Raw genomic sequence first — 57,484 nt, forward strand, 5'->3', positions numbered from 1 at the left:
ATCCTTGATAACGTGTTATATAGGTCAAGTGCTGGATCAGATACACGTTTAAACATTATTTATATTCGTTATAGTCTAACACGAAGACCACTTCCTGCTATTAGACTAGCAGCTATATATTTTTCTTTTTCTGACAGGGGCACACCCGCCAACTCTACTAGTTTTTGATTTGCAGCTAGATTTATTATTTTACTGACATTTGCAGGCATAACTTCAGTGCTGGGTAATTTTACTGGTGGAGGTCTGTGTATTAATCGTGCTAGTCTATTTTTGATTGCTCAGAATGCTTTACTAGCAACGTCACCAACACCTTTATCATGAACGTCAATAGCCTTCATTCCGAGTTGCTTTGCAATTGGTACTGCTTTTGGGACTATCCTTCTCAATAGAATATGAACATCAGCGAGTCCATCTCCGTAGATTGCTTTATACGTAGGTAATCGCGAATTTATCACCCTGACCATTACAGGTCCACGTTAAGCGTTATGTATGATCATCTTATTTTCTTGTCACTTATCTGATTGCATACCCACAATCACTGCGGTAATCATCAACGATTTCATCAATGAACTATTTCTGGGGAATTATTGCTGGAAAGTCTTCCACTGATTAAAATTTCTAGTCTGCTCACATCAGCAAAGACAGTGTTAGGGGACGAAGTTTATCGGGCAACGGAAGGATATTTTTGTTTGTTTTTACACTGCCAGTGGCAAGACCTTTTCTGGATTTTTTTGCCTGGTTGCTGTAATACTGGCTGTGGTTGTTGTAATTGTCGTTATTGTAATTGTCTAATATAGTTATCTATTTCATCCCTAAATGCAATATATCTTGTATCATTGCTTCGTAATATATGCGAAATATCCATTTGTACCATTTTTCAAGATCTACAGCCTGATTAGCATACTCTGGTTTTGAAAAAAAATTCTGTTATCAAAACTTACCACGGAAAGCGCAGATAATTCATTCACATTTTCGATTTTTTTATGAAGTTAATACCACCTTCAGTAAATTTATCATTCACTTCAGTTCTCTCTTGCTTGTTATGGTTTTGGTTCTGATTCTGGTATAAGATCCTTTATAACGGCTGCTCCAGAACGAAGCTGGTCAATATTATCAAGTATTTCTTGTGTTTGTGTTTGTGACTGAGCAGCAGCTATTTCTCCTGGAAATTCTTAGAATCTTTTTGTATGTTTAGTTCTTTCTGCTATTTTTCCAGTTGCTTTAGCTTTTTTCTCAGTTGCTTTAGTGGTTTGCTCCACCATGGGAACAAGACCCAAAATAGCCTTCGTAACCGGTTTAAGTAATTGTTCTGCACCTTCTGTAAATTCTACTTGAGACTCCTGATGCTCTTGTAACTTTTGTTTGACAGAATCATAGACTGGAAGATATTTTTTAATTGCCTCTAGTCGCTGTCGAGCTAGTTTAGTTTAAATTGTACGAGATTTCATGGTTAGCATTATTATTTGATATTATTAATGATTTAATTACACCACCTAACCGTTACCTTTTTTTACACACATGGCAGCAGAAAGGGTGATGACCCAGGTAAATATATTAGACACACAAATCAAAATAACCCGGTTAGAGGTATTGGTGACGTTTGTATTTTTCACCCTCTGTAGGAAGCTTTATTTCGGTCTGAAATTCTGGTCTGTTCACCCTCCTTGCTGCTAATGATTATTATTTGAGCAAACAAGTAGAATGTCAAGATTATATTAAAGATTTTTTAGATAACGCTCATTGCCACCTATTTAAAATAGTATAGAAACAGCCAGGGAATACTTTATACCTTATAAACTCACTTTAGCTGTTATCAACAAGCAATATGTCTCAAACGGTCAATTTAGTTAAAACAGTTTACTTTCATCAATTTTTTCAATCTTTCAATGTATACATGATTTCAGATTTATCTCAGATTTGACCATTGCCATCAGTGAATCTTAAACATCCAATTTATATACTGAATCACAATATGCTTTTTAAAATAAAATTTTGTTTTCCATAAATTCTATCCGTGATGTTGTTCAAACATTACTTCACCCATTTGTAAAGGTTACAGTTGTACTGTAATTTTAGCCAAATACAGACTTGTGCATTCATCAAAATCAACACATACTTATTCCTTCCTCATACAGAACTGTTTTAACCACCTTGCTAGTATGGCTACTTCAATGTTATCTTCATGATTCTATAAACCATTATTTTTTCTAATGTATTGCAATATATCTTTTTTATTTTTACAGCAACAAATCGACATTTAAATTATTTTGTAAGATAAATGTTAACCCCTCTTTAATCCTGTATATTTTGATCACCTCTAAAAACTATTTACAACAATGTAATGTACATTTCTGCTGACATTTTACAATAAATAAAGTATATAAATTGTTTTTAAATATGTACATTTTTAAATGGGCTTATCCACAATGTATTTAATTTCCTGTGACCACAGAAGCTATGTCCACAATGGAAGTTCACCTAACTTCTTGCCTTCTTCAAATCCAGACTCCTTCAATGTGAAGGTTGCTAATCTACCTGATAACAAGGCACTCTCCGATTTATTTATATATATGCAATTTGTTTATAAACCAATACTGTGCTACAGATTATGTTACTGGTGTGGCAAATTTGCATATATTGTACTGATGCTATAAATAACCATAATAAGCTCAACTAACACTGCCAAATATCAGTTTACTAGCAAATGAAATCTGGTATTCACTGCGCTATACTCAAGCAAATTTTCTGGTGTAGAAATGTTGGTGTAAATTTTGGGCATATTTGTTGGCATTGCAATGAGTCATGAAATTCCATTTATTGAAGACCAAATATGTTAAAGCTCCTATTATGGTTGGAATTTATAATGTTAATTCCATAATCTACTAAGTGGTTTAGAACACCCAAAATGTATACTACTACTTTGCTCAGATTCTACTGAGCAGTGTTTGAGAAGTCACTTGAATATTACAAATTTAGTCATCTATTGATAATGTTTCACCCTGTCTTAATCATCATAACTGTACATAGTAAGAGATAGGAGAATAGAGTAAAGTATGATAGCTAAGTGTACACATAAGAGAATCGATAAGAAACTATAGCAAAATACAGTATTTTAGGTGATACGATGATAAACTGCATTAACTCATATTAGTGTCTGTCAATGAGCTGCTCTATTTTGATTTCTTGTTGTTATTTGGACATTTTAATTTGTGCATGGGGTTTTTAATGAGGCAGGAGGAATATGCAAAGGCCTTCATTCCATGATACTTTTAAAAATATATAGCTAAATTCCCCTTTGCAGATTTTGCAAAGTTGTTGAAATGTTTTATAGCTTTAGTAATGGCAGCCATACTGGATGATGGCAGATAGGCTTTATTCCTATAATCTGAAAGACCATTGTATCTGGATGCCTACTACCAAATTTGGTTGAAATTAGTTCCATTTTTCTTTATCTATGAGCTGAACACTGCACATGTTGACAGATGGACAACACAGGATATGATCCATGATGTACACCAGACACAGGAGGCATAATGCATGATATACAACAGACACAGGGCACAAGAGGCATGATCCATGCTTTGCAATAGACACAGGAGGTACGATGCACAAGGCACACCAGACACAGCAGGTATGATGCACAAGGTACACCAGACACAGGAGGCATGACTGATGATATACAACAGACACAAGGGGCATGATCCATGATATACACCAGACACAGGACACAAGAGGCACGATGTGCAATAGACACAGGAGGCATTATGCATGATGTATGCCAGATGCAGGGCACAAGAGGCATGATCCATGATGTGCAATAGACACAGTAGATATGATGCACAAGGTACACCAGACACAGGAGGCATGACTGATGATATACACCAGACACAGGACACAAGAGGCACGATGTGCAATAGACACAGAAGGCATTATGCATGATGTATGCCAGATGCAGGGCACAAGAGGCATGATCCATGATGTGCAATAGAAACAGGAGGTATGATGCACAAGGTACACCAGACACAGCAGGTATGATGCACGAGGTACACCAGACACAGGAGGCATGGCTGATGATATACACCAGACACAGGACACAAGAGGCACGATGTGCAATAGACACAGAAGGCATTATCCATGACGTATGCCAGATGCAGGGCACAAGAGGCATGATCCATGATGTGCAATAGACACAGGAGGCATGATACATGAGGTATACCAGACACAGAACCATACAAATAAAAAAGATGCATGCTCCACAGGCATATACCAAATAAACAGCAAAGTAAATGATCTATGACAAGTATGTTCCTATGACCTCTTTTGTGCAACACCCTCTATAATGACAACAATGTAAGTAAAACAATGTATGACTGTGAGTATCAATTTCTAGCAAGAATGCAACCAAATAGAATTTCCTACTAACTTCTGTAAAGATGTACTCTACAAAACATAATCAATTTGCAAGGGAATATTTAAAGTAGTTCAACAATGATATATAAATTCTGGAAATGAATATGACACATTTATCTGATGGTCAGAGAAGTTTTAATGTCCTTCTTTTAATGTTAAATGTACCTGGATCTAACTGACACCTGTATATGTACCTGGATCTAACTGACATCAATGATCTGTCAATTATCACCCTATTACATGTCTTTTTACTGTTTTATTCATTCCTGTGTAAGGTTCTTTAGCTAGTTAATAGACTCTTTTAAGCCTTTTTATCAAATGCATTATGTCTATTTTTGGGCAGAAACTATTTAACCCGATCTTATGGTAGGCTAATGGCACATTCAAAACATAATTCCATATACATCAACTGTAAAGTGTAGGACTCTTTCTGGCCACAATAATGACAAACTCTGATTTTTTTCATCAAGTGATCAATGTATAGAAAGCTTACATATTCAAATTGTAAATAAATGATCAATTTAGGCTAGAAAGAAGATAAATAGGTGATTATTAAGAGTGATTCTCCAGATGTTTCCATGAAACTAAGTCGTTAAACTGGCACATGCAAAGTAGATACATTTCTGGTGAATATGACATGAATTACATGTTCACAAGTTTGGTACACAACAATAAGGCACCTAATACATGTGCTTGAATAGTTGCTTAGCCCTTTCAACACTACAGGCAGGTAAAGCAGTCCAGGAACAATAACTGCCACTCAACACTGTCTGGGATTCCCCTATAGTAAATATTTATATCATACATTGATTCATTTGGATACATTCAGACTTTAAGGTAGGTTCTTTACAAGAAAGGGGGGTTTTCTGATCTATAAATGGAAATTTTCAAAGTCGCCTAAGTATATCCAAAATAGCGGACTTGTCTGATGATGAACCAGAATTATCTGGGACTAAATAATTGAATATATAGACAATTTTGATCTTGTAAAGATAAATCAGAGGGAACGTATACAACAAGAATGGTGTGATATATTTGGCATTAATGATGACAATGAGGAATTTGAAGGTTTAGAACTGGCCGAATTGAATGAGACACCTGAATTTTGTCAGTGGACAAAATCTCCATCCGAATGCAATATTCACACATTTTCTAAACATGTAGGTCCAACACGAGTATTTGATGGTTCAGGAACACCTCTTGAATATTTTCAGCTATTTTATAGCGACTATGTGTTTTCAGAAATGGCAAGATTTACAAATTCCAGCACACACCTGAAGCAAGAGACTGACCCAAATCAACACAAAGGTGTTTGGACTGATGTCATGTCAGAAATAAAGTCATTTTACGGCCTGTTCATGTTGATGGAAGTTATGAAATTCAACAGAGATGAACTGTATTGGTACTAAAGTGAGAAATTCTGGCTTCTTGGACCAAATTAATCTGTTTCACAGTCAAAACATGTTTTTTTTTTCTCCATATTTATTTTCAATGAAATCAACATAAAACCTTGTATACTTCAGTTTTTAAATACCTGTAGAAATATTGTTAACACACCTTTGGATTTGCTTGAATTTTGAGATAACATTGCATTTATTCAAGCCATGATTTGTAAGAAAACCCCAATGGATAAAAAAAAAGACCACATGTTACTCTTTAAACACTTTATTCAACATTTTATAGAGAATACAGTGAAACTTACCTTTAACTTACCTTTGGAAATACCTGTAATCATCTGTGTGAGACTAAACTTGCTTATGAGAACATTTTCAGAAACCTGAATTTGTCTTCTGTACAATGGTACCAAATATGTATTCCTATCACAAGAAATTAAATTTATGCAAGTCATTGAATATATGTTGCCTACATTTATTAAGATCTTGAAATTTACTTAGTGTTGAAGGGTAGTCTTTCCCTTATATTTACTTAGTTGTGAAAGGGTTAAACAAATAGAACCCGCTCAGGTATTCACACATAATACATCCATAGTCAATTTTGCAGTTTGCAAATCTCATTTCAAAACAATTCTAACAATCAAATGCAAAGGCTACAAATACATTTAAATAATTAACTCTATCTTTTATTTCTGCTTATGTGTGAAGAAGAAAGACATACAAGGTAGCAATCAGTATGACAAAATATGTAGCACATGATTATTCAATCAGTATGACAAAATATGTAGTACATGATTATTCATTCTAAGACAAAATATGTAGTACATGATTATTCATTCTAAGACAAAATATGTAGTACATGATTATTCAATGACAAATTGTTATATACAACAGTGACAAGTTGGACAAACTACACCTCTATCACACTCTGATGCACTCTTGCTTTCCTTTTCAACTTTTTCTTTTTACTTTTGCAGAGTTCATCAGCTGCTTTTTTTTTCTTCTTCTTACAAGAAAGAGGATTTGGCCCTTTGGGTCCCCTTCTTTTCCTCTTTTTTTTTGCTTGTTCTTCGCCAAAAGTCTCAGTTTTAAGTTTTTTAATTACAGTCTGATCATGGTCTGAGGGAGCAATCATTGTCTGGACTCGATTTTCAGCTTTTTCCCTTGAGGTCTCTGAGGGAGCTTCCATTGTAATGGCATTGAAAGAGATGAAGAGAAGGGGAATCCCACCCCGTGATCTCACTATGGTTGTAAGCTCTGAATCCTGTATATCAAAAAAAAATTCAATAGGTAGAAGCATGCCCAATTTGAAGATTACCCAAAATGCAATTATGGTCAACACATCTGAGAAGAATTTATTAGGACAAATCTGACTTAATCGAAATTTTTCCCAAGAGAGGCTAGTTTTTGAAAATGTACTATTGATAAGACAAAATCTTTCAGCATATTTTGCACATATTCTTTCTGAACTTTCTTACTATGCCAAAAAGGTGGAACTGCAGTGCTAGTCATGTTATCCATCTTGATTTTAATACAGTGGTCTTCCTCCACATTTGTTTTATTTGGCCAGAATCTCTTGGAACTTAGAAGCTTGTGTTCAAAAGTATCCCACTAACACATCCAGAATATTAACGCAAAAAACAGTAAAACGTATCCCCTTTCAAACGGTCACATCATGAGGTTAACAGAGAGAAATCTTAAAAATATTTGTCGATTTCTAAATTCAATACCCTAATTATTGTTCCAACATGATAGTAACACATCTTACTTAAATGCATACAAATGTGTAAATAACTTGAGTATCCTAACTGCTGTATGTTCTTTACATGTTAAGTTTTGTCATGACAGTTACTATTATTACCACCAACAATTACCAAGATGACCACTGCGAAGCACATTAAAGTTCAGTTCAAGTCAGTGTGACATCTGGATGCCATAAGTAAAAATGATATATTTGCCATCCTGATTACTGTTCCATCGATTACAAAATGGATTTGAAACGGTACCAGACTAAAATCAGTTGATGACATGAAAAGTTCACTTCTTATTTAAATACTCAGCAATTCATGTAATAGCTATGAATTCCCAACAAAGGAATAAGTTATTGTAAAAAGTGCAAAATGTCAGACATTTTCAGTTTAGATTAAAAAGTGAATGTAATTGGACCAAACAAGGAGAGTCCTTTGATCACTCCTGATAGAGTTTTTTTAAAAAACGACTCAAATATTGTCCATTATATAATCTGCATGAAAAGTATTGCACAATGATAATTACAACGCAATGTCCGTAGCCTGATTTTACTGACACTGTGGTTTTGCAACACTACTGATGATTATTCATATTTCAAAAACCAATAACCTGTCTTATCACACTGATTCCATAACATTTGATATTTAATGAAAATATGAAATACTTGAAAATTAGTTATACCTTTCATTATATATCTTTTATAACATACTTCTGTGAGATTATCTTCTAAAAAGGCAAATCTTCTTATAAGGCTACTTTCCCATAGCAGAATGGGTCATCTTGGAAGAATAAGACCAATGTAATACCTCAACCATTGTGCTCTGAATTGCCATATAATGAAAGTTTTTGTTTAAAGATAAATATCAGCTGTACTCAGACATGCTTTATACAAATATCAGCTGTACTCAGACATGCTTTATACAAATATCAGCTGTACTCAGGCATGCTTTATACAAATATCAGCTGTACTCAGGCATGCTTTATACAAATATCAGCTGTACTCATACATTCTTTATACAAATATCAGCTGTACTCATACATGCTTTATACAAATATCAGCTGTACTCAGACATGCTTTATACAAATAAAGGCTGTACTCAGGCGTGCTTTATACAAATATCAGCTGTACTCAGGCATGATTTATACAAATATCAGCTGTACTCAGGCATGCATTATACAAATATCAGCTGTACTCAGACATGCTTTATACAAAAAAGTTACTTTTTTATTCAAATAAAAAATTCAGTTAGAAACTTGTAATGCTTTTACGATATTTCTTAAACTCGTATACTCAGATAAGCTCAGTAGACAGTGTACATGCAAATCAACAATACATTAGGTACATCAAGTGATATTCCAATCAGATGTTTTGTTTCCGTTCTTTATTTTTAACTTCCCACAAATGACATTTTTGTCAAAATAAATCAGGTTCTTATTTATATAAAAAATCTTGATTTTCATATCTGAACAAAATTAAACATTTAACAATGCAATATGTACTATAGCTATATTGTCTGAAATACGTATGCAGCATCATCAAACACTTGCAGGTGATTCCTAACTATGTAAACAGGGTTATAAACATACCATAATTAGTTAGTTCATGCAACAAGTCAAACAGTCACCCGCAGCAAAGACAAATCCTTATTAAACACAACCTTCTTGAGTTCTGCACTTCAAGAAATCTGCAAATATACATACCCTGAATGTTGTACTTACTTAAAATTCTGTTATAAATTTGAAACTTACAAACAGTTGATACAGTTGTCCACTGAAATTAATATAATTATTTTTGTTTATGATAAGAAACATTTTAAGCATTTCAAAAGGACAGACTAGGCTCCTTTAAACACAAACCTGTGTTCCCAAGAAAAACTTCTCCCCAGATTTTTTGATGACTGTGTGGATACACTTTTTAGCTGAGACTGGGGGATCATGATAGCAATGATGAACATGAAACTGGCGCAAAACCTTTAGTGGTCCATATAAAAGGCTTCCTGAAAAATAATGAAACAATATTTTTTAAAAATCTACAGATATAAATAAATTGTTGTCTTTCAAAAAGTCTAACAATATTTTTAAAAAATCTACAGATATAAATAAATTGTTGTCTTTCAAAAAGTCATCATTAGCATTGTATCCAGACAAAAATCAAAGATTACAATAAAGTGCATCATGCTACTCATCCAATACTTCTGGTTGTTGTTGTTGTTGTTGTGGGGTTTAACGCCATTTTTCAGCACACGATAGGCTATACATGGCGGCCAGTATTAATGGTGGAGGAAGAACCCGGGAAAACCCCGGAAAGAACCACCGACCCACGAGAAGCTACTGGCAAGCTTTCTCACATACCCACATTGGCTGAATCTTAGACTCGAACCGCCGCAGACAGAGGTGAAATGGCAGTGATCCGCAACGAAGAGCGCTTTAGACCACTCGGCCACTCGGGGCCCCCAATACTTCTGGTGTTCCATGATATTATCCTAAATTTCTCTGATGCAAATGATTTAATCTTCCTAAAAATGGTAAATTTTAGTCAAGTTCTGTGTATTGGCCACCAAGTCCATGCAAATGTATCACATTGGAATACTGAGCTTATATTTCTGTGCTTCATGTCTATGAATCTCATTGAAAGCCACCACATCCAATCAAAATTAAGTTGTTCAAATTTTAACACTGTTCCTACATGATCAAGAGAAGGGGAGCACACAACTTGAATGGACTCATAAAAAAGCAATTTCCCACTGCTGGTCTTTGTACAAATACCTTTCACTCAAATAAACCTATAATTCCCTCTAGTACGTAGTTATACTTTCAATGTTAAACTTGCAAAGTATCCTTATTAAGTCAATTGCCTCCACCATTTCCAGATGATGTACAATGCACTGAAGTTACACGCAACTGGTTAGTTGATATTACACACTAAGGGAGGCAACTCATGAAATCCAATAGATGTCACATGGATAGAGTACTAAAATATGTTCAATCCACCAAGGTGTAGATAGGGTTATCATATCAGAACCTTTCCTAGTTTAGATGCAGGATAGGGAGCTGGTTGCCTGTCAGGGCAAGTTGTGTGGGCAGAGTGCTGGTTGCCTATTAGGGACACCAGTCTGAGCAGTTTCCTGGTTGGATGTCAGAGCCACTTGTTAGGGCAGTGTGCTGTCTGTGTCTGGGCCACGTGTCAGGGAAATATGCTGGTTGCCTGTCAGGGCCACTTTGTCCGAACTGGGTGCTGGTTTTTAGTCAGGGCAGTGTATTATTGCCTACTGGCATTACTAGTCAGTGCAGAGTGCTAATTGCTCAACAGGGCCACTTGTCAAAGCAGGCTGCTAATTGCCTGTCAGGTCTACTAGTACGGGAAGGATGCTTGTTGTCTGTCATAACCACTTGCCAGAGCAGGTAATCATTGCTCATCAGGGAATTTAAGCACAATAAAGTCTCTCAAAAGAGAAAATCTGATGGACTTGACTGGCACATTCATGGTAAATGAATCTGATGGACTTGACTGGCACATTCATGGTAAATGAATCTGATGGACTTGACTGGCACATTCATGGTAAATGAATCTGATGGAATTAACTGGCACATTCATGGTAAATGAATCCGATGGACTTGACTGGCACATTCATGGTAAATGAATCTGATGGACCTGACTGGCACATTCATGGTAAATGGATCGGATGGACTTGACTGGCACATTCATGGTAAATGAATCTGATGGACTTAACTGGCACTTTCATGGTAAATGGATCGGATGGACTTGACTGGCACATTCATGGAAAATGAATCCGACGGAATAAACTGGCACATTTATGGTAAATGGATCGGATGGACTTGACTGGCACATTCATGGTAAATGAATCTGATGGACTTGACTGGCACGTTCATGGTAAATGGTTCTGATGGACTTCACTGGCACATTCATGGTAATATTTGTGTTGTAAATGATGACAAATCTGATGCCCAAAATACACAGTATATTACCATATGCAAAATACACAGTATATTACCATATGCAAAATACATGGTATATTACCATATGCAAAATACACAGTATATTACCATATGCAAAATACACAGTATATTACCATATGCAATATATTAATCTGCTAGAAATTTAGGATGAGGCAGCCACCAAAAAGGCACGCTATACCCAAGACAGGATAGAACTTCACTTTAGGAGGACAGGATATAGTGCCCTCACAGTGATGGCTTTGGACCACACTAAAATATGATACATTTATTTTTAACTTCTAATACTTGAAATAAATGCTGGATTTTTCCCCTGCCATTTGCAGACAGGAAAATTTTCATACATATAAAAATGAAGAAGACGTACAAACCTTCTAGGCAGGGTTTTACATTACATAAAACATGTGGTAAATAGAATACTGCAAGTGAAAATTACCCATACTGTCAATCATGAGGTCTAATTATTAGTATATATTAAATCTGTAACAAAGGGGTAAGAGCTGCATTGAGAAAATTCCTATTTTTCCATAGTCAATAGTTAAAGGTCCTGATCTGTCTGGAGTGAGATAGGGGCACTTAACTTAATAATCACAATTAATGCCATCGGTGGTCACGAGTCAGTGATCTTGTAAAGGAAACTTAACAATCACAATTAATGCCATCAGTGGTCATCTGTCAGTGAACTTGTAAAGGAAACCTAATAATCACAATTAATGCCATCAGTGGTCACCAGTCAGTGATCTTGCAAGAGAAACTTAACAATCACAATTAATGCCATCAGTAGTCATCTGCCAGTGATCTTGCATAGGAAACTTAACAATCACAATTAATGCCATCAGTGGTCACCAGTCAGTGATCTTGCATGGGAAACTTAACAATTGCAATTAATGCCATCAGTGGTCACCATTCAGTGATCTTGTAAAGGAAACTTAATAATCACAATTAATGCCATCAGTGGTCACCAGTCAGTGATCTTGTAAAGGAAACGTAATAACCACAATTAATGCCATCAGTGGTCACCAGTCTGTGATCTTGTAACAGAAACTTAACAATCACAATTAATGCCATCAGTGGTCATCAGACAGTGACCTTGTAAAGGAAACTTAACAATCACAATTAATGCCATCAGTGGTCACCAGTCAGTGATCTTGCAAGGGAATCTTAACAATCACAATTAAAGCCATCAGTGGTCACCAGACAGTGATCTTGTAAAAGAAACTTAACAATCACAATTAATGCCATCAGTGGTCATCTGTCAGTGATCTTGCATGGGAAACTTAATAATCACAATTAATGCCATCAGTGGTCACCAGTCAGTGATCTTGTAACGGAAACTTAATAATCACAATTAATGCCATCAGTGGTCACCAGTCAGTAATCTTGTTGTTGTTGTTGTTGTTGTTATAAGGTTTAATGCCATTTTTCAGCATAAGATAGGCTATACATGGTGGCCAGTTTTAATGGTGGAGGAAGAACCCGGGAAAACACTGGAAAGAACCACTGACCCACGAGAAGCCACCAGCAAGCTTTCTCAGACATCCACACTGGCCGAGCCAGAGACTCGAACCCATGCAGACAGAGGTGAGATGGCAGTGATCCGTGACGGAGAGCGCTTTAGACCACTCGGCTCAGTGATCTTGTAAAGGAAACTTAACAATCACAATTAGTGCCATCAGTGGTCACCAGTCAGTGAACTTACAAAGGAAACTTAAAAATGTTTGTGGCTTTAACAATGTAAAAAAAAAATCTTAATAGTGAATTAAGATTTGACACCTTTTCCATTTTCATTAAATTGTCATATTTTTGAATCACAAAGAAGTACTAGCATTGTGTTAGTACTAGCATTTATGAGTGGTATAGCATTCATTACAACATGAAGTTAGTTGGTTGACATTATTATATATCTTTGGGTTGAAATACAAACATGATGCATGTGTATATAAATAATTAAAATGCCAATATAAATATGCATGTAGATAGACATAATGACAACAGTAAGTGTGTATAGTCCTGAATAAAGTCAAGAACAATAGAGAATACTTATAAATTTTATTTAGGAAAAACAAATCACATTTCTGGTTGGCCGACTAACCGTCATTTGTTGCTGACCCTAGCACTTTCTTCGAACAGGGTAAAACCAACATTTTTTATATAAAAAAATCAAGAAATTGATTTGTGCATCTAAGTGATCTGGTTTAGCCAGTACTTGAAGCGCTTAGTGCATTATATAAACTATATGTTTTGCATGCCCACCCACTTGTTTGTATTCCCTTAGAGATTTTAGAAACAAAAAGCATCAAGGACATAAAAAGTCATTTCATTCACTGATTTATAATTTCTAACCCGACTGTCGCCAAGGGGTCCCTAACACTGTCAAATTATTGGCATTTCAATGCAAACAGAAGCTCTCTATTTTAAGCAAACAGACTACTTGCTGTTGATTTCTTGTTTCTAGAATAGGATAGTCTATTTTAAAAAAAAACTGTGTCATCTGCATCTAACATCTACAACATCTAGTTAATATTTCTAAAACAAACTGAATAAATAAATAGGAGGAACTCCTGTGTTCAAAGAGAAGTAAATCCAAAATTTATGGAATCAGGGATCGTCCTGGGCTTCGCCAATGTCGCAAATTGCGATTTTTTTTTCCTTATTGGCGACAAAAATATCCCATCTGGCGATTTTTTTGGCGACATACTTTTTGGTTATTTAATTTGTACATACAATCATGGATTTGGACTGAATAAATTTAAAGCCAGAACGAAAGGAAGCCACAAACTTGACTAAGCAATGCATTGGAATCAATCTGTTACGCAAACGATCCTTTGTTCTTATTGACAACCCTATCTTTACAGTGCATTGTTACATCATAATCTGCTTACGCTGACATCTGGGCTGAGTACTGTATGCTGCGATACAGTCAATCATGCTACCGCACTATACCTACAACTGACCGACTTCTGAAGACGCGAATAGAACAGATACAATTAATTGTATGGCTAATCCTTCTGTTTTTTTTTAATACATATACCAATACAATAGTTTTGCTGAACCTTCATAGAAAACTGATAACCTTTGAAGTACCGACTACTGTGTATACATACAAAGCAAATGGAAAAAATCTCAATCACAATTACATCTGTCGCCAGTGCAGCATTTTACTCATTGATCTTTTCCTTTTGCCATCAGTCCCGTGTTACGGCTGCAGAGACTTAAACTCCGCAACAAGAAATAGCAAAAAAAAAAAAACAGTTTTGCATAATTAATAATAATTATTTATTTCTCAAAATACAGGAGTGAAAGAATCCCTAAACTGGGTGTGAATTTACGCTTATATATATGGTCCAATATTGCCAGGTGTTGACTCGTGTAAGTTTCATTCGTGGGAATGGAGATCCTTTTTTTCTTGTCGAGAAAATTTATACAGCATTCAGTGATCATTCTTGGGATTTAGGAAGCAATTCGCTACAAGCTTTGTGAAGCTAGCCATAAAAGGGGGGGGGGGGGCTGCTGAGAGGCTACTGGTGTCACATGTCAGCACTGAGGACTGTGAACGTGGATTCAGTAAGATGAACCTCATAAAAACTGACATCAGAAATAAGCTCTGCATCTCATCTCTCGAGAATTTAATGAGAATTAGCATGTACAGATGTGAAAAATTAGACTTTGAAACTGCATTCAACAAGTGGGCAGCCCTAAAATCGCGACGGATCTTCATGTAACACTTTGTAACATTTTGTTAATGCTTGTTGTAATTAAAGTATTAACTAATCCATCTTTTGTAATTTTCATTGCCTATTACATTAATAGACTAAATTAACACTTGGAAAAATGTACACTACTTTTTTGGCGACACTTTTTGAAAATTGGCGACAAAATATTGAGGTTGGCGATTTTTTTGGCGACAGCTTTTTAAAAGCCAGGACCATCCCTGTGGAATTATTTAAAATTTTAAAGACGGTGAACTACATCACATCTGTTGCTTGAAAACACAGACTGGCTCAAGCAAATATGGTGACTGTGTTGCTAAAGAAACTCCCTTTTGATCTAAAACTCCTACAAGCTGATTATGTTTGGGACTCCCTGACAATGACCAGGTAAAAATGTAAAGTGTAAAAAATACATTTCAAAGTAATTTAATTTCCTCTAAACTTAGATTGGGGCCCCTCCCATATACCGTATTTACCATATATATTGGGACACAATAAAATAATTATCTTTTTCCTGTCCAGGACTTATGGTGAAACTTTTTTCACCTAGGTCATAAGTACCAAGACTTAAGAAACTAAACAAATTTGTATTAAATTTGTGCTTTTCCCCCACCCCCAATGCACACTGCAATAAAATAGATGAACAAAATGATTATTTGACAATAAAAAGAAAGAAACTAACCTTGTATTGTTATCATTTATTCCTTTTCTTTCAACATGAGCATTAATTAATGATATCCACAAAATCCATATATGTAGCATAGGCTTCCATACTGTATCATTTATCGCTTATGTCCGATAATTCATGCCACATTCATTGACATGAACATTGAGAAAATAATTGTGTTTGTTTGTGCTCAAGGGTTTGAATATGTTATCTGACTGAAAACTAGATCCAACAAAATCACAAACATGAGGTAAACAATCAACCAATATATTTAAGATAACTGTCATTCACGCATGATACAGTGTTAGGTGCAAAATGATCAAGACTGAATTATATCCAGGTCTACTATATGACAGTATCTTGCCAAAAAAAATCATTATTTGAAAACACATTCACTTGAGTGTAAGTGAAAATCTTTTCGCCAGCACTGGTTACAAAAGTATAATTACTATTTACCCGCACACACCAATGATCCTTTGTATTAATTATTACCAAAGATGCCAAGCACATAGAAGCCCGGGTGGTAAAAAAACACAAATGGCAGCAAGCAATAAACTCCTTGTTTGAATTTACCGATAGGACATCAAAGCCAAGTTTGGTATAAAAAAATTTAAAGGGTATCAATACAAAAGTTAATTTATTGCAAAGCAAGCCAACATGGGAAGCCTACTATAAATTCTTTTAAGTGTGCCAATTTGTTTTTTGGGTTTTTTTGGAATTGACAAAGATGGCCAAGATATAGAAGCATACTTTGGTTCCTTTTCACCAGTATTCATGAGAATTTTGAAAATAAATTGAACCAATGGAACAAATTTTAAAGTGACACAATATAGTGCTTCATGCACAAACATCAACAACCCAGCGTCGCCCAGAATATTTGAAGAAAATAAAATCATAATGAATTCGTGAAGACCAGAAGAGAAGCAGATGATTTTACAAATGAGAGAGAAATAATCAACTGATATATTGAAGACAACTGCCATTCACGCACGACACTGTGTTAGGTGCAAACTAACCAAGATTTAATTATATCCAGGTCAACTATATGACAGTATCTCGCAAATAAAAATCATTATTTGAAAACACATTCACTTGACTGCAAATGACAATCTTTTTACTAGCATGGGTTACTTATTTATTGAGTCAGATCAATTGATCGTCTAAAGGAACATGACCTGTATCTGAACATTTTTTTGGAGTACTGATGTAACAAATATAAATCATAACTATTTTATTCTGCAATTGTTGTGCATAACATTGTGAAAACAACATGCATGAAAAATGATAATAACTCTATAGATCATAATAGCACCTTTGAATGCACTCTGTTTCACGAGTTGATGAATTCATTGAAATAGTAGCCTCCTGTTTAAAACCAGGCAAAGTCCTAACAGAACCTACGAGACAAGGTTGAGAAGCATGTAACTTTTACTTCCATTTACAGTTTACAAGTTGTGATTCCAACTCAGTTAACTGCAAATTAAATTTCTAAAACTACAATGAGCAATGAGGTGTATGATTAGCAGTAAATCAGTTCACATGGATGAGCAGTACTTCAGCCTGTATCATTTAAGGAATATTGCACATTATCGTAGATTTGCTGACCAAATCCCCCAATTACTTCATAAATAACCAACTGGAAACTAGTTACCTATATAAACATAAATGCAACTGCACATAAGAAAGCATTGTAATTATTGTAATTGATTCTTTTTTATATTCACACACTTGGAGAGAGACAGACAGAGAGAGAGCGAGAGAGAGATGATGATCATGATGAACAAGGGTAATAACCAATGTGTGCACACTATATATATATATATATATATATATATATATATATATATATATATATATATATATATATATATATATATATATCACATTTTGTGACATTTAATCAACCTAAACGTAAAGCATCTACTACACGAGTGTACATGATTTGTTTATAAAGTAGTTCCTAATACACTTGCATGTTATTTGTAGGGACCCAGCCATATTATGACCTGTCTGGCATATATCACTAGCCTAAATCTGAAACAGTGTATCAAAAAAGTTAACGCAGAATGTGGCAAAGCAGCTGGTATGTGGCAGTCCACAACACATCTGCTTTAGTTCATTCAGAAACAAATTTAATCAACCAAATTGTAAAGAGTATACTATGTGAGTGTACATGATTTGTTTACAAAGTAGTTCCTAACACACTACTGGGCACATGTGTTGTGCATGTGGATGCAATATGAAGTGCACATGAGTGCAATATCGTAAAATACTGCATGATTCTGACAATATAAAGTTAATGGAGAAGAAATGAGCATATAATAATAAAAACGTAATATATTTTTATTGCTATATTATGAAAGATATATGCTTAAAAGTGTTTTTGCTGATAAAGAAAAAGTGCAATATTTCTGATTTAAAAAATTCTGCTTCATAAAATAAAACCATTTGATTAAATTACAACAAAATAACTCACAAAACAAACTATGTAATTTCTATGTTACTCAGATCCACAGACTAATTAATCCTAAAAGTATTTGCTCATTCCTGCAGGAGTATTATTTTCAGACTGTCTAGTCATTACCTAGTGCCTCACACTCAGCAATACAGCATTTGGTTGTGCAGAGTCGAACCTCTCCATCAAGATATTTGGGCAGTTGCTCACTAATGTTGATTTTAAATGTCAGGGCTGCCTTACAAAATGTTCCATCCAGTAAAACTCTATAGGGCGGTTGAAAACCAAAGTTGTTCTTGTAGAAAGTCAGACAGCGTCGAAGATGCTTCTGTCTTTTTATCTTCATCTTGTCCGCAGAATATGATTACATGTGGTGCCACTTATCTTAGACTGAAGAAAAATGGAGAAAATTTCAACACAAATGAAGAGGCAGATCAAACTGTTCTAAGATTCTTGTACTGATTATTGCCTTTGTTAGTGGGAGTGACAAGCAATAGCATGGATACCATCAACCTTAGCAAACCAGGCCTCAGATTCACCAAAGAATACAACTTAAATTTAAGCCTGGAATCCAGATGAATGATTGATTGAAATTTCAGTAAGACTTTGAAGTAAACACTCAAGTGTCTTAAGTGTCTAGACTTAATTTAAGAAAAATATTGGTGAAATTAGTCTTCATAAAAATGTGCTTACAATTTACTTCTGGCTTTTCACAATTTACAACAGTGAAGCTATGTCAAAGCATAAAAATTTCAGAAGACAAGGAATGTGCTACAAGTGGGACAAATCTCTACATAATTACACAGATTGAACCAGTTAAGATATACCGCCAACTCCTTCAGTTTTTTTTACACCTCCCACTTTCTCAGTTTTACCTATTACATATGATATATTGATCAACCATGCAATTGAAACATATCAACCATATTCAATTAGGTAATTAATTCTAATATACATTCTCCTATTCTACTGAGTTCCCTAATCTTGCAGTACTGTCAAGACGTATTTGTTTTAAAGAAATCATCAAGCTATCTTTCTGTCATTTAAGGCAGTAGTTTCATTGAAAGATATATGATTTTAATGAATAACAAATTCTGTGATTACATTTCTAGCAAATATACAACAAAAGAATGGACCAATAAAACGTTTCATAAAGATCTACTTTTCATTTATCATTACCACCTAGTCCACCCCACAATTTAAGTGTAAGGCCCATAATTATCGTACTGAAAACTGAATCTTATCCTGCTTGGATGAATAAAACCATTCTGTTGATCAAGGTTTCTGATGATGTAACCCTAGTAAAGATAATAAAAAAACAAGAGTCCATTGTGGGGACTGACATTCTATAGTCCTAAAAGAATTTCCAGGAAATCAAGGTAAGACCATTTATTATTTTAACTGCATTGTGTTGATACCACCTCTGATATTCTTCAGCTATAATATTTTCAAATCAGCTGCTATGATGGCTGCATTGGATGTAAAATCTCCACCATTGTTATTTAGGTCAAACTAGACATCATCTGACATTTGGTGAAAATCCCATGCCAATATGATACAAGGTTAGCACTATTTGCATTGATAACCAAATAGGTATCATAAAAGGTCTGTTGATGAAAATTCTATGTAGATATGGCTATCAATTCCAAAGAATACCATATTGGATATTAGATCATCATTTTCATTCAAAAACATCTAACATATTGTCTTCTGATGAAAACCCCATTTTGACACGCCCTTCATTGTCCATTGTGGAAAAGTAATGTCATTGATAAGATTTTCAAGATGGCTGCTGTGGTAGCCATTTGATTTAGATCTACACCATTTTCATTTAGAACCAATTAGAGATTGTAAGTCTTTTAGTAAAATGTCACTTTGATATGATGCTCCAAGATTTTCTAGATGGTCTATGCACAAGCGGAACCACTTTCAGCTAAGACCAACTAGTCATTATAAGAAATCTTCTGGTGCATGCCCCATGTTGATATGATTTTAATTGGTCTTTAATTGAACACCCCCTGTTGATACGACTTTAATTAAGCACCCCTTGTTGATATGACCATCCATTCCGTGATAGAGATTTTTAAGATGGTCACTGTGGTGGCCATACTGGATGTCTGGCAAGCACCATTTTCATTTAGAACCAACTATACCTTGGGAAAAATTTGTGTGTAATGTTTCATGGTAATTCTCCAAATAGTTGATTAGGAGTAGTGATAACAAACTTGTGTTGACGGATATTTTGGAAAATAGACAATGGACAAAGGGTCAGCTCATAAGCTTTTCTAGTCTGTAAACAGTGGAGCTAACAATGTGTGGTTCTGACCTGGCTTAATTTAACTTAAAAATTATAATATTTATGCAAAATACAAAACAAAAATGGCACTAACTGTACCCTGCTTGTCACCCTCAACAGGTAACCATTTACTTGGGAAGAAGGCAAGGATACTGGATTTCATTTTTGTCATGTGACAATGTTATTTGTGAATAAAAAAGCAATAAAAAAATCAGTATGAACTCTCATACCCTGTTTTACCACATCAATATCAGAACCACAAAATGGGGTGGGGTGAGGTGGGTAGGGGGCCTGACTTTATTGCTATTGTTGACATATCACTTGCTGCCAACATTATGGTACAAAATATGGATAAATGAAATGAAACTGTGATGTCATCCTACAATGCTGCCATTGTTGAAAACTCTTTCTAGTGCATTAGTTACTCATATGCCAAAATAAAACATTGAAATCATACCAGTATTCACATTAATCAACAAAAGGAAACTTTAAAGAATACATTTTTTAACAAAATAAAATAAACAAAAAAATGGACAAATGATGCAACCATAAAACACCATAGTGACATTTAGAATGTATGGGATCTATGCCTTTAACAGTATGTCCATAAAAAATGTAAAGGTACTGTCCCACCATCTGCCATGTACATAAATTAAGAGGATGAAAATTCTGCAAAGAAAACGTGACTAAAAATGAGAAACAAATTAATGTACAAGATCAAGTGTCCAAAGATAAACACAATAGTAATGATTACAAGAACATAAGTACAAGAGTTAAAAGTCACAGATCCGAGCCAGAATTGCTTGTTAATTGCCAGAAGCTTATTAGGGATACATGATGTCTGTTCCGAAAGGAATTATATGATATACAGATCAGAAATTTGAAGATTCAGATGCCTGCATTGCGCCACCATACAGATCAGAAATTTGAGGATTTAGATGCCTGCATTGCACCACCATACAGAACAGAAATTTGAAGATACAAAGTTTGATGGGCTTATAATGACTGTACATATGTAAATAGTTTTAAATTAAACAATAGATGCCTATTTGCCATGTTACCAGTGACATCATGTTCATTTCATACCTTTTTAAACTGACTACATCATTTGTAGTGAGAATACAAGCAGAGACATATATATTACATAGACTCACAACTGACTGCAGATTCTTTGCTATCAAAATATCTCCAGTAAGATCAAGTTATTATTATATGCATGATAAACAAAAGTGCTTTGGAGGTTGCCATAATCTGAGTTTACTGCAAGAAAGTGCATCTTCATACCGCAACTCAAATTCTCCATTGCTTATATTTGAAGCATTCTTCATCATTTATAATATCAAGTCAACTGCTCTGGTGGCCAAGTGGTTACAGCATCTGACTTGGAAGCAGAAGGTAACAGGTTTGAACTGGCTGAGCCATACCAAAGACTTATAAAAATGGCACTAGCACCTGCCTCGCTTGGCGCTCAGCATTAAGAGATTAGTGCTAGGACTGGTCAACCTGGAGTCAGGATAATGTGACTGGGTGGAAAATGATGCTACATGTTGGTGACATGATGCCATCACTACAAACTGTCACACTGCAGACATAGTAGCAATATGACTGATTTTTTTAAAAAGCTATGTTAAAAATCCACACACACACACAAAAATTGAGTCATATTTGGTATCATTTAAAAACTAAATTGATTTTCTGCTGATTGCAAAAGCTATAGGAAAGCTAATTTTAATTTTAAAGAACACATCCAAGGTTTAGCCAAGAGCATAAAATTCATGAAATATAGAATTTGCTTACCCCTTCCATTAGTTTATAACCCCTTACCAATTTTAGAGACAACAAGTACCAAGGATATTAAGAAAAATTGCAAAAGAAATTAGTAAAACAAATCAATTTATAATTTCTAGATTTTGCCAGGGGTTCATACTGTCACTTACTGTCATTACAAACCAAATGAAGCTATGTAAACAACCAGGCATACTGCTCACAGTCCTTGTCTGGTTTCTAGAATAGTTCATTTCAGTAAAAACTGTTGTCGGAATTTAATATCTGCAATGTCTAATTCTAATATTTCTAACTAAACACAAAAAAAGGAGCAACTTTTATACACATGTTTAAAGAGAAGTAACTCCTATATTTACATTATTATTCATAGCTTATCAAAGATGGTGAACAACACCACATCTGTTGCCCAAAAACATAGACTCTCCCATGCAAATATGTCACATTTGGATTGAAACACAAATAATGCAATAAATTAAATCCCATATCTTTGTTGACTGTGATGGACAATTTGTGGGGATTATGTTATCTGTTCATTGAAATGCGCAAATTTGCTGCATTCAAATCTTTCTGGAACACACCTGCATACAATTTTAGACACTTACCAGTATTTGGTATTAGTGATATCTAGCACTCAATTCAAAATGGCTAAAGGACATTGGGTTGTGCTATTTATTCCAAGTGGATTTACAAGGCATGAAACATAGGATTTGATCCATAAATAAGATGCCAAGAGAACCATTACATTATGCCAAAAGGACCCTTCATGAATATCTCGCACACTTGGCAGCCCACAATAATGCATTTCTATAAATGAAAGTCATATTGCTTTAGTTAGACTTTACTTACTCTGTTATTTTTTTCTAATAAATCCATATTCTTTGGCTTGAATGTGATGGATGTCATGGATAAAAAAAATTGGATTAAACTGAAGTATGTTTCTTAAACAAAACAAACAAAAATGTACTAATAATGAAGAAAATATTATAGTACAATTCACACATCAGGTAACTGACCTGAGTAACTTTCTGCAAGTATAGGTTTCATTTTGGAGAATCTACTTACACATACATGTACCTGTAAATGGTGTTTATTCACATTATTTCACTCCTTGACCATCAAAATTCCAATGAAGACTATCATATAAATTCCTCATGAAATGTTTAATGGCAAATTCATTGATAAAGTACATCAACAATTTTAAACACAATCAATAAGCAGGGTATTCCTGTTTAATCCAGTTTCTGTCACATACTATGTGTTACAGGGAACATGCCTACTGTTAGGACAAAGTTGTAAAACAAATATAAACAGAGATGCGACAATGTTGTCATTCATAAACAAAGCTTGGGAAAACACCGGCAGGAAAAATACTGCACACAAATTCAATAAATTAAGAGTAATTAAGTAACTTCATATATATCTTAATAATGGTATGTTGTGTCTTATATTTCAAATCATACATAACAGGGCTTGAATTTAACACAAATTTCATTGTAGCCAGAAGGACTAGTATGTTGAGAAATTTACTAGTCCTGCCAAATCTTTACTAATCCTGTTCACAAAACAATGTCTCACAGCTTTTATGTACGTTTACCGATTCAATTTTAAAGTTTGAACAACCCGCAACAAAACTGGATGCTATCTGTGTTTGTTTTTGCAAATTGCATACACCAGTTACACCACTTAATGTTCCTTTCCTCATCATAATTCAGCCATTCCCTGTCTTTTGTCCATTTCTTCTGAAATTTTCCACTATGCTTTTCCCTATCATAAGAATTATTCCTCATCATTCTCATTCAACTTTTGCTTTTTTCAGTGGCTGAACACCTTTGATCAGATGCCACATTTTGCCTGTCTTATAAGATGTTATAGTATGGCTGATGCGAATTATTTAAAGCAAGAAAAGGAATGTCACAGTGTCCTTTATATAAGAAAGTCAGAGCAAGAAACATGTTTCAAAACACGTGTCTTTGCCCCCTCCCACAATTAAATGGCCTCTCCCTAACAAAGACTTAACACCAGCGAATGTTCTGCATGATCAAAGCAGTGGCTATTGTAAACACTGTAATAAAATATTAGCATCAGAAGAAGGTGTTAGTTTCAGCAGGGAAAAGGTGTGTTCCCATCAAACAAAGCCATCTGACACTTGGCGAGTTGTATTTAACAGCTCCAATTATGGTATCATAACTCGTAAGTTTGGTAATTGTTCCTAATTAATCGAACCTCAATGTATTGTTGAAATTAATAATAAGGCGGAAAATTTTCAAATCTTAGATGCCCATGCTCAGAGATTTTAATTCCCAACAATTGTACGGCATTCTGCTTTGGGGACGTCCATTAATTATGTCAACAATTTTTAGGCAATTTTTTACCACCCCTCCCCCCCCCCGTCAACAACTGTCAAACTTTCAGTGACCCCCCCCCCCAAATAAAATTATGTCAAAATTTTTTTACCCCCCCCCCCCCCCGACAAACTAACAATATTTTATACGGCTGGCTTTTATGCTAAAAATAGAATTGTGGAAATTAAAAGGTCTACAAATAAATTTTAATACATTTTTTTACTTGTTTAACAGATTTCAAATTGACTATAACACTTTGAATTCATGAAAAAATCGAGACTTTATATTCTAGCTTCTATCATCTTCCCATGGGGAAGCCAAATGTTCCTCAATTGTTATAATGGGCATAGTGGCTGATTCATTAATTTCTTCAGATTAATACCATATGTGGTTAATCTGTCTACAGTCTACAATCTACACTGAATAAAAACAAAATATGATGAAGCAAGACTATGACTTCCTTGGCAAGAGCTCAACCAGTTTAGGATTAAACTGGTGGGCTGTTGACGGACGAGCGAGTGTGTGCCATACCAACGCACCAACTAATTTCCTATTTTTTGATTTATTAAATTTATTGTAAAAAATAACATTGTTGACGTCAATTTATCTTGAACTCCCCCCTCCCCCATGTCAACAATTGACAAACTTCTTCAAACCCCCTCCCCCCCATTTTGTTGACATAATTAATGGATGACACCTTTGATATCTCCACGTGTATTCAATTATTAGTTCATTCCTGTAAGGGAAAAATATAAAAACTATTCTTATCATCATAGAAAAAGTAGCTGTATGGAAAGGATGTGTCAATAACGTACTCATAATAAATTGATCTAATTCTTATAATTATTTTGATGGAAATGTAAAATATGTAGTTTCCTGTTTGTGACTGTTGGAGCATTTGGGTAGCGAGCAAACAAAAAAGAACCTTAACAAAAAAACGTACAAACTAATTTCTTTGAAAAGTTTTTGCCGTGTTCTTATGTGTGATATACTGCTTTGTAGTTTGTTACCATGGTCGAGTGAATAAAGTGTGATACCATGTAATTTTTTTCATTTAATTCGTTATCAGATTGATTAGGATCAAATACCAAACTTCCATTGTTAATGACAGGACCATAATTTGCGCTGTCAAGTGATGCACAAAATCTGAGGGATTCATTGTTATAGAAACGTACCTTTCCGAGGCAGAAATTGACTTCATCTTCTCATGCTAATATTCTATGACTGTGTTTACAATGGCCACTGCTTTGATTCTACAGAACATCTGCTAAGTCAAGTCTTTATCAGGGAATGGCGTAAACATACGCTGACTATTGATAACCGAAACTGACTAGCCCATTGGACTATTAACATTATGAAAGTTACTAGTCCAACAGGAAATCTGCAAGCCTCGGGCTAGCGAACTACCACTAATTTCGAGCCCTGCATAATACATATTTTTCTCTTAAAGATATATTCCTTCACACATGTAATTGATAGTAGTAAGCTGCTGTCAAGTCAATTTTATTTTGGTTAAATTTTGCATTATGCTAAATTATAATTCTGAAAAAATGCCAAATGTACAAGTAAAAAATAAAACGAACTTAAAAATAAATTGATGTTACTCATCCCATTCATAGTTGAACATCCATAAAGGATATGAATGGAATTGCACATGACTTCTTGTTCACGTGCATTTACCTTGATTCCCCCTGCACCAGTAATAGTTCAATCAAACATCAACTTTCTTGACCTAGTCTGACACTGAACTGCCATTGTAAAAGTCCATAGCAATAGATAATTTTCATCTAAAAATATTGTTATGACAATTATTGTGCAGATAACTCTAAAATCAATATTGAATAAACTATGTTAGAACTATATTACAATTAAATTTTAAAACTAAAATTAAGTTTAACATTTATACCAGTAAATGCGCTTACAAGACCAATGTGACTTTTACTACAGACAGCTTCATTTTCTTAATACGTATCATCAATTTGATCAATTTCATCATTCCCAGCTTCTATTGCATTCCAGCCAAGTGAGTGAAATATTCCTGAAAAATCTGACTTCTCATTCCAAAGTTATCTGACCTCGGAACACGCTACACAGTGCTGTTATTTAGGCCACAACACCTCAACCCCCAAAACATAAAAATCAGGGTCCATGTATTACATCGTAGAACTAATAACATTTTTGCAATGCCCAACAATCCAGTTAAAAATTTTAAATGGACAAATGAAAAGGGTTGTGCATTTTATATCCAGGGTTCCTGCAATCTTTATAAAATATAATTCCATGATGTAGCCTGACTGAAGTTTTAGTGGAACCTACTCGAACAAATCCAAGTTAGGTAAATTGGCAAATGAAAATGTGACTGGATAATGCAAAATGACCAAATTCCATAACTTTTCCAAAACTTGTAATCACTTATGAAAATTTCAAAACTTTTCATGGCCCTGAAATGCTTTTCTGTAATTTACAAACTTTTCCAGGATTTCCATGACTGCAGGAACCTTTATATCCTAGATGCTTTTTATTTTTAAATTCGAGGGTGGTGGTACAAAACTAAACAGAGGGAAGCACTTTGCGTCACTCATGTCCACAGGCACTTGATTCTGGGGTAAACAAATGTGTATACTCACCAATTAACACATTAATTGGTGAGTGTACATGTCAGTTTACCCAGGAATCAAGTGCCTGTGCTTATGTCCATCTTAGTCCTACATGTAAGACCTCAACGCTGATATTTATGTTGTGGGTGTCAATGTCTTACAGCCAAAATAACAGCGCTGTGTAGCATGTTTTGATGTCAACTAACATCGTTACAAAAGTAAAATTTTCAGGAATATTTCACACAACTGACAACTAAACTAACGACGCTTTTCCCCAGAGTAAGGTCATAATGTTTTAGTCAGACTTTACTTACTCTGATGTCTTTTCTTTAATAAATTCAAAATCTCACAAAAGAAATGGACCTGTTTTCAAGTTTTGTTGGCCTACATTTCAGTTCGCTGTAAAGCGATGAAAGCCAGGAATGCCGAAATTGGGTTAAGTTGAAATATTATTCTTTAACAAAATTAATAAAAATATATTATGTGTATTGGAGCTGTAAGCAATGGTTTGTTTCGTCCAAGAAACATATCCCCAACATGAACCAACTTCTGCATACCTCGCCTACCGTCATACTGCAACAAATTCAAATGTATGTCAACGGGAATGTGAAAATGTGTCCATTAGCTAGTGTCATATTTTCATTCTGCCAAGATAAAGATAGCACAGAAATTATAGGCTACTGCAATTGTATGGGAAAATATGAACGAGTTTTTTTATGGAATACTGCGTGACCTTGGGAGTACAGTATATATTTCTATCTGACAAAACAAGTTCATATTTTCCCATACAAATGCAGTAACCTTTTATATTATATGCTCATTTTTTTAATTCTACCTAAGGCTTAATTATTTAAACAAAATACACTAAAAGAAACAACGTAAATGAATGTATGCTGTATTCCAAACTAAATACACAAGCGCATATTCATCATTACACAGCAACATTATTACTGCGCAGATCACTCCGCCCAGATAAATTTTAACTTAGTCGCGCGCTCGACATAACTTTGTAAAGAAAATGGCGTACCTAGTTAAAATTGAAATTTGGAGTCATATTGTGAATGAATGTGCATTGCAACAACTTTTCCATTTTGATTCTATGAAATTTCGTGATTATGGACTGGATTTGTATGTGACAATTCCACATGAAATACATGGGATTGAAGAAGCTAGGGAGAATCGTGTTGACATCTGCAAAAGTGTTTCTGTTTCTGTCATTGAATGTTTGAAATCATAATGTGGGGAAAATATGAAGTCTTTCAATTGCAATTATCAAAAGGACGCTATGGAATTTAATGCTTATTTGATTTTTTGAGGACAGTAAGGAGGATGTAATTGCACTTATCATCGAAATTACAGTACAATTTTGAAATGTGTAATCATGATTGAGAACCTATAGCATGGTTCATGTAATTTGGATTTGCTGAACTAAGAAAGTACATTTTAAGGAAATTCAGGATGTAAAACTAAGTATATTTGTTTTGCCATTCTTATCACCAGCTAAAGAAGACAGTACAGGACTTGTCACTTGTATGTTTTTGTAAGGACCTTTTCTTGCATCTGTTGTATACTGTAGCTAGCCTAAATCCCAAACATTGTATCAACGTGGAATGTGCCAAAGCAGCTGGTATGTGGCAGTCCATGAAACATCTGTTTTAGTTCATTCAGAAACAAATTTAAACAACCACAATGTAAAGTGCCTCTTACATGAGTGTACATGATTTGTTTACAAATCAAAAGTGCTGGCATCTGCGTCCATTGTTTGTTTACAATAGAAAGTAGTTCCTTTATGCACGTGAATACTATATGTGTATTGGCGCGCGGGTTCAGTATCGGGCAATACTGCACGATTCTGACAATGTAAAGTTAACGGGGGAAAATATGAGCATATAATAAGTATATTAATTACACATAAATAAGTGGAAGTGCCAAGTGTGTGAGATGTTCCTGAAACTTTGATTATTCATTCTAATGTCGTTCACATCGGAACACGCAATACAATGCCGTTATTTGGATAGTAAGACATAGCACTAAAACAAAAACGTGCTCTGTTTTACACTGTAGGACTAATGTCCATCTATATCTACGGTCACACTTACATTCATTTAAACAGGTTAGAAGTTAACATATCCCTTTCCAGAAATTAGCATACCTAAACATTGATTACCTATTATAAACACCTACTATGTATCAATTTCATTCAACAAGACAAAAATTCCTTTCAACTCCTGCATTTTAAGGGCGCCGCCATGATGAAGACTGGTTATTCAAATCAATACAATTAAAATTTCGGAACTTCGAGGCTAGGATATTCGACGGTAGACTGGTTCCCTAACAAGCCTGACTGAACAGATTAAATATTAAATGTTGTAAACTGCTGGTAGCCTTGGTAGGCCATTGAAAATAGGTTTTTATTTATGCATTTCACTTGAAAGAAATTGTAATTTCACCATATGTACATGCATAATTATTTTTTCGGTGGGTTTTCTTTCAATGCAACAGATGCTTATTTGCTCAACCATTCAGGCGATCTTGATAACAACTGACCGACTGCTGTCTGAAACTTTGCGTCAACAAAGCCAGGAACATGTAAAAGCCGATAAAGCAGTTTTGATCTTTAGCAATTCTGATCACGAAAACAAATTACATCATCATGAAGAAAGAAGAAAAAAGCAATAAATTGTGAACATGTAATCGATCAACATCATCATCGTCATTTTTCATTATTATGTTATCATGTTGAATATGTTGCAATACCTGTGTCATGTAGTGAGATGGCTAATTTAAGCTGATAGAACTTGTTCCCAATCCCATTTTATCCTATTGTGACAATACAATAGTTTTAAATAAACTAGCGTTTCTAGGCTTTGTAGATATTTTAGCCATATACGACAAACATCAATACCGCTCCGGTGGTCTAGGAGGTCATTGGTTCGAATCCCGGCCGAGCCATACCAAAAGCTTCTTAAAACGTTACTAACATCTGCCTTACTTGGTGCTCAGCATTAAGAGGTTAGTGTTAGGACTGGCCGGCCTGGTGACAGGATAATGTGACTGGATGGGACATCATGCTACATGTCTGCGGCATGATTGCCTCAGTGCTAGACATCACTATAAACTGTTACGCTGCAGACAGTGTAGCAATATGACTGAAAAATTGTTAAAGCTACGTTAAAAATCCAAATCACACACACACACACACATGAACGTCAATGGACTGAACGCCAAGTAATTTTGACGTATGAGAGTTGATGTTGTCTCTTAAAGCAGATAAAATTTAAATTCCTGTTTCGTGAATTGTTTTGAAAATTTTGACATTGTGGCATCTTTATTAGTGTAACTTTATTTTTTGCTATAATTTTATTTCCATGATTTATGATAACCTCTACTGTCCATTTTCCACTTAATAATGTCAAACTGCTTTGACGAAACGTATAGATCAGTGTCTACTATCCATTGACCCTTGCAAATTTAGACGCTATCGTTATTTGAATATTAGAAAACAAGAAAATAAAGAAAAAGAAAACATGTTTCGGATGAAAGTCTTGTTTTCATATATTTAAAAAAAGAAAAAATATCAGCCTTCGCATTTTCATCAAACTAAGTTTCTTTTTTCGCGTCATATCTGGCTATAATAGTAGTGACTGTTTCTAGCTATATTCTTTATGGAATTCCTAATGACTGTATATTAGGGCCTCGTCTTTTTCTACTGTTCACACATTTCTTAGATTTGTATCCAGTGCCTTCTAACACTTATCGTTTTTCCTGATGATTCCACAATGCATACAGCGGTAAATCTCTCGACTACATTGAAAACAAACTTCCAGTCGGCATCAACAATGTATCGCTCTGGTTTACATAACACATAATCTATATCGATGCATCTAAAACGAAATGTAAGACAATCGGAACAAGGCAGTGCCTATCGACTGCCATGAATTCAATTCTCACTCAAAATGATCCAAACGTCTCTAATGTTAAAAATAATAAATGTCTCAATTGACAAATACCTCAGCTGGAACTAACATATCGATTACCTATGTACTCGTCAAAAGAATTACTGTCTTAAAATTACAGTCGGAATTTTTTTTTCTCTTCCCAATTGCTGGAAATTTATTTTTCTCGATACATACTACCACTGGTAAACTATGTGTGATAACAGATCAGATTATAATCTGACCAGAATTGTTAAACTCCAGAAAAAGGCCACGTAAATAAATCCTGTTATATCACCCGCCAGTATTTTGTTTCCACGTTTACATGGGCTATCAGTACAATAAAATATGATTGTTTTAAAGGAATCATAACGTATAAGTCTCTGAGCAATCGTTTTCCAGATTATATCTCTAACCTAACTAAACTAAGACATCAAATAATGAATGTAGTCCCCGATCGACAACTAATAATGAACTCCAAAACTGAAGATCGAGAACCAAACATTTCAAAAGTTCTTTTACTACATTCTCGCCTACCGCTTGGAATTTCCTACCCTTGTGGATACGTAATTCAAATTCCTCTGCTAGATTTAAAACCTTATCAAAGAAATCATTTCTTAAACAGCTGGAATGATAGAGCAAAGCCTCCCAAAACAGATTTTAATAATTGAAATCGGCGGTCATCTGTGAATGATTTATTCTATGAATGTATATATGACTTCTGGCACGCTTATAATTTGTATACCGTTAGAATATAGTGTTCATATATGTTCTTGCTGGATGCTATAATTACACACAACAACTGGGTGGAGGATAGGACATCTCGTCTCGCAGTCAATGTTGAGTCCATTTTAAACCAACATAAATACACATCTTGGTATGTCCGCATGGACTCCTTGAAACTTTGTGTCGGATTCCTTTGAATAGATTAATGACGTGTGGCGTGCAGGTTAGATGTTAGATCTTAAAGCCCCATTGCCGCCGTTACATGCAAAATGTCATATATGCCAAATCATCTGAATAATACTGATTCTCTCAAAGATCTTATTGGTCTTAACATCATTGGGTTCCATAAAAAAACAAATAATATCGACGTTTCATCGCAGTATGAGCCATTTAATTTCTCACTCGAACTGAGAAACCCTGACTTTTTCAGACCGCTTCGGTGGCCTAGTGGTTAGAGCGTCCGCCTCGGATGTGGCAGGTCGCGGGTTCGAACCCCGGCCGAGTCATACCAAAGACTTATAAAAACGGTACTAACAGCTGCCTCGCTTGGCGCTCAGCATTAAGAGGTTAGTGTTAGGACTGGTCGGCCTGGTGTCAAGATAATGTGACTGGGTGGGACATCATGCTACATGTCTGTGGCATGATGCCCCAGTGCTAGACATCGCTATAAACTACCACACTGCAGATATTGTAGCTATATGACTGAGAAAAGCTACATTAGAAAAGCAAATCACACACACAAACAGACTAAGTGACAACAGAAACGTGCAAGACGTACGGACAAGATCGCATGCATTGTATATGACTGGCAGCTGCTTACTACAAGTCTCCGAGATAGCTTGTCCTAATCCATCTGAGAAAGGTACTTTAAGTCATGGTCTATTAATTCCTAATTCCCTCCTGTGTGTCATCTGAGAAAGGTACTTTAAGTCCTGGTCTATTAATTCCTAATTCCCTCTTGTGTGTCCTATGTACTTTGCCTATAAACATAGTTTCATTTGTTTTCAAATAATTTGGGCAAAATCTGGATTCCACCCTTGAGGAAATTATTTTCAGCATTAGATTCAAACAGCTCAACAAAACTGGAGTCGAAGGGAAATGAAAATGACAAGCATTAAAACATGCCTGATATGTGAAATGCCGAATTCGGGACCAAGAAAGAACATGAACGCTAAGTAAGAAAATGGTACACATGAAAAACACGACGAGGCCACTATACCGTTTATAATGTTCAATGACAGTAATAAATAACATCAAAGAAGAAATGAAAATTATTCCATATACATGCTGAAAATTATGAAAAACAGATTGAACGTGAAAGACTGTTAAGTTATTCTATGATACTGTGTCAAATAAATAAGACGTTGTGAAAATCGCACAAAAATTAATGCGATCGTGTGGATATTTAAACTTCTTTAAAAATGTATTCACAGAAGACAGCAATTGTGCCAATTTCACAATCAATTAAGGATTTTTCCTGGGAAAAATTGCATGTGTATGCTGGAAAAGAGTAAATAAAGATGTGATGTATTTGTGCAAGAAAAGCGAATTCGCGTTAATGTTTTGAATTGTAAGAAAGACACACATAATGGACTTCAGATTTAAAATGAATTATTTGTGTAGAAACACACAAAATGTATAAAACATCACTGTTTTATTATGTATATGTGTATGTATCTATCTACAAGTGTATATCATTAAGTGCCAGTAAAGACAGTAATTACAGGCAGCAAATGAAAGTCAAGCATCTGTTATTAACTATCTCTAGGATAATTTCACAGTGGAAAGTAGTGCCAATGTTGCTTACCAATCCGTTGATTCCCATCTTTAGCTGAACTGATGTTTAACTAGTTAACTAAGTAATGACCCTATTATACCCCTAGTGACAGGGTTAGCTGTACCACTGCATGATAAACAACGACTAAATAGATCAACAACAAATGTTTTGGTCACCGTGAACTAATGTATGGGCACAAATACATGTTCGCAAAATAAGTCATCTTATTACGTCAATGAAAGAAAGCGCAACAGTGTTAGAAAAATGAAGCTCATGCTGAAAATATTTTGCAATCACTGCACCTTGGAGATAAGTCCACCATCATGGACTTTTTCCTGGCAGGTTGAAGTATTCCTACGATTAGAATACCCATTATGTTTAATTACTGTAAATACAAAACTTTCATCGAAATATACTTTATGAAACTATTTCAGAGAGATATAACTCCAAAACGTAATATCAATAATCACGAAAACGATATCAATACCTTGACAAATAAATACCTATGCCTCCTTTGATCATAACTTAGAGGGAAACAACAATGCTATGACAACAATATGATTACATTTCACCATTGCATCTAATTAAGGATTCTCAATCAGACGGCATAGCTTCTGTATACGATGCCATAAAATGCTAGAAATCAAACTCATTCATGGTTTTATCACTACAGAGCTGCCAAAACAATTTGTATAAAATCCAAATATAAAATTTAAAGTTGTCTTGTGGAAATCTAATTTGACGAGTTTTATTATCTACCAGTGGAGTTCGTAGCATAGCAATCAGAGGGCTGTAGCCCCTCTAAACGATGACACAGAAGTCGCAAGTTTAAAGCTGTGTGAAAAATTGATTGGAATCTTGATGCTTCAAGCCCTACAAACAGAATCATTTAAATAGATGTCTTTCATATTTACTCTTTTATGTCACTACTTTCCAGTTCTTGCACAATATATGGTTTGAATGGCCATTGTTCCAATAAATTGTTTTTTTTTTTTCTCTTCATGTCACTATTGTGACCTTTATCAGTCGGCCATATCATTCGCTTCACCACTTAATAAAGTTTGTCATAAATTTTTATGAATTCTGCCCATTACATGTAAGTATACCTAAAATAAACTGTCGATATCAAACCGTTTCTCCGCTTAATGTTCACCCACACAATGAAGTTCAGCACATATATATATATATATATATATATATATATATATATATATATATACTGTATCCACGAGATAATGGGCCAAAGCATAATAAATAGCTGAGAAAGGAAATGGAACAAGTTATGTTGCTACATATTTGAAGGTTTTCTCCATAAAATGGACCGAGATAATGAATTGGCAATGCACTCTTTGTGTATCTGTGTGGTACCGTCTTTTTCGTTCCTGGGATCAGGATTGTGGAGGGTAAGTAGTCTCCCCATCCAAGAATTTTTTGTTTGGTTGTTATTTGTTCTTCCTTTCCAATTATCCATCATAATGCACTTAATAAAATTGTAGAACATGTTAGGCTATCAACGTTAAAAATGATTTTTAAATGTAAGGAGCTTTCAAACACACTATTATGATTTACAGACCTCACTTTTCATACTTGAAGAAATTATACAATCTCCATAGACAAAAATATACAAACTCTGAGAAATTCCCCATATCTAACATTGTCAAACAGGGCTGTGTATTCGCTCCGGTACTCTTCAACCTCTTCTTCACACAGGTACTGCTCCAAGCCATCCATGACCTTGGCCTTGGTATCTACATTAGATATCGCCTAGATGGATCAGTGTTTGATCTCCGTCGCCTAGCTGGAAAAAAATAAAAAACGCTAGAAGACTCATCACTGAAGCACTCTTTGCAGATGAACGTGCCTTTATGGCCCATGACGAGACTCACCTACAGGCAAGCCTCCAACCTATTTGGACTCACAGTTAGCCAGGGAAAGACAGAAGTCCTCTACCAGCCTGTTTCAAATACTGTCCTATCACAACCCTGCATCACCATTGGCGACACGCAGCTGAAGAATGTGAACAGTTTCAAATACCTTGGCAGCACAATATCCAGTGACGACTCCCTGGACAAAGAGATCACTGCGAGGATCCAAAAAGCCAGTCAAGCACTCGAACGAATCCGAACCAGTCCGAACAAGGTCTTGCAGCACAAGGACATACGACTGCCAACAAAGATGAAAGTGTACAATGAAGTTATCCTCACGTCTCTCTTGTATGGCTGTGAAACATGGACAATATACCGAAGGCATATCAGTCAGTTGGAACAATTCTACCTGCGCTCCCTGAGATCCATCATGCGAATCAAATGGCAGGACTGAACCACCAACCAGGAAGTCCTTGATAGAGCCAACACAACAAACATCGAAGCCAAACTAATCCAGGCCCAGTTTCGTTGGACTGGCCATGTCATCCGCATGGATCGAAACAGAATCCCAAAGCAGCTGTTATTTGGCGAGCTAGCCCAGGGCAACAGAAACCAAGGCCGCCCTCGCAAGAGGTACAGCAACAATCTCAAGACGCACATCAAATGGACAGACCTTCAACCCCACCAGCTCGAGCTCGCTTCCTCAGAAACAAGCTACTGGCGAGCCCTGACCAGTAAAACATGTTCCACCTTCGAGGTTGACCGCCACCAGTGTCTTGCTGAAGCTCGTGAGAGACGTCACAGAGCTGTATCCCAGCCACCCCCAACCACCGGTGTCCTATACCACGCCTGCAACCGCCTGTCTGCATCGGAATTTGTACTTCAGAGCCACATGCGCGTCCACCGTCGATGAGATCGCACAAATTGTCTTCATTGGCTCTAGCGACTACCAAGAAGTTAATGGGGGAATGTTTAGCGACAATGGGAAAATACATTACAGACTCCCCTTGGGCACGTTTAGCGACAACACGTTTTAGCTTTAGTATCCGCTGATACACCATCGCTTCTCGTCTCTCTCCACCACCGGTGCACCCCAATTCATCGTCTTCTTAGTTTTCGTCATGTTTGAAAACTGTGTCGCATTGATTCGCTGCGCACAAACGCTAGCACATCTATAAAGGGAATGTGACGTCACAGGTCGCTCTCTTCGGATTGGGAGACAGACTCCATACTATATCTGAATTTGGAACGCATATTGGGATTGGTGAATAAAATCAATCCTTTTCGATCCGCTCTTCCACTATAAAAAACCCCGGTTCACTTTATTCCCTTCACCTGTTCTCGTCACAAGATGTGGACTAACGTTGAATCATCTACCATCGTATCGTCGATGCTGTTCCGCACGGACTTACTCATGTGTTTGAAATCAACATGGACAATCATCCGTATCACCGATACGAGCGTTTGGAAAAGAAGAATTTATGTGGAGAGACAAGGCTTTCTGAAGAGAGTCGTCATCTACGGTCCAGAAGTCAGAAAAAGTTTGAGGACGAGAAGAAAACATTTGCGATGCCCTCTACGTAAACGGAATGGTGTTACAAAAATACCTAAGACTCTTTTCATGGCCACTCATATGCCTCAAAAAGATATTTATTCTCGAAGCCTAACACATTTTTTTATAGTCGATTTTATGTATTAGGTGTTGTATATGTTTTATATGTCTATGTCTATATCTCGTCAGTTCCGCTCCCGCCAATTGTTGTTTTATTGGTATATTTTATGAACTATCTGGACTTACACGCCAACCGCTACCCGCTGAATAGCTGAACTTACCCGCTACGCTATACAACAACCCAGCTTTCCCTTGTCGCTATACAGGCCCAATATTCCCCATTTTCAATTGCCCATGTCGCTAAACGTGCCCATATTGTGCAAAAAAGTGTTGTCGCTAATCGTGTCCAAGGGGTGGGGGTGGGTCTGTAATGTATTTTCCACTGTCGCCAAACAGCCCCCATTAACTACACACACACACACACACACACACACACACACACATAAAAGTGTCATAGATCATCTTCCAGTGTCTCACCAATTGTACGCTGATGACACTCAAATATACAAATCTAGCCACCCAACTGAAGTTGATGATACCATCCAAGGTGTAGAGAGGTGCATTTCTGATGTGAAATCATGGATGACAAGTAACAAGCTGCAGATGAATGATGATAAAACTGAGGCCATTCTGATCACAACACAAAGACTTTCTCATTCACGTCCTTTACTTCAAACAATAAATATCAGCAGCACCAACATTAAATTCACACAGTCAGTACGAAACCTACGTGTTACTCTGGACAGTACTCTCACATTGCACCAACATGTCATGAAGATATGCAAGGCTGCATATCTTGAGCTGAGACGCATCAGCTCAGTTCGCAAATATCTTTCTGTTGATGCCACTAAAACACTTGTATATTCATTAGTACTTTCAAGACTGGACTACTGTAACTCAATTCTGACTGGTTCATCTCAATATCTACTCCAGAAACTTCAAAAAGCTAGATACTTAGAGTACCACGATCAGAGCACACCTCCCCAGTAGTTAATGGGGATCTTATAGGGTCTATGGGATTTATCATTACAGACCCCCTTGGGAACATATAGGGTCTATGTAAATTTAACATGGAGAAAAATCGTGGGAACATATAGGGTCTATGGGAATTAACATGGCCAAAAACCCTGGGACAATATAGGGTCTATGTAAATTTAACATGGAGAAAAATCGTAGGAACATATAGGGTCTATGGGAATTAACATGGCCAAAAACCCTGGGACAATATAGGGTCTATGTAAATTTAACATGGACATAAACCCTTGGGACTGTATAGGGTCTATGTAAAATTGAAACAGGGAGGGTCTCTATTTTTTTTAAAAAAAAATAAAATAAAAAAAGGGGTAGGCAATTCAAAGACTATCTCTTTTCGAGAAATATGGCTGGCCCTGAAAAGGGCCTTTGGGTTTTCTTCTTCTTCTTCTTCTTCTTCTTCTAATTTCTTCTTTTCCTCCACCAAGTTCTTATTTTATCTCCTACACTCTTCTTCTCTTTCTTTTTTTTCTTCTCCTCCTCTTCTTTCTTCTTCTCTTCCTCCTCTTCTTTCTTCCTCTTTTCATTTTCTTCTTCTTTTTCAATCTTTTCGTTCCATTTGCGTATTCTTATTCTTTCCTCTTCATCCTCCTTCTCCTCCTTGATCTCTTTCATGACACCACTAATCTTGTCCTTTGCTTTCCTTAAGTTATTAATTTCCATCTTCACACGATGGGGACTATAGGAATAATGGTCTTCAACCAGTCTTAATAGCATCTGTTCCATTATTCCTAAGTTGTCTAAAACGTCTTGCAAGGTTTGAATTTTGTCGATTTGGTTTGACGCCATCTTCTTTTTATTCTTTGCAGAATGGTTTGAACAACGAACACTGTGGGTTATTATAGTGAAAGCGCGGACGTGATGTAAAACATCCCCCTAAAAAACATAAAATCGATCTTACCTAGATCATGACCCAACAACGCGCGAACGTGAAGGAAAACATCCCCACTTTTCTCATTTCATATAATATAACCCAAACTATACTCTCCACATACGCTAAGAAACAATAAAGAAACCCATAATCTACTATTCACACAAACTTACTTTATTAGTTACTAACACAAACACACAATCACATACACTCCCACTATCAATAAAGAGTTAGTGTTTATTTTCACACTACTCTACCTACACACATTGGCAAATCGATCGTTATTTCTTTTCTAGAGTATTGGGTAGCCCTGAAAAGGGCTGTTTTGTTTGGAACTTCATGGACACCTGGTTAATGGTGGCACCTTCCAGGCCTGGCGCCACATACACATCTTATCCCCCAGTTACTTTTTACCTTTTGGGGGGAGAGAGCAGAGACAGGATATGTCGCTTCAGAATCCCAATTTTCGCTCTCTGGGATTTTGAAATTTCTTCTCTCCTTTTCCTCCTCCTCTTCTTTGTTTCTTCTTTCCTCTTTATATCTTCTTTCTTCTTCTTCTTTACATCTTCTCTCCTCCTCTTCTTTGTTTCTTCTTTCCTCCTCTCTTATCCTTCCCTCCTCGACAATGGCTTCCGCGGCCAGTTCATTTAATATGCGCCTGGCATATTCCAGATGCACATGAAGCTCCAACAGTTTCTCAAGTCTCGTGTTCATTTTTTGGTGTTGATCAATCAACAAGGGTAGCTGGACTGACGAACGAGTTTCAATTTATACTGAAAGCGCGGACGTGAAGGAAAACATCCCCCTAATAACATAAAATTCATCTTACCTAGATCATGACCGAAAAAAAACAATAACGCGCGGACCTAAAAGAAACACTCACTCACTTTTTATGCTACCCATCACTATTTTAAAATTTTTTATAAATCACTTCAATAGACTATCCACATACGCAAAGCAATTCAATCTAACTCCAAATATACACCTCTAACAACCAAACAAACATCATTTTAATCTACTATCCACACCAACTTACTTGAGCTCTTACAAACACAAACACACCAACACATACACTTTCACTATCAATAAAGAGTTAGTGTTTATTTTCACACTACTCTACCTACACACACATTGGCAAATCGATCGTTACTTCTTTTCTAGAGTATTGGGGTAGCCCTGAAAAGGGCTGTTTTTTTGTTTGCTATGGCATTCTTTTTTAGTTTCTAAGAATGCGATGTCCTCTGAGGATAGACTTTCTGGCGATAGGTCTGCTTCTTCGGAAAGAGAAGAAGAACTCTTTGGTGTCGATACGACAATCGACAAAGCCTCTGTCAGCTTCAGGTTGTTGCTGCTGTTGCTGCTGTTGCTGCTGTTGCTGCTGTCTCTGAAGTCTGTACTTCTCCGTCCATTCTTCTTTTTCCCTGTTCACTTCTTCTCTGAAGAGCTCTTCTATCAGGTCTTCAGTGATTTTTAACATTCTCACATTCTCTATTTCTTCTGGCTTCGGTATCAGACTGTGTCTGACCCTATGCAAATTCACGTAGGCTTCGTTGAGCTTAGCTAGTTTGGAGCACATCTTCTTAGGAGGATGAGTCGACAATGGATGGCTAGACTGGAAACAACCCCGGTTATTATAGTGAAAGCGCGGACGTGAAGGAAAACATCCCCCACACGATTTTCGATTCGCAACGTTCAGTGATTGTCATGAGAGGGATAGTAAGAAATGAAAGAGCATCAATTCAACATTCTTATAGCTAAACAAAAGACAAAATCATTTTTTCAAAACACAACATTTTTTATTCAAAAATCACTTAACACTAAACAACAACTCTAACATTTTTAACAATAATCCAACACTATAACATCAAACCATATTTTTTCAAATCACTAACATTTTTTTCTCAATCTACTTTAAACAGGGCTGACAACGTTGTGAATGAAATTGTGATTTCCACTGTTGGAAATCATTAGGCCATTGATGGACACTACGTTTCCTAGCTTGAGACAAAAGATAAGCATAATGGTCACAAAACCATCGATCTACTTTCACATCGTTTCTAGCAGAAGAACGAGGATCGAAATGAGTCACTAAATGTTCTAAGGAATAGCCCAGGCTGCGATGATGCAGAAAATACACACAGTACTGTCCACACACCAAGGAATCTGTGCCTTGTAATTTCACATTATTGAATCGGGTGGTTTGAGCATTTCTTCTCATAAAGTCGATGATATCGTCTTCCAAAGGGGGCAATCCGTACGAATCAAAATATTCCACACATCCTTCTTGAGGAAAGTAGACGGCTACCCAGTGGGTTCCTGGGAGATGACTGTCGTCCGTGTTGATTACGTAAGCTTGATGGTCTTTAGGTTTGCGATGAGGGAGTTCATCTTTAGCACAGACGACAGGATTCCAAGAAGCCGTATACGAACTGTGGTTCAAAAGGTAATAAAGTTCCCAGGTATCCATTGATTTGTGTTTTTTCTTCTTCACAGGTAATAATAAGTCGTCAATTCGATCCTGACCTTTTGCTTGAAAATGTCTGACGAATAAACGGTTATTCGTTCTGTTTCCTCACTCTGATTCAGAAGAGCTTCGATACGATGGATCTCTTGAGTGGTTAATGGTGGACAAGAATGCTCACGCAAGTCTTTATACCACTGGTGCAACACGTCTTTGTTTGAGATGAGACTCCAAGCTTCGTCCAGATACTCGTCCAATTTTTCTTCTTGACTTAACATCAGGCATTTATCGTGTTGAATTTGACTGGGATGATCGTTTTGACATCCATAGCAATTTTTCTTGATCAATTCCGTCATTTTGTCGACCAAGTGTTTGGCAAAACAGGAGACTAAATGGGCTTCTTGTTCTGGCCATCTTGACTTCATCATGACAACTTCTTCGTCTTTGTCTTGGGATCCTTCTTCCACGATCTCCTCACATTCCGTCTCCAAAGTTTCTCCACTTTGTAAAGAGGGATAACAGTCTTCCATGGTTTCTAATAATCTAGAATGACTTCTCTCAAACTGTTGATTTCTATGGTATTATCAAATTCTGCATACAGGATGACGTTCAACGTTACATCATCTTCAGGGGTTCGGTTTCCAAACTGAATTTCCACACGAATCTGGCCGGATTTTATAGGGTGGAAATGTCCCTCGTCGCTGCCTTGGTCTGGAGTGAAATCGAAAGCCCACAAAGCATAACCTCCGTCATAATCGTCGTACGTAATACCGTGACTGGTGTTGGTTCCTAACTGACCCGTGGCTTCGTACAGGGACAAGTACGATCTCAAGTAATTCTTCTTCTCAAAGTCGGGTTCGAAAGGTCGGGTACACAAGGACTTGCCATCACGACTGACTTCGATTTTCTTCACGTTGAAGTGATGAAAGTTGAAAGGATTTTTAGTGAAGGCTCCGTTGAAGGCTTCATTCGAGACCATGCCAATGATCAAACGTTTGGGTAGCTGTCCTTGGAACAGATGATCTTCGATCATGGATTTCTGTCCCCTAGGAATAGTGAAAGTTTTCACTTCCACGCGTCGTATGGGATACTTGGCGGTCGTTCTGCTCAACGTCTGACTGATGTCGTTACCTACTTTAGGTAACACTTCCACACGGCGTACGTAGAGTCTGGCTTCTTCGATTTTGGTTTTGTAATCGGCACTGTCAGCTATTAAATGGAAAGCGGTACTGCTACGATTCAGTCTCAGGCGAACATTCACCCCGTTCAGCAAATATTTTTCTTGCAACCACATGTCCAAATGCAAACGATCCATCAGTTCTAAACTTTGGTTGACTCCCATGATTCTCTTTCTTCGTTCTACAAATCCCTCATTGGTGGTTGTTTTTGATTTGGGGTCAGCTTCAAGACCTGTTTTATCAAATTCGCCCGCTTCGTCAGGTTCCCATAGCACGCAAGCATTGAGATGACTATCCTTGGCATCTATTCCGTACGTCAAGAGATTTTCCAGGTAGGCACGGTAAGGGTAAGTATCCATGCTGCTACTGACTAGTTTGTTATTCAAGTACAAGTCCACTGAGCTGAACAAGGAATGCATGAAATTGTTGACGGGAGCTACTGGCTCAGTGTCTATATCATTTCCATCCTTATCTAGAACTTTGACTTTCAAGTACAAGTAACTGCTATTCAGATCGATGTAATCTTCGGGTTGTCCTTTGATTTCAAACTCGATGGGAGCGGAATCGGCCAATGAGGAGACGGGATGAAATTCCACCCACTGGGATTCTTGCATCGTCATCATGGTGGGGGGCATGGCAAACAGATCCAGTTCCGTCTTGGAACAGGCGCAAGACTCTCGGTGCATCATTTTTTCTGTGTTTCAATAATCGAAAACGTCTAAGTCTCGAACGGTTCTTCTTTTCTTGGCCTTTCTCGCTTGAAGTCTGGTGAAAGGGTGTTTTCTTCGTCGTCTCTTTCTGCCTTGTCCTTGCTGAATGCCTGACTCGGTAGCGTGCAGGGCATTTATAGGTGTGTCTCGTCGGCCTAAAATGTCTTTGCCCGTTTGCAGCAAGACATTTTTGCCTGCCCTCATGAAGGCTTCTTTAGGGTTTTGTTTGTCGATGATGACATTTTGGAGAAATTCTTTGCCTTGCGTCAGTGCCGCATCTTTCAAGGCGTGCAATCCGCGTGTCACCATCGGTTTCAACACCGGGACCACCGAACGAAAGACCGATTTTAACATATCTCCTAAACCGTGTCCTCGCTGTCGTGCAACCCCTCGGTACACTGGATACATGACTTACTTACGAGTCGTGAGAGAACCGTTTTCGAAAATGGAGTTTCACCGTGACTTTTCCTTTGGTGAATGGAATATTTTGTCCCAAATCTCCTTTTATAGTAATGTTGACCGTGTCCAAATACGACTTGCTGACGGGTAAATAATGAGGATGTACAAATTCGCGGTGGACGTGGTAAGTGTTTCCACCTTCCTCGTCAGTGTTCGTGGTAGAATCCACTTTGAAAGGAATGACACGCAGTAATGGCACAGAGGTGTGTCCCACCACGTTGTACTCCACCACATCGGAGTACACGAACATTAAATTCAGTCCTTGGTTCAGTTCTACCGGTTTTCCAAAAGCTCTGTAAAAATCCATATTACTGTTGATCTTGGGGCTCCAATTGTTTGTGACCATTGTTGAATGTCCACCCAAAATTTCAAACAAACTACCATTGAACCTGAAGGACAATGTGTCCGTATCTGGAAATTTCATCAGTAAGCGACGAGCCACTTTATGGTACTCCAGGGTGACACTTTTTTTGGCTCTGTTCAGGGCTTTGCCAAAGGCGAACTCGAACCTGTCCGCAATAGTGTCCACCAAATGTTGACCACTAAAATAAAACCCTGCTGGAATTTTCACGGTGTAGATACTGAAGGCTGGTTTGCTGGCTGGTCTTGTGATCCCTAAAAACCCGATGTCAGTCATGGCTTCTTGTAATTGTTGGTTCAGGATTTCGACCTCAAAAAAGTTTTGTTTTTCGGTGATGTTTTGGATTTGTGTAGGGTGAATCATTTCTACTAAAGCCACTTCCCAATGGGCTTCGTGATCTAAGGGGATGGCTTGAGGTAATTTGGCCGTGTAACAGCACAACGTGTTCTTGGGAAACACCTCCATGGAACTGTCACTGGGTAAGGTCAAGTAAAATTGGTTTTGGTGACTCATAATTCCAGAGTTCTGTGGCTGTCCGAGGGGATATTACTGGACGTCAGAGGTGTGTCTCCGCCCAAAATAGGGTTCTGGTTGTGGTTGTTGTTGGAGTGGTGACTGGCACTGGCACTGGACACAACGTTCCCGTTCGAGAAGAATTTCAGGGAGGGATTGGGAAGCAGGTAACCGATGCAACTGCTCAATAAAATGGTCCACAATTGTTTGTCTCCTTGTTGCAAACTCAAATTGGCGATGGCTGCCCCGATGACACAATACACCACGAAGATTTGGCAGAAAAAGACGATTTGCGTTTTAGGCACACGTTCTCCACACCACACCCACAAGGGTTGTTTTTGTAAATCTTGCACAGAAGAACTAGGTGAAGGAGGATTGGTCGACGTAGCTGCGTCTGATGTGTGAAAGGGCATGATGGTCACTTCTTTTTATAGTCGATGACTTGCGAAGCGTCGATCCAAGAATCGAAACTGGGTGGATATCCTTTCCAACGTACTTTGACTTCTTTGACACGTCGTTTGCCCACTTTACGGGTTCTGCGTTCGAGAATGCTTTCGATGTCGTACACGTCGTCTTCTTTTTTGGTGACACGTTGTAACTCGGGCAAATAAAACGTTCCTTTGAGCACTTCTCCGTTCATGTCTTCCAATTTATAGACGGTAGGATGACGGCCATGCACTCGTCCAGTGACGCGAAACAATTCGGTCGTCCAGTTAGGTAAGTAACCTTTGTCGAAAGTGCGTTTGGTTTTGCCAATGCGCACCCAATCTCCTACGGCCAACTCTCCACTTTTCTTGGGGACAGCCCTCGTCGGGGACGTACCGAACAGACGCTCAAACACCAACACTTCATTGTCGGGAGTCACTTCTTGCGGGGCACGTCCGATGCTTCGATGGTAAGATTGGTTGTACGCTTGCACCAGGTGCGGTAAGATGTCGATGTACTTCAGAGTGTGGTGATGCGTAAAATATTTCCACATGCGTTCTTTCAAAGTGCGTTGAAAACGCTCCACGATGCTGGCTTTGGTTTCGGGATTCTCGGTGGTAAAAAAATGAATGTCACGTTTCTTTAATTCTTTTTGGAAAGCTTGGTTCAGAAATTCGGTGCCTTTGTCCGTTTGCCATCGAAGAGGGTGACGGCCGCTTTGTTTCAACACTCGTTGCAGGGCTCGCACTAACTCGCTGCTGGATTTGGAAGTCAAGGGTACGACCCAGGCAAATTTGGAAAAGACGTCGATGACACAAAACAGATATTTGTAGCCACGATTGTAGCTGGCCAAATGAGAGACATCGGCTAAATCGGCTTGCCATTGATGATCGATGCCTTCCACTCGGGTGCGACTTCTGGCAAACTTGCGTCGAATGGGTTTGTGTAAAGTGTAGGTAGCTTGTTCTTGTAACCATCGTTGCACTTGAGGTAAACGGAGACTTTTCAGTCGCGTTTTGGCAGCACGATACAATTTTTGAACTCCTGCGTAACCTGCAGGATGCGAGGGATCGTAGTAAATGCTAGCTAAGACTTTTTCCATTTTTTTGCTGTGTTAATAAGTCACCCACTCTTCGGTGATGCTACTTTGGGTGGGTCGAAAGGGTGGTTTGGAAACGGATTTACGTGTCCGATGGGCTACGGGGGTAGAAGTCGAAGGTAGTGGTGATGGAGGTGGAGGTGGCAATGGAATGGCTTTGGTTTTCTTTTCTTTTTTCGCTTCTGGTTTCCCTTCTTTCTTTTTCACTTCTGTCGAAGGAGGCGTGGACATCATCTTTTTAACCCAAGCTTTCATTTCTTCTCGTTGGGGTGTGGGGGACGGGGTCAACAAGGATGCTGCAATCTTACTCGAAATGGGAGCTGCTGACGGTGTTTGAAACACTTCGCGCATCTCTTCTTCCTCAGGTCTTTGTGGGGTAGCATCTCTGGTGACCCATGGGGATGGTAGTGGTGGTGGTAATGATGATGATGGTGCTGGACTTTTCATCAAGGTCTTAAAATCTTTTAGAGTGGGTAAAGCTGTTTCGTCTAAAGCTTTCTGGTGAAAGAGTTGCAGTCTTTGCAAGAGTTGACCGTACTTTTGCGATTTTTCTGTTTCGGACAAATCTTGGCGATCCATCAAGGATTGCAATTCGTGTTGTAACTGGGACATCTCGCTCAAATTGGGATTGGGAGGTAAATGCGGGGTGCGTTGTTCTTGCCACCGATGGTATTCCATCCATCGTTTGTAAGGCACTAAAGCTAGTTTTCGTCCTTCCATGGGGTTGTCAGGGGTCGATTCTGAGATCTTGGAACTTCCGAGGCCTTTTTATCTTGCTCCCACCAGTCCTCCCAACATGGTTCCCAAGACTCCTTTCAGTATGGGGCCTAACAAGAGAGGTAAAATGCCTCCACGTTGGACCAACATCTTCTTTTTTTGACGAATGGGAATTTTCTTTTGAACCATTTGGCGAAGAACGTGACGATGTTTGCCTAAGCATTGTTTCTGGTGTTTGGACAAAGGGATCGTGCCTTTCAAAACGTTCAAACAACATTCGCACACGGTATCGATGACCTCTTTGGAGGCCGTTTGAATGAGTTTTTTTCGTAGGGGTGAAGAAGCTTTGGACAGGACAGATAACAGGGCCCCATGTTTAGCTAAACGTGGTGGCAGTCCTTTCCTTTTCTTTCCTTGGGGTTTTCTGGAGGGTGACATTTTTTGCTTGTGGTTCCGGGACATTCACCGAACAGACACTAACGTCGATGACTTAACGTACACCCTTTTATCTTTTTTTTGGGACTATCGCTTTGTCATAAAGGTGACAATGTTTTTCCCAAAATCACCAAGGAATCCTCCCCTTTGTTGACGCCTCTTTTTCTTGGAACGACTGTGTCTTTTCTTAGGGTAATGTCGATGCTTGGCTAAGCGCTTTGTCGGATGACGCGTCTGCCTTTGTCTCTTTCTTTTGTGGCTTCTTGGAGGTGACATCTTTTTTACAAGTTCACTGATACCCCGACTTGGTCACAGGCTCTTTTTATACTGGAACGCGTCGCCACTGATTGTCTTTACGTTTTATCAGTTTGAGGACAGGCATGACACGTTGTGCAGGGGTACGCAACGGACTAAATCGAGCCAGTTCTTGCTTGGACAAATCCAGTAAACTTTGTAACATGCCCGATCTTTCTTGGACTTTGATTTTGGGAGAAGGTACTTTGTGAGCAGCAGCCACTGCCACTAAATTGGAGGGTCCTGCCACTGGGGAAGTTCTTTTGGGGGTCATCAACTGAGATGTTCTTGGTGTGATCAACGTCTCCAAGTACTCTTCAGTTCTGGGTGTCATCAACGGAGAAGTGGATGAACGTGAGGATGCCGGAGACGCAGTCACTGCCGTGGCAGGTCGTGGTTTGCGAGTGTAAGGTTGCGTCCTGGCCGAAGTGCCTCTCTTGCGACTAGTTTTCTTCTGTGGACTTTTCTTTTTCTGGGGACTTTTTCTCTGTTTCTTTTTCTGGGGGCTTCTTTTCTTTTTCCGGGGTGGTGGTGTCTGGTAAGAGGAGGGTCCTGCCACTGGAGAAGTTATTCTTCTTGGGGACCTGGTCTTTTTCTTTTTCTTCTTGGGGCTTCGTTGGACTTTTGTCTTGGGGATAACTTTGGGGGCATTAGGATCCCATCTTAAGAGTGAGCGAATGATGACCCCTCCTAGAGTACCGCTCCCTCCAGGTTTCAAAATGATTTGTTTTTTGGTTTGAGTGTCGATGCGGGGATCGGCCAGTTGGACCAAAGCGACTTTGTTTCGATCGAAAAAGCTTTTGGTTTGATGAGGAATCTGAATGATCCCTTGGAGTAATTGACGTGCTCTCACCGTGAACCATCGTAAGACTTCTTTGAGTCTAGCTTCTAAGACACGAGCTCGTGTCTGTGGATTTTTTTCTCGACTGATACCATACAAGGCACGAATCAATTTGACGGGAAGATGCGACTGAAGGGACGTCATGTTCACACTGTGTGAGACAGACGAAAAAGGGTCTGAGGTTTTTATAGATTTTTTGATGGGGAGTGAAATGAAGTCGAGGACGGAGACGTGTACAGGACAGGCCCTCCGTCTTGGCACCAGTGGTGAAACAAGTGGGTACGAAATCGCAAATCCTCGGGGGTCGTAGGTTTCAAATCGACGAGTAAATAGGCGTGTGGCGTTTGAGTGGCATCGTCGTACGCCTGAGTCAGCCAAGGCGTTCCTAACTGTTTGGCTAAGACTTGCACTTGCGATTTATCTCGAGGGCTTTTAAACAAGACCACGTAATGCGCATTGAGACTGATGGTGCGATGGGCTTTACTTTGTTGAAACAAATTTTGGGTGATGTAAATGACACTGGCATTACGGTGATGCCCTTTGCGCGTGAACCACAATTTAATTTCTTCTTCGTCTTCTCCTAACATGTCGTCGAAAATGACCAAATGGGTTTGACGGGAGTCAGAGACGATGCCGTCGTCTTCTTTAGGAATGCCTTCCACAAACACGATGGAATCGCCTTGACTTTCTCGCAAGAGGCTGTACGCCGATTGCCACTCTTTGTAACACCACACGATCCGTTGAGGTGGCCGATCGATCAAATGATGTTTATGTTCGATCAAACGTTTGACGAATTCGGTTTTGCCTGAACCGCTAGGTCCAGCAATGAGCATGTTAAAGGGATGGCGAAGATACAAAGCCTCCCAACTGGCACGATCTAAGTGTTCGTCGATGACTTTGACAGTAGAGGAAGAGGGAGCAGAGACAGCAGAGGTAGCCATGGTGTGAGAAATGTCACTTGTGACACGAAAACGAACAAGACAAGAGTTTATATACTTTTTCAGAACACGTTTATTGAATGTTTTTTATCAAACATGAATACGAAAGACAAAAATACATAAAAGCCAAAGGCTTAAGTACAAGGATAAAAGGCACATGATAACGATGAACGTGGAATAAACACAAGTGTCTGTACAACAATCACATCTTTTGGGTAATGTTCTAACCAGTTCAACAGCGGGTAAGGTCACACAAGTGTCCTCCCGAAAGGGTCTTTCAGGTCTGTCCACGACAGTCCTGTCCTGGGTGACGGGTTCTTCTGGCACCGTCACTAACACGGGTTGAAAAGTAACTTTTTTCCTTGAACAACTCTCGTGCATACTGGGCCACTTCTTGGGTCCAAGCCTCAAAATCCCATTCTTTCCAGGCACGGACATCTGTCCAATGGGGATGTAAGTCACAAGCTACACACACATCGTCATACACGTCTTGGGTAGCTAAAAGTTGACGAATCTTTTTTTCCCGTAGAGGTCGAGAAGTATCCAGATGAAAACGCAAGGCTTTGAGCAAAAGGAGTTTTTCGTGACCATTTAAGGCCATGGAGGTGGTAAGTACTGATCGTAAAGAGTCCACAAAGAATCGGCTGGTAAACGAAATCCCAAAAAACAAGTCACTAAGACACACACCACTTGTCGTCCCAAATTGAATGGATACAGTTCTTGTAATAATCGATGGTAATGATCCACGGTTTGAATATGGTCATTGAGTTCCTTCCACGGAATCTGTTGGATGACATGTGACATAAGTCGTGGCATGGCAGCCTGTTTTTATAGTCTCTTTGTTTCGGAAACAATACACGTACTTTCTAGCCAGAGATCTTCGTTCTCCAGTAGGGAATCTAAATCTTGCATACTGTAACCGAAACTTCAGAGTTCGTTTAGAAGTTTCCTCTTCCTCTAAGTAGATTCCACGTAAAATATGTTGATAATCCTTTAACTTGTCTTCCTCAATGTATTGCTGTAGGTGAATCTCGAAGTAACCAAAATAATGAACATTTCGATCATTCACTAACTCAAAGTGTTGAACAAGGTCTGACCACTGAAACAATTTCTGACGAATCAGTTCTCTTATACCATTCAGGTACCAGTGGTTAAAGATCTGGTGACGTAACGGATGCAATTGTTCTTTACGTTTGACTTGTATTTTCACCAGCTCTCGGTAAATGCGTTCTCTCAACTCCACAGGCAAAGCACGAATGTTCTCTAGCAAAGTATCCATGAATAGGTCATACTAAATCCTCTTTGGTCTGACACAAGAAATGTACTCTTTGCACAAACATGGTTTCACTTCAGTGTCAAATTTAAATCGTTGAGTCACTAATCTACACATGACAATTCGTTCAGAAGTTTCCTCTTTCACTAAGTTGACATTGTGTTCAAGATGTTGGTAATTCGTTAACTCTTCCTCTGGAATTCGATGCAGTACGTTTACAATGATGTAGGTAGAATCGTCCATACCAAACCAATCCTTTTTAAAACTAGAGGATCGTTGATCAATGTCTGTCCGATGGAACACTTTCAATTGAATCAATCCTTGTATAGCCTTCAGGTACCAGTGGTTCAAACACCGGTGACGTAACGGATGCAATTGTTCTTTACGTTTCACTTGTATTTTGACCAGCTCTCGGTAAATGCGTTCTCTCAACTCCACAGGCAAAGCACGAATGTTCTCTTGTAAAGTATCCATGAACAGATTATTATGGTAAGAAGTTACTTCAATGTCTCGGTCCCACTAAGGGTAAGTAATGACAATTCGGTGACCATCGAGCATGTTCTACGTAGGCCGAATCTTGCGGTTCCCAGTGGTGAAGTGTCACATCGCAACTGAAGCACCTGACTTTATCTCCTTCGCCCAAGTAGAAAAATCCGGCTCTGGCTAATTCTTCGGGGGTCGGTCCTCCCAGATACTTTGGCCATTTTCCTTTGAACGATTGAAGACGATTTTCAAAGTCGCAGTATTCCGACAAACGCACAGGAAACGAATATTCGTTTTTCACAGGTTCGTTTCGATGAGGGTTGAGTGACATGGGTAGGAGTTTGCTCAAGGCTGGATGACATCCGTAGTGGGGTAGACGTGAAGGTGAACATTCCCCTTTAAAACGAAACCCAGTAAAATGTCCAAGAGGACGAGCGGCATCACTTTCGCATCCGACAGGTTTGACACGCACAGCATCACTTTCCATGATAGGGGTAGGGGCACTAAAGTTCCCATGATGCTTTACGGCATCGCTCAGGTCACAACGTACAGCATCGTATCCATCGCAAGGCTCACAATCGCACTCGTCTGCAAACTCCGTTACGCAATTACAATGGTAACCACATGGACAATCGCAGTTTCCTTCCGGACATTTTCCGTCGCAATGCCTGGGTCTTATCCATCCAGTATTAGTCACACTAGAGGAAGATACAACTTTTTTACAATCCCCAAACTGGAACGATGTCTTTTTCAAAGTATTCATCTTGTTTGCTCGGTCTTGGTAGTCACAATGAACTATCGATCTTGCCTAGGGTTCCTTTTTATATACAGACCAATACCGACGTGACCGTACGGTAAGGTGAAATGATTGGGAAGTCGAACTCGCTTCTGGTACACGATTTGATAAACTTTTTCCAAAGGTCGACTGACGATGTGGTGAGTGGGTAAACGTACAATCTTGTTCGGTTGGTAAGTGGTCACTTTAAAGTTTCCATCCTCTTCCGATTTCAAGGCTTCTTTCAATACCCCAAAGTTGACCACACGACTGGTACGATGATTCAGAGTCAGTCCTTTCACTTTGCACGTCGTGTGCACTTCTTGTTTGTCCCGGTATTCGTAGCCGTAATTTTTGGGACCGCCACTGACGAAACTTAGAATCTTGTCGTCGGGATGCTCGTCTGTCCAGGCTCCTAAACGGTCTCCTTCGATGTCAGGGTGATGTTGAATCGGGTGATGGATGTAAATGCAACTGTCCGTGTCAAAGTACAGGACGCGTTCTTCTAACAGTTCTAAAGCTTCGTACAATTTTAAGCGAGCATGGGCTGTGACGTAAGCCGCAATGATGACATTTCCAAAGGGGTCGTCTTGTACAAAGTCCAGATCTTCTTCGTAATTGACTAAGATCAAATCCTCGCGAACGACGTCCACGTGTTTCATGAATTTGGTTTTGTCGTGAATCATCTGAAAGTAGCGGGAAGGTTCTGTCAAATATTCCGTCTTGGGTAAACACGGGCGTTGTGCCATTTTACCCCACAAGCAATTTAACATCACTTTGGCAAACGATCGCCTGCCTTCGTTTTTCTCGATGTGGTCTAAAGTGATGCCTTCTTGTTCGTAGTATTTCTCTTTGAATTGTATTTGGTCTTCGGGAGTGTGACACCAGGAAGGATAGCCGCTGGCTTCTTGCTTCAGTTTCAAAAAGGCATCCACGTAGTCTGCGAAAATGCTTTTCTGAGTAGGGTCACCCTTGTGGTATTGTTGTGTCTTGGGAAAGTGGCAAATTTCGTACACTTCTAACAGTTGGTATCCCATGTCCATAGCTTTGAACAATTCTACGCTGACCCAGGTTCCCGTCAAGACCCGTTCTTCCTGGCTGTGATGACAAGGCTGGTCTTGGTTGCACGTTTCGGCACAAGTACGGCACAAAGGAAACATCAGTTTGCCTTGACAATGGTGAGGTAAGACGGGATGGTATAGGTTCGTGGGAGGCAAAACTTTACACTTGATTAAGCCTTCATATTGTCGAATGTTGACCAGGTCGATGTGTTCCGTGAACAATTGCGGGTGCCCTACAGGAAAGCGACAATATTTGCACACGTAGGGATACAGCGAACACACGTCCAAGTATTTGATTTCTTCTCCGTTCTCTTCGTCGGCTTGGTACAGCAAACAGGTGGCATTGGTCCTTCCTCCGTACAAACTATCCCTCGGGTTCAGCGGGTCCATGAACTGGTAACTTTCCACGAGGCGTTTAAACTCGGGATCGGTTTTCATACGGTGATCGTACTCGTGTTCCCACATTTCCACCACTTGGTATCCTTGCTGTTCTAACTTTAGGCGTCGCTGACAAGTGTCCTGGTACAAGTCTTCCATGGTTCGTTGCAAAAACTGATTTTTAGTGCCACGGTCAGGATAACAAACGGGACATCCGTGAAATAAGCAACCGTTAAACTCGTACACGATCTTGGGGTTTTCTAAGTCCCAGCCATCGACCGAATACGTTCCGATGGTCTTTTCGCCCCCTCCGTTGCGGGCATGCTGAATCCACTTGTCTTCCTTGTCGCACAAGTAATGTAACCAACGTAGGGCTTTGACCGAGTATTGACGCTTGACATAGTGGGTCGTTTGAGGACTGATGACAGCCACGGTGTTTTCAGGCATGAATCGTTGTCGATACACTAAGGAACACGCTTTGGCAATGGTGCAAGCTTCTTTCAAAGGATCGACCCCTCCGTGTTCCATGAACAGTTCTCGAAATTTTCCACAGCAACGCCGTAAAATGTCCACGTCGGAACGACAATACTTTAGCATTTCTTCCTGAAAGTCGAAGGGGTCAGAGGCATGAGCCTGGTACCAAGCGTAGAAAGCTTCTCGTTGTTCGGTACGCATGTTGTCGGGGTCGTAATAGTGAGCCTCAGGTAAATGGGGTAGAACGGCGTGTTGATTGGCTTCCGTATTGAAAAAGTGTGGAAAGTACCCTTTAGCCATTTCTGTCATTCCAAACGTTTTAGGCATTCGACTCAAAGGCATGGCCAAATAGCTCATCGAATCTTTAAACTGTACTTGTCCCACTTGCATGAAAATGATTTTGGCTCCGTTCAAAGTCACTTTAGGACGTTCGGTGCCATGTTCCGTATAGTATCTGAGAAGAAACTGTCCATCGTATCCGGAGAAATTGTGAGCCATCACCGTGGCATGACGATGACAATCTCCGTAAAGTCCGATGTCCTCTTGGCTCCACGTCTTGTCGATGGGGTCTAAGACCCATTGGGCAAAATCGGCTAACGTGTTTGGCCCCCGAAAGATTTTTTCACGCCCTCCAGGAATCTTGCTGCAGTGAGGGCAATGACTGAAGATAGGTTCTTGAATGCACTTCTCGCACGCTCGATGAGCCACGCAGAAATTAGGAATGTGAATGCCAGTCTCTTGCATGCATTCGAAATCGAAAAAGATGAAATTGCCTTTCTTCTTGTGGCCGTCCTCTTTCTCTGGTAGGGGTTGGTATTTTTGCACGTAACATTGGTGTTCCAAGTCCACGATGTGGTGACAAATGTGACATTTCTTTTTTCCTGAACATACGTGTGCCTTGGTACTATTGGTACGTATGCCTTGTCCACACGTAGGGCACAATCTCAGGAGTTGACAAGCACATTTCTGCTGTGAACCTTGCGTTTTCAGATGTTGTTGGTAACAGGTAGGGCTGACAAACGTGCGCAGACAAGTGGAACAAGGCACTGGTTCTTCGCTCAGACAGGGTGAAGAGGCCAAACATCCTGAGCATTTCGATCCACAATGCTTGTGTTGCTCTCGATTATTATAACCATGGTCACATTTCTCACAGTAATAACCGTATCCCAGGAATCCGGTGATACTGGTAATGGTATCGAAATGGTCATCGTGATGATAAACGTGAATGTATTTTCCGTCCTTAAAATCTTGCCCTCGAAACAACAGAGACCCGCGCACTTCTTGAGGGTGCACTTTCAAAGTGTATCGTGGAGCTAGGGCATCTTGCAATTTTTGCATCTCAGGAATGCCACAGGGTGTGTCTTTGGACATGCCAGCTTTTCGTAACAGGAGTTCTGCTTCACTTCGTTGTTTGGCTCGGTCCGATTGTCGAATGTTCTCCCAGTCTCTTTTCCATTCTACCGTGTCGTTCTTGTTGGCATAGGTTCGTCCCACCACGATGGCACGGGCTAAACACATCTGGTCATGAGGATTGTGAATTTGGACAAGGCTACGCTTAATGCTGCGAAGGTCGTTCACCAATAACATCTTTTTGCGTCCGGTCCCTTGAGGAGGAGAGACGTGGGTCATGTCCAATGTGGCTTTTCCATCGGTGATGTCAAACTGGTCATTAGATTGTTGCACGTGTTGAATCTTGTCCATGACTTTGGAAGCGGTCAATTCTGCAGGGGTGCTAAACTCGATCCAAACAGGGGATTTCAAACCGTCGTGTTGTATGGAAAGTCTCAAGCGATCGTCTTCTTTGGGTTGACATTGTCGCTTGAGTGCAGTGAGCAGAGAATCCCACACTCCGGTGATGAACCCTTCTGCTTTCTCTAACGGTACTTCGGACTTGAAATCTTTAAACTTCACCGTGTATTTGTAAGCCGTGGTTCTAAATTTTCTAGAGGAGCGCTTTTCCGTCTCTCGAATGGAATAGTACTTTTCAGGGTTGACAAAGGGTGGTGGACTTGGTTTAGAGGGTTCGGATTCTGGTTCACTCATGTCCTCTTCAAAATCACTGGCATGAATTTGTGTCAATATTTCAGCCCTGGTACGAGGCGATAGATCACGTTTCTGCCTCTTACTTTCTTCTTCTTTCTTCTCGAATGAATGGGATCGTTTCATCTTGAAAGCAAAAAGTCAAATGACTCAAGTTCAAACACCATGAACTACTTTATAGTCATAGCAGACCAGCGTATATAAAAGGGTGTGTGTCTTGTCCTTTCACTATTCATTTCACTCTCAAGCCGAGCACAACGATGGAAGAGACTAACCAGATGGAACGTTTCGTCAGAGCTTTGCGAGGGGTCATTAGAAAATTCTCTTCAGACCATCCTACGGACTACTCTCCTTCCTTTCGAGATAAAAGTCAAGATATTTGCTATATCTGTCAGAAGAAAGGGCATTGGTCTTCAGAGTGTCCAGACCGTCAAAAAACAGGAGCTAAAAAAGACAAAAGTAAAGATACCTGTTATTATTGTAAAGAAAAAGGACATTGGTCTCCAGATTGCCCAAAAAAGAAACAAGAGGAGTCAGAAGAAAAGAAGGATTCTTCAGAAGAAGAGAGGGATTCTTCAGAGGAAGAAAGCAGACAGGTGAAGAAAAAGAAACAGGAGACGAAAAAAAGAAGGGAAGAAAGCGAGGAGGAAGAAGAGGAAAAGAGTGTGACGGTGAAGAAATTCAAAAAACAGAGAGACTAAACAAGGAGAAAAGAAGAAATCAATGAACTTTTTATTAAAGTGTTGTGTTGTGAATTGTGAATTGGATTGTAAAAAATGGAGAAAAGAATAAATGAATGATATAACGTAAGAGTCTTTGAGTTTTGATTTTAAAATAAGAAGCTACACTCACGCACTCATACACAGGCACGTACTATAAGGGTAAAAATGGGTGGGGTTTATTTTTTTTTTTGAGTTATTGGCAAATTGAAATTGTATTTCTTTTCGAGATATGTGGGTGGCCCTGAAAAGGGCCTTTTTTCTTTACGATGTAGGGGTGAGTTTAAGCAATCAACTTTAACTGCCTTATGCCTTTGCCACGGCCAAGGCCTACTTCTGGACTGCGTAATGTTGATGATGATGATAATGATTGGGTTGAAATCACTAAGGGTGGTACGGTAGGCTTAGTCACAGGGTTGACGTGTTTAGCTCGGGAAGGTCGTATTCTCTTCGGTCGTGATAAAGAAGTCTGATACATTTGTTTCAGACTTCTTAACTCCGCTAAAATATCCAACAGTACCGTGACCGTTTGATTCTCACCCTCTTGTTTCTTTGCTGCTACTTCTTCTTGCTGTTGTTTTTTTCTTACCTCTTCTTCTTGTTGCTGTTGCTGTAGGAGAAAAGCCTGTTCCGCTTCTTTTTGTCGTTGCA

General features: G+C 38.4%; 1 protein-coding gene across 3 annotated transcripts; it reads right to left on the reverse strand.

Moving 5' to 3' along the window:
- Window positions 1-6,059: 6,059 nt before the first annotated feature.
- Window positions 6,060-29,690, reverse strand: LOC149806301 (rRNA-processing protein UTP23 homolog). Of its 3 annotated transcripts, none has more exons than XM_089951342.1 (4): window positions 29,565-29,690; window positions 18,490-18,750; window positions 9,411-9,550; window positions 6,060-7,068 (listed from the first exon to the last, which is right to left on the reverse strand). In XM_089951342.1, exons 2-4 carry the CDS (start codon window positions 18,704-18,706, stop codon window positions 6,715-6,717), a joined length of 711 nt encoding a protein of 236 aa, XP_089807468.1. In that variant the 5' UTR covers window positions 18,707-18,750; window positions 29,565-29,690; the 3' UTR covers window positions 6,060-6,714. The 3 variants fall into 3 exon arrangements, with proteins under 3 accessions (XP_089807468.1, XP_089807462.1, XP_089807476.1); XM_089951336.1 differs by having other exon boundaries at window positions 29,548-29,672; XM_089951350.1 differs by having other exon boundaries at window positions 29,533-29,641.
- Window positions 29,691-57,484: the final 27,794 nt, after the last annotated feature.

The sequence above is a fragment of the Sinohyriopsis cumingii genome, chromosome 1, assembly GCF_028554795.1.
Source record: "Sinohyriopsis cumingii isolate HCF-2022 chromosome 1, ASM2855479v2, whole genome shotgun sequence".
NCBI classification, from domain to species: domain Eukaryota; kingdom Metazoa; phylum Mollusca; class Bivalvia; order Unionida; family Unionidae; genus Sinohyriopsis; species Sinohyriopsis cumingii.

Bases quoted from the DNA above. Each gene is read 5' to 3' on its own strand.
- LOC149806301 (XM_089951342.1), bottom strand. From the start codon at position 18,706: ATGAAGATAAAAAGACAGAAGCATCTTCGACGCTGTCTGACTTTCTAC. The intron at 9,551-18,489 runs GTAATGACTAGA...ATTATTTTTCAG, and splicing joins TGCTGAGTGTGAGGCACTAG to GAAGCCTTTTATATGGACCA. The intron at 7,069-9,410 runs GTTTGTGTTTAA...TTTGATATACAG, and splicing joins AGTTTTTCTTGGGAACACAG to GATTCAGAGCTTACAACCAT.